The sequence below is a fragment of the Sinohyriopsis cumingii genome, chromosome 11 (genome assembly GCF_028554795.1).
Source record: "Sinohyriopsis cumingii isolate HCF-2022 chromosome 11, ASM2855479v2, whole genome shotgun sequence".
NCBI classification, from domain to species: domain Eukaryota; kingdom Metazoa; phylum Mollusca; class Bivalvia; order Unionida; family Unionidae; genus Sinohyriopsis; species Sinohyriopsis cumingii.
Genome location: NC_142971.1, coordinates 56,488,500 through 56,560,588, shown reverse-complemented (window position 1 = coordinate 56,560,588; position 72,089 = coordinate 56,488,500). Strand labels below are relative to the sequence as shown.

The following is a 72,089-nucleotide window of genomic DNA, read 5'->3' as shown; positions in this document are numbered from 1 at the left end:
CATTAGAAAATATCGAATTAAAAAAATATGAAAATGAATGCGCGGATATTGAAAAACGTAAAATTCGCTTTATCCACTAAGAAAACATTAAAATAGACCTCAATAATAATTTTTAAAAAATTGTAAATTCGCTCTGATGAATAGCAAAAGCTTGAAATGAACCGCAATGAAAAATTTAAAAAATTTGAGATTCGCTCCGAGCATAATATAATGATAAACGAAAAACTTTAAACAAACATTAAAAACCGCGAAAACGAGCTAAAAATCGCAATCAAGCGGAAAAAAAATTGAAATTGATATTAATGTCCGCGAAGATGAATTAAGAAATCTTGATACAAAACATGGATTTGTTACAAATCTAAATTTCTCTGATTTTCTATGACATTGTTAAAGATTTTATCGTCGTAGGCAGCAAGCAACCTTCATCATATTTCTAAACATAGCTGCACAAGAACTAGTCATTTTCTCTTCTTGATATCGTTCACTTATCTTTTTTTTTCTTGACGTTTTTTAATTTATAAGCAAGACTAGCAATTCCATGAAAATTTTCATCGCTCATATAAATTACTGATCTTTTCAATGCATCAATAATTATTGATATGATACAATATTCATTTGACAATGTGCGCGCGTTATTTGCTCTTGATATTTCTACTGGTTTGTATTCACTAGAAATAAATTCAGTTGTAATTATTTTGCACGTTGGAGGCAATATATTTTCGTTTCTTAAGATTGTGATACCATCAATTTTACCAGTAATATTTTCCTTATTCATATACCATATAGATTTTTTGTTTAAATCGTATAATAAAAAAGATATCCACGTGTCGTATTTTACTGAAAACGTCAAATTTATTAGACTATCGGCAGCAAACTTTACTAAGCACGATAGAATATATAAATATTTAGCAGCCGCATTCATTGATCGAAATTCTTTTTCATCACATCCAATAACAGCAACAATCGGATTAGCAACGTTTTCGTGTTTACCCGTATTACCGTATTTACAGTTTTGACTTTGCGTGACAGATTTTAAATTTGTTATTCTATTGTCGTCACGAATATTGTTGATATGATCAATAACAAAACCGTCTTTGATCGGTCCGTGAAAACATTCAAAAACAACTCGGTGCGAATAAAATGCTGATAACCGTTTTTCTTTATAGCGCCAATTGATTTTTTAGTTTACAGTGTCTAATAACACCATCACGTTACGCATCGTAATTTTTAATTGTAGGATGTCTCACAAACTCATTTTGCTCCATTATACAATGATATTATTTGTCTAAATCATACACTTGTTGAAATCTTAATAAATAAACTTCCACTTTCTTTTATAATTTTATGGAAAGTATTATTTTTTTAATCATAATATCGTTTCAGCTCTTTGTATCTTTTACCACCACGTTGCACACATAGCCGTGTTTCTTCTCATACTCCAACACCGCATTGTAAACACGGTTTAGGTCCTAAATTTACTTGACGCACGCTCTGTGAATGATGCCCGTGGGATTCATTTACACTAGATTTGTTGCGTGGATTTACAAATCCTATTGCGATCCATTTACATTTGTTTCTTGCTTGAACCATAATATATCTTGTTATGTTTTAATTGTAAATATATTTGCTTTAATTGTAATATGAATGAATTTGGGAGATTATCTGTCATTGAGCCTTGGAAAAGAAAATTTCCTAAATCTAGATTTGATCTTGATCGAATTTCTAATAAACTTACCGGACATTAATACAATTATTAATGAAGTCAAAAAAGAATTTCGCGCTGATGGCGCGTATCATGCATGGCCAACGTTTAAAATTATTGATGTTAATGGAGTTGTTACTGATGCTACCATGAATGACAAACGAGCAGCGACAATTATTAATTATCTTGACGCGCAAAGATATTTTCATAGAATAATTTCTTTTACATTATCAACCGAAATAGATAATAACACTTGGATTATCCGTGATAAACGTAATTCAGTTCGCGATCACGACATAAATGGTACGATCAATAACAAATCTAAGACTGGAATATTAACTGGTATCAACATACCGTATTACATACGAGCGTATCCTGTGACTGCGGTTATTTATGCGTTATTTCCGATAAATGATGAACCAAACGTTATGGATCTTGCACCGATGAAAATTTCAAGGTTAAATTATTTAGCTGAACAAATAACGGATCACTTTACAAACTCGATACGCGGACGTCTGCAGTGACAATATTTCCAAGAAATCGAACCGTTAGATTTTACGAAGGTGATATATTTGATGTTATTAAGAATATCGGTGAAAGTGATCCTGTATCAGTATGGTTATTTTGAGTTCAGATGAAGCTTATGGTCAATTCGTGCTTGTTAATGGAGATATTTATCGTAGAGAATCACTACACGAATAAATGAAAAATCTTGCGTTAAAATACACCAAAGTTGCTTTGTAATTGTTTTACTGTTCCATCCATGGCGGCTCATTTTGCTATGAAGAGTAATTGATGGTAACCAACTCGATTTGATTTTACTGATGATATAACATCCAGTTTTGTCTAATACGGATATGGTTTATTATGGAACGCTAAATAAGATCATAATAATGTTATTTCTGTCGATATGGTTGCGTGTTATCCAGGAAGTTTTCTTGGATATGGAGAATGTTTTGAATATATTAATCGATTTGGACATCCAACATATGGGATGAAAAGACTATCTATAAACGGACCATTACCTAAATTTGATTTGACTGGATTTGTTTTTATCGAGTCATTTGAATTTAATAAAGATCTCCATGCGATTTATTATGCCTGGTTTGGTAAACATTTTTCAACAAAGGCGTGTCCACCAATAGTATTATTACATTATATGCTCGATGCGGAAATATTGTTATCGTTGGTTTAAGTGAAGCAATTATATCATATCATAAACAAACCAACGTTTTGTTACCGCAGCCAGACAAGTTTAGGATATCCAAAATTAAAGAAGATTTTCCTGATTTTAACGAAGATCAAACTAACGAGCTTTTCAATAATATATCTAAAGTCAGAAACGTCGGGGATGACAAAATCGCGAAAGATCTTGGTAGAAAATGAATTGGTAAATTTACTGAAGGAGGATCATGCGGTCATAAATGACATTGTACAAGATTAATTACAAATAATGCTGAGTTAGATTTCATAATCGCTGATACAATAAATAAAAACAGGTTTGTAAGTAAAAACGATGTTAATTTATCAGACGGAAATAAACTACGCACAGTCGTTAGTTATATTGGTGAATTACCGCAATTTACTCATTGAAGATCTTCAATTTTTGCCTATGTTTCAATAAATCCATTATCAATGATAAGCAAGGTTTCTATGTCCGCTGTTATTGTTATCTCTACGGATTCCTTTCACATCGACAAGGAAAATTCAGAATTGTTGGAAAAATTAAATATCGGCACCGATGAATCATGGGGTAAATGGAGAATAAAGCGAGAACATATGATTAATTATTCTGAATCCGCTGATGTTGAAATCAAGGATAATTACATAAAATCAGACAAAAACAATTTATTAACGACAAAGTTGTCAATAAAGTTGTTACCGTCAGTTTATTATCCTATAGCGATGCATAAAACGATTTATCTTAATGGATGCGGATGTTCTGGTAAAACAACCCGTGTTATTGAATTATTTCGGCAGAGTTCAATGAATAATGATATGGTCGTTTTAGCACGTACACATAGACTTGCAAAAGAAATGAACGAACGAGGATTAAAATCACGTACTTATCATAGCTTTTTTCGATGTAACGGAGACGTATGGACTTCTGATTGAATGGGTGAGAAATATATTCCAAGAATCATTATTTGGGATGAAATATGCACAGTATCACTGGAAATATTTTAAAAATTCAGTGATTGGCTATTGCAAAAGAAGACAACCGCGGTAATGTGCGGCGACCATGGACAACCACCACCGGTATTTGGATCATCTCCACATCAATGGTTAAAGAGTTGAGTGGATTATTACGAAGAAATAACCAATGATCATAGAGCAGTGAATGTAAAATTAAAAGAATTAAAAAAAATTAATCAGATTGCAATCAAATAAAATCCAATGTGAAGTAGCGCGTGTAATGATCTCAGAAACACCTATTAATGATTTTTGGAATTCATGGAAACCAAATAATTTGATAGTTGCACTTCAACAGAAAATTATTTCGGCTACAAAAAGAAAAATTTCCAGAATTACCTGTACCGATATGTTATAGACCAGCGCGACGGCAGAATATTCCCGTTGATGTATCAGGATCATCAGAAAAACAAAATCTTGTGTTAAATGATATTGTCGCAGTTAATATTAATTTTGTTGAAGAAGAGATAAAAAAGGATAAAACTCCATAGACATATGGATACACAGCGACAATTCATTCATCACAAGGATTAACTATTTTTGATACAGTTATTTAGATAGTTGATGATCGTATTGAATGGTCAAATTTAGTTTATCTAGCAGTGTCTAGAGTTAGAAAAATGTCCCAATTAAGTAGAATTGTACCGAGTGAAGGGGTAAATCACGCTAACAACGAAGTTGTCAATGAAATCAACGACGTTATAATAGGAAAAAAATAGCTAGTTATAAGCGATACTATAGAAAAATTAAATATAAATTTGATCTTGATGCCGAATTTAACATGACATTAAGACAACAACAGAATAATCATTGTGCAATCTGTAACATTTTAATGTTGTGGAAATATTCAAATAATAATTTAAAACAATTTACAGTAGATAGAATTAAAAATAAGCTTGGTCATGCACGTGAAAACATAGTATTAGCCTGTCTTGAGTGTAATCGAGGTAAAGGCGCTAGTTAAGTGAATATGGTGGTAATTGTGTATTTGTAGGAATTACTTGTAATTGTTCAAGTACAAATCCACGTTGAGGAGCAGTTGCATCTAATCTATATATTGCGGGTTTTCCTGTAGATGTAACTACGCTAGAAATGTTATGTGTCGTAATACTCCACATAGGATCAGTTGCTCTTTTTTCACCACCTTCAAGTTCACCTGGTTCATATAAATATCTTATAGTAACATTACCTAATACTGGCTGCGCTGAAAAATCACGTCGTTGTATTGATATATGTTGTTTTTTTTTAAATTGCATCAACAGGTTTCATAGCGGTTGCACGAGTAATTTCATTACTTAATGCAGCTATTACACTTGGAAATCTTGTAACGTATTTTAACGAAAACGCTAAACAGTTGGACCTTGATGAAATCAAGGATGATATTAGTGAGGTTTATAACCTATATTGATGAAGCACCATCTGTAGATGCGTTAGACGGATTTGTTAATAATCTAGTGGTGTATGACGATGTAATTATAGACAAACGTTCAAATCCAGCAAGAATATTTTCTCGAGGAAGACATAAAAGCACCGATATTATTTATGTTACTCAAAGATATACACAAATTCCTAAAGTAGTAAGAGATAATGGTAAGATTCTAGCTGTATTTAACGGTTCTGACACATACACTTTAAGAAATATTCATCAAACTTGGTGCAGCGGAGATATGGACATAATTACATGTAGAAACTTCTTTTCACATGCGCAAGCTACATCACACGGGTTTATAACGATACATTTACATGACCCTATATCAAGATATCGTATAGGCATTGATAAAATATTTGGATAAATTTATAGCAGCAGAGGAGTGAGTGACCTCGAAATAAGTTGAGCGTGGTAATTTACTAAGTATAATTTATTATATCAAATATATAATAACAACGAAATATAATGAACTACCTATATCATGGCAGCCTCAATGGAGTTAGAATGATTAATATTAACGTTATTTACGAGGTTTATTCGTCTTTTTTTACAAGGTTTATTTCTGGTTTCGGAACCTTCTAGGAAAAGGTCGGCTCACTCTCTCTGCTGCTAACTTAGATAAAAACAATATGCATGATGATTTACATTAAAACAAAAAGGTAAAATCTGCACGTCTTTTAATTTGATGTCATTGAAACCAACTAAGCGTAATTTAACCATTTGACTCCTGACGTACCTCCTATATTAATCTGTAAATATCTGACTTCTACTGCTTTAAAATGACTTCGTCAATCAAGTCGAATTGGACCACTTTAGTCATCCAATGTTACAGCGGGGACGACAAGTCTTTGGGTGGGCAGGTGGCCGAGGAGGCCGATGTTTACCTTGACTGTTCTATGGCTGTATGGGTAGTGGATGACAGCAACACAGATCATGGGGTGACTGGTTCGGGATTTCCTGGTCTGTCTCCTTTGTTCTGCTGCGGCTGTCCTGTTCGCCTCGCACGCTGCGGTAGCATTACCAATGTTTTAAAATAATTATATTCTGTTGTTGAAGTCTAAGAAAACGGAAAAAACGGCAAATGGGCGTAATCTCACTGCATATTCGTGTTCAACAGAGGATCTTTGCAAACTCTAAATTCATCCTGATAATATGTAGATTCTGGTGTGACTTTATCTGAAATTAGACAATACATTAAAGGTACACGATACGAGTTTGTTTCAATAGTGCTGTTCTGAACGATTTTATATGATCATTACAACATAGGAATGACTGTTATTTGATAATCGTCCGTGATGACTGTTAATAGTCACAATATATAGTACAGTTTGTTGATTATTCTTGCTCCCACCAACTGTCACTTTATCTTTATCAAACAGGTTATTAAACTGTTTTTATACTAACTTTGTCATAGTCAGTTTTAGCTTTTAAATCTCTCAGCAAACTGCCAAACAACACACACAACATTTAAAAGTTGTATGTACTGTAGAAACTCTTCATTGCAAGAGTGAGTTTTAAATGGATTTTGATTTTGAAAAACTTAATTATCATTGAAACAATTATCCTTGCCAACACAATAGGAAAACTTTTGCGAAAACGTGCGCCTAAGCTCCCACTCCATCTAAAATATAGCAGACACAAAACAAAGTTACCAAAAGCGAAAAAGTTCACTTCTCTCTATAGCCACCATATCACCAAGTGAATCAATATAACTCTTTAAGACGCCGTCTTAGCACCAAACTGTGATAAAGCTGTGATCGAAAACATCAATACTTTATCTCCCTGAATTCTTTCGTTATCTACAGTGACATAAAAATGCATGACTGAATTTGGCATGAAAAGAAGGACGATTCTAGTTCAGAAATATCTGTGCTGGGCAGGTTTTTAAATTCAATTTTGGTTCCAGTGTACATGAGCAGTTGCCCAGTTTCTTTGTGTGCGTAATGGACATTTGAAGTACTAAGTGATTTTGCGGGAAATCGGTCCATGTTTGGTTTAATTTCTTCTTTATTCAAACAATATCTGGGATGCAATTATCGTTGCCTTATACGTGAAAATTCCTCGATCTCATTTATAGATCTTAACTGCTTATTGCTATCTTACTGAGCTCGATATATGGTTTAGGCTTACGTCTTAGTGCCACCTTATTGAGCGTCGATATATGGTTTGTTCCTACTTCTTAGTTCTACCTTACTGAAAGTGGATATATGGTTTAGGCTTACTTCTTAGTGCTACCTTACTGAGCGTCGATATATGGTTTGTTCCTACTTCTTAGTTCTACCTTACTGAAAGTGGATATATGGTTTAGGCTTACTTCTTAGTGCTACCTTATTGAGCGTCGATATATGGTTTAGGCTTACTTCTTAGTTCTACCTTACTGAAAGTGGATATATGGTTTAGGCTTACTTCTTAGTGCTACCTTATTGAGCGTCGATATATGGTTTAGGCTTACTTCTTTGTTCTACCTTACTGAATGTCGATATATGGTTTAGGCTTACTTTTTAGTGCTACCTTAATGTGCGTCGATACCTGGTTTTAAACTTGCTTCTTCGCATTTTAGTTTCATACTTGAAATTGATTGATATTATTCTTAACCCTGAAAATATCTTTCCTTGGAGATAAATCTAAAATTAAACACAAAAACTTCATCAAGCATAACACCCCTTTTCTTTTTGTCCTTACATCTACAGTTTATAAAACAAACCGTGTCGTGAGCAATGGTAATAGATTGGATCTTGAAACTTAGCGTTTTTCCTCTGATTCCTACTAGTCATATAATAATAATAATAATAATAATAATAATAATAATAATAATAATGAGGACTTTGTATAGCGCCTAATCTTTAGAAGCCCTAAGCGCTTTACAACATTAGACAACACCTATAACATAAAACAAACATATATGATATGATATGATTGCAAGAAACAAACACCATGAAAATAGAAAACATAAAAAACATGCTGAAAATATTTAAGGTAGGAAACATTATTAGGTCTTTAAGTTTGTTCTTGCAGTCGAAATAAGTGAGTTTTAAGAGCACTCTTGAATAGGATCACTGTGTCTAAGTGCGTCTCAGCTCAAGATATGCAACCTTGCATATGTCCATGACATGTTGGTACAATGTGAGAGAACTTTCCAAAGTAACACCTAGGTTTCGTACCGACTGTGAATTTAATGTTGGTGTTGCTGATATTTATTGTTTGAGGTAAAGGATGTGAATGAGAAAGTCTTTCTGTTGTGATCAGAATGGCCTCAGTTTTATCATCGTTCATCTGCAGCTTGTTACATGTCATCCATGATTTCACATCAGAAATGAACCTCTCTACACCTTGGATGGTAGCATCAACTTCAGTTGGTTGGCTAGATTTGTATATTTGGGTGTTGTCAGCGTACAATTGGTGAGACACTGGATGATGATATATGACATTTGAGAGCGGCTGAGTGTACAGAATGAAGAGAACATGTCCAATAACAGACCCCTGTGGAACACCACAACATAGATTAACTGGGCTGGAGTGTTTTCCATTTGCAGACACAATTCGTGTCCTGTTGACCATGTAGGACTTGAACCACAGTAATGCTGTGTCATGAATGCCAAATACATTCTGGAGACGGTGAAATAATATATCATGGTCTATTGTGTCAAATGCAACAGACAAATCAAGGAGGGTGAGGACTGTAATCTTTCCGCTATCCAATGCAGAGAGAATGTCATTAACTACTTTTAGAAGAGTTGTTTCAGTACTGTGGCAAGGGCGATATGCAGATTGTACATTACTAAAAAGACTGTTTGAATTCAGATGAGATACAAGCTGGGATAGAACAACCTTTTCTAAGATTTTTTGTATATAAATGGGAGATTAGAAACTTGGTGGTAGTTCTTTAAATCGTTATGGTCGAGTGTTGGTTTCTTCAGCATAGGCTTTACAATAGCAGTTTTGAAAAATGATGGAAATTAACCGGATGAGAGCGAGGTATTAATAACATCAGTTAGTGAAGGCAATACTGGATCTAAGCACTCAAGCAGCAGTGATGATGGAATTGGATCAAGTTCACATGACGTTGGTGCACTCTTCATCACGATTGTTCGTACGAAATCCATAAAGACAGGTTCACATGCTGCTAATGGTTGCCTCTCAAATTCTGTATCCCAACTGTATGGTGACGATGAGTCAAGTGAAATTATGTTGTCAAGCTTATCTCTAATGCTTTTTACTTTGTCACGGAAGAAGTTTGCAAACAGGTCCGGAAGTTTAAACACTTTAAAATAATTTCGGGTTTACCACAGACATAAGTCACAAAGTGAAAAGGGGTGATATTTCATTGGGTAGTATATGACTGAAAATCTAATTTAAAATATTTTGATCTTTTTCTTGACCACGCACAACAAATCAAATTGAAGTTATTCACCAATTATTGCAACATTATTTTTGTGCTGTAATATGCTATTTGTACTGAAATACTCCCCAATAGTGTATGAAATCATGATACCAAATACTTTACTACTGAATACAAAACAACACCAGTGTGTCACGAGATCACTTACTCAACGTTTGGATTTTCAGTGACGTGTTTAAGGCCCTTCAGACTTGCTACTGAAATTCTACATCCAAACCACATTTGAAACACGTCCACTCCATGAAGTGGAGTTGATGTAAGGCAATAATTGTTGCAATTCGAATTCATAGCTCAAAACTACATTTTTGGTTATTTTTCAAGATACATTTTGCAGAAGCTCCACGTTGCAATAAGCTTAACATTTTTCGTAAAGGAGAAAAAGATAATCAGCGAGTTCAACATCAAAGCAACTCTTCTGTTATCCATGTATAACCTGTACATGTTTGCGAGTTTGGATGATATTAAAATTTGGCCAAAGTTAATTGCGATACCAATTAATATTCAAGGATATACAAAGGTTGACTTTATATAGCAAACATAAAAAGATGTACTGCAGTCAATTTAGATAAGACTAATCACTCCGTAGAGTAGAATAATCAAGACCGTGCGACTTGAAGAGTTTGATGTGAAGAAATATACAAAAATGTATTCAGCTAATCTATGCCATAACTTTAAGATCTGATTAACTTTATCGAATTAATATGCAACAAAACAGCACATAGCGATTCAGTCTATAACGGTTTGTTTCGAATCAACCTTAGCAATGGCAAAATTTTGACGAGGGAAAATCGTTTTTCCAACATTAAAGCCAAAACAGTTTGAATAAAGAAAATTTCTAGTACTTGGACCAAAACTAGGAAAACTACCATGTTGAAGAATTTCACTTAAAATGAAACCTGGATATTGTTTAACGTTTTAGCAAATCCATCTCCTTGAAGCCAGCAAGGAAATCAGGAGGTCCAAACTATGGCAAAATTTGTTTGGTTACTTGTCAACTGATACACATGGAACTCTAAAATTATTAATTGCTACACCAATATGAATTTCAAAATGCAAAATAATTTGTACTAAAGGCTACCTTCCTAACTTCGCCAAGGAAATATCCAAAGTTAGGCTACTACTATTAGTGTATCCGGTTGTTTACAAACCAGAAGATTTGAAGATTTAAATGAAGATAATGTGGTTGACATATTTTTCGAACGAGAGCTATCAATGAATGATAACATGATAAAATGCATAAAGTTAAACAGCTTTTGAAGACGAGAAAGGTGAAAGGAAAACAGCTTTTGAAGACCAGAAAGATGAAAGGAAACCAGCTTTCGAAGACGAGAAAGATGAAAGGAAAATAGCTTTTGAAGACGAGACAAATGAAAGGAAAACAGCTTTTGAAGACGAGAAAGATGAAAGGAAAACAGCTTTTGAAGACGAGAAAGATGAAAGGAAGACAGCCTTTACTCGAAAATGGAAGATATATGATGATTTGCTTAACAGCTGTGAATCTGCCGAAAAGATGACCCCATTAACATAAATAATAGAATTACATAATACTGATGGCAGCACCAAGCAGCTTGAAAACGCTTTGTTTTAGAAATATAAAGAGTTTCTAGAATGTGAAAACATGTAATTAAAAAAAAGGATTTGAAACAGGAGAGCCAAAACACTCTCGTCATACAAATATGTATTGATCACGTGACCAGAGAGAAAAAGTAAACTAAGTTTTAAACAAAGCAAAAACAATGGTACACATGAAAAACACCATTAGGAGGTTGCAATGTGGGCCATGTCCCAACTGCATAATAAATAACATCACAGATAAGTTTTTAAAAAAAGATGAAAATGCAACAACATTGTTAATATGTATTGCATTACAAACAATATTAAATACAAACCAGCTTGAAAGACTTAAAGCCGACAGTTCAATATTTTAACACAAAGAAGGGCTGTGCAAATTTGTCATACATCGGTCACAAAATATTACCATCAAAGCGACCATGATCAGTTGGAAGGAATTTGTACCCCATCTTGGCAAAGGAAAAGTAAGTACATGTTTAACATTATACCAATACTCAGGCTTTGAGATTGACTTTTCCCTGACATCGAATAGTAATTTGAAACATAGGCTACTGAAATAAATGGCAGATATGTAATAATAGTTGTTGCGCTTTGCTCTGTCTTAGACGCTTTAACCAAAGTTTCACCAGGATTGTCCTTTGTTACGTTCCTGCCACTGGATTTTTTTTATGGATATGGGTCAACAATTGTAAGATGTCACAAATCAGATAGAGTAAAGATGGTGTAGGCAATGAAATGGAAAATGCATACCAATTGTATTAGATGCAATGATTGTAAGAAACAAAATATCTTCATATGGCATTACGGTGGAAAAAATAAACATATTATTTTTTAAATAGTAAATAAAGGATCGTTGTATAAGTATTAAGAAAATCACTTTCATATAAAATTAAAATAGACTTGACACATGAAGTTCAGGTTTAAGAAACTAAACAGTACAGTATAACCAATGTCCAGAAACACATTTTAATGCATTAAACTGGTAAACCCATCTTAATAATGCTAACACAGCAAACGAATTAAACGAGATACATTTTTTGTTCAGAAACACCTTTTACCTACTACTACACTGACTATTTTTAACTACACCACTGAAGTCGACAGTGATGAGTCTATGAACAAACTGAAGTGAAAATGTGACATGAAAAGTAGAACAAATATACTAATCTGGGAACTACTGATGGTAAATTTATTTGTGTTAGTTCATAATGGCATTCTATTAACATTATCCTTCTATATTTGGCAAATTCCTCTTCCAAATTTCACTTTCATTTCCAGATGATAAATTTGCTGTCTGAATAGTCTTCACTTATGTAGATGCATTCCACTGAATAAGAACAATTAACATTAAGCCAATTTATCTTGATCTGCAGCATAATGCTGGCAGTGGTACTAATGCTCTTTTTGCAAACTCAAACAATTAACTGGCTAATTGTTCAAACGTCTTTCGGTCACGTCAAAAACTAATTCGCCTCGACGTTGGAGGAATATGAGGAGCGGAGTAGTTGAGGTAGTAAAAAGAGGAAGCGGGGGTCGAGCAGGTGACGAGGTGGAGTTGAGGAAGTTGAGATAGACAGGAAAGAAAAACAGTTTCTTTTGAGAAATTTGCTATGGACAGTGCTATTGCTGACATTTTAATTACACAGATGGCTATTGTAGCTGACATTGTAATTACATATATGGCTATTGTAGCTGACATTGTAATTATACATATGCCTATTGTAGATGACATTGTAATTGTACATATGGCAATTGTTGCTCAATTCACTCTGTTTTTGAAACATTTATCTCATCCTTTTGGCTGATGGCAAATTTATATTGGTACGACTCACTCTGAAATTAATGTTTCCAGCGATTTCTATTAAATCGCATTCCATCTGAGTTAAATAAAGGTGTTATTGTTACTTAAAACATTTGCAAATGTGCCTGTAACATAGCCTTTTTGTTTAGGTGGTTTCCTTTCCGATGCTAAATTAAAGCTCTAATATATTGCCAAATATTTGGAATGTGATGAAAGCAAGATGAAATTATGGTTAAAACAGTATCTGAAAAGCTACTTCACAAACGTCTAAAGGTCCACGTAAGGTGTACTTGGAAGCCAAGATGGAAAAAGTTCACGGGCTTAACATCAGAGAAAGGAAACAAATTAGGAACGCTATGGCAAATATCACTACGTAACAGAAATGAAAACGAGCTTGTAAACACGATGTACTTCAGAAGTCGTGACGCAGCTGTATTATCTTATTTGTTTGACAAAATTGCTTCGAAACGCACAATGCTGAAGCCCTTTACTTTGTGCAGCCAAATTCCATACATGGTTTGAATCTGTCTCCAGTGGGCGAACTATTACGCTTGATAAATAACATACCCAGTAGAAAAATATAAACAAAATTAAAAGCAGAAAACAAAACAGTGACCAAACAAACACATTATTATCACAGTGTAGCAAGGAACATTTTAATTTTTTTCTCAATTTCGGCTACAGAACGCTATTTGCAGATTTGCAGAGGTTATTAGAAATGGAAATCGGTCCGCCATCAAGCATGTACATTTGCGAAATTGCAAAACTAAATCTCCCTTTTGCTTTAGCTCAAGTCATAATTGACTATCTGATAGCTAATGGACTTTCACCAAACAAAATTGTTAACACTATGAAACTGAGTGTAAAATCAGGTTAAATAAACAGCATGTGTAGCTAGAAAGAAAACAATCCCCAACATAATCAACAAAATTCACCGCGTTAAATTAAGTCTACACCAACTGCCTGCAAGATTCTTTAAAACAACTACTGAGTTTTACAATTAGTCCATCGTCAACAATGGAAACTGAACTAATTATAAAGATGATCATACCCGTTTCATTAAGCTATTTTAGAAAACTCTAGCCACACAAATTGTTACAGAATAGAAAGAATAACTTTCGGTGCTAAGTAAAAGGCATACGAGATGAGTTAAACGATATTACAACATCATATTTGAGAGGTTACAGAGACTAGAAATGATTTGATCCAGGATATCTACCACTCCGCTGGCCTAAGTGGATAGAGCCTCCGCCTCGGTTGCGGGAAGTAGCAGGTTTGAACCCCGGCCGAGTTATATCGAAGACTTATAAAAATGGTATTAACAACAACCTCGCTTGGCGCTCAGCATTAAGAGGTTAGTGCTAGGACTGTTCGACCGTGTGTCAGGATAATATGACTGGGTGGGACATCATGCTACATGTCTGCGGCATGATGTCCCAGAGCTACGTATCACTGTAAACTGCCACACAGCAGACATCGTAGCGATATGACTGAAAAAGTGTTAAAGCTACGTTAAGAATCCAAATATCTCTCTCTCTCTCTCTCACACACACACACACACACACACACACACACACACATTGATCCAGGATATCAGCCACAACAAAGGCATGAGCAAAAATACAAAGTTGTAAGCAGTGCTTTGGAATTGTTAGTAGCAAGTATGGAAAACGTTTTAAATGAAGCGAGTATTTTGACAGTTGCATTATATTTATCGAGCTTCTTGCATACTAACTATACCGGATTTAGCAGAACAGTAAAATTCGGACTATTTCAAAGACTTTGGATTAAAATTGATTTACAACATGGTTTCAAAATATGATGAAATAGAAACATAGTCCATTAATAAACTGAGCAGCATTGACAAGCAATAAAATGCCCTTTCACTGATAAGAGGATAAGCATTGTATGGCTCTTTGCATCATGACGGATAATATATTTTGTTGTTCTTGCTAAAATATTTCTGGTGAACTAGTAAACAACATAATCGCTCAGGCAAACGACAACTTTGTATGAAATATTATCTTAATTCATGACAACTATTGTACAACTTCCATATCTATCTGAAAAAGAAACCAAAGAGGTAATGACTGCGAAGGGATACAATGATGAATTTATTGACGTTATCAGCTTAAACAGAACTAAAGAATTTGAGTCACACCTTGTAAAATTTGCATTGGGCACATAAGCAACAACAACAATGCAAAATTTTTAGTCACACCTAGTAAGCTTAGATTAGATACATAAACGACAACAATGTAACATTGCACGAATTCGTTAGCAAGGCGATATATACAGTCATGCACAAACTAGGGTCAAGTCTGAGAGCTTTATAAACCCAAAGTTCCGTGCATTTTAGGGACAAAGTCAATAACAGAAAAACAGTACTACAATGTATATTATTAGTGTTTGATTGTCCCTTTAAACATTAACAATGTGCTTCACGTAAACATTGTTTTATACAATATTTTGGTAATTATAAATAGTTACTACGGGATGCAATTTACAGATTTAGAATCAGTATAACAACTGAAGACGACCTGTTTTTATTTTATGTCTGTTTGCTAATAAAGTATATAGGGTAGGTAAACTATAGTTGGAATATATTACTTCAATGTCATAGTAAGTCATTACACATTTAGAAATATATACAAAAGCTAAGACACGAGGTCAAGTGAGTAACGTGAATAATTGTGTTGCCTTTCTTTGCCTCCGATATAACAACATTTGAAAGTAGTGCGGAATCTGGGGTTAAGCAATCTCTCTCTCTCTCTCTCTCTCTCTCTCTGTATATGTGTCAAGTACACATGTATTATAATGACACGTTTGAGAACAACATTTTCGCGTACTGTTGAAAAACAATCTCTCTCTCTCTCTCTCTCTCTCTCTCTTTCTCAATGTGTTCATCTATCTATCTATTGAGAGTGTGTGTATGTGTGATTTGGATTTTTAAAGTAGCTGTAACAATTTTTGAGTCATATCTCTACGATGTCTGCAGTGTGATAGTTTATAGTGATGTCTAGCGCCGGGGCATCATGCCACAGACATGTAGCAACATGTCCCACCCAGTCACATTATCCTGACGCAAGGCCGACCAGTCCAAACATTAACCTCCTAATACTGAGTGCCAAGCGAGACAGCTGCAACTACGATAGTTATAAGTCTTTGATATGACAAGGCCATGGTTCGAACCCGAGACCAACTGAATCCGAGGCTGACGCTCTAACCACTTAGGTGACCGGAGTGGAGAGAGAGAGAGAGAGAGAGAGACAGAGATGATTATAGTTAGCAGTGCGTGAAAATGGTGTTCTCAAATGTGTAATTATAATACATGTAACTGATGAATATATAACATGCAGCAGTCCTTGATTGCAAATAATATAAATCAGGAATTAAGAAATTGTTTGAATATACATAAAAAAGATTCAGAGAATTATTTGAAATTTATACACCCCCACCCCCCATACACTGCACATTCCTATTATTCGCTAAAGGGGACTTTAAAAAAAAGACATTATTTTCATGCAAGCATAAAATGTTTTTCCAGTCATGCGTAGTTTGTTAAAATGAAACAGATACTTTTCATAGCTTAGTCAGAAGGAAGAAAAATGTTGTACCTATATTTAGAAATTTCCTTATCGATTGGGATATCAGTTTCCTTTAACTTACATACTGTATGCAAACATTATTTCAAGTCGTAGTCATTTTCTTCCATCTAGCAAATTTTCAATATATTGCACACTTTTGGGGTCAATAAATTTGACTGAAAGGAATTTTTGGGGGGCCAAGGGTTGCATAAAATATTTTGCTGGGAACTAAGAGCCACAAACACGTTTGACTAATACGCAATACAGACGTTATAGAGATTTTCCGACTCCAGCAAAGTTATTTCTTCGCAGTATCAATATCTTTCATGATTCATCGCATTTAGGTGTATCGTACACAAAGTCACACAATGGACACTTATTTCCTGGTCAGAATGAAAAGGTTAAAAATATTTCATTTTCTGTGTGTCACTTGCTTTGGATAAAGCAGTTGAGAGAGTACATGTGAACAGAAAACAGAGAGCAAAATAACAAAAATTAAAATAACTGATTAAGAGAGACACCGATGGTAATGAGGGGAGGTTGATCTAGAGGAGAAGAAAAAAAAATGAAGCTGTGGCTAAAAAGAGGAAATTAACATTAGGTCTCAGTTCTGACAGAAGCTGTTATGGGTACCTAGGTAATGTAACATTAGGTCTTATTTCCCACAGAGTCTTGTATGGGTACATGGAGAATGTAACATTAAGTTCATTTCCGACAGAGTCTGGCATGGGTACCTGGGGAATGTAACATTAAGTTCATTTTCGACAGAGTCTGGTATGGGTACATGGAGAATGTGACATTAAGTTCATTTCCGACAGAGTCTGGTATGGGTACCTGGGGAATGTAACATTAAGTTCATTTCCGACAGAGTCTGGTATGGGTACCTGGGGAATGTAACATTAAGTTCATTTCTGACAGAGTCTGGTATGGGTACCTGGGGAATGTAACATTAAGTTCATTTCCGACAGAGTCTAGTATGGGTACCTGGGGAATGTAACATTAAGTTCATTTTCGACAGAGTCTGGTATGGGTACATGGAGAACGTAACATTACTTGGGGAATGTAACATTAAGTTCATTTCCGACAGAGTCTAGTATGGGTACCTGGGGAATGTAACATTAAGTTCATTTCCGACAGAGTCTGGTATGGGTACCTGGGGAATGTAACATTAAGTTAATTTCTGACAGAGTCTGGTATGGGTACCTGGGGAATGTAACATTAAGTTCATTTCCGACAGAGTTTAGTATGGGTACCTGGGGAATGTAACATTAAGTTCATTTCCGACAGAGTCTGGTATGGGTACCTGGGGAATGTAACATTAAGTTCATTTCCGACAGAGTCTGGTATGGGTACCTGGGGAATGTAACATTAAGTTCATTTCCGACAGAGTCTGTTATAGGTACCAGGGGAATGTAACATTAAGTTCATTTCCGACAGAGTCTGGTATGGGTACCTGGGGAATGTAACATTAAGTTCATTTCCGACAGAGTCTGGTATGGGTACATGGGGAATGTAACATTAAGTTCATTTCCGACAGTCCGGTATGGGTACCTGGGGAATGTAAAATTAAGTTCATTTCCGACAGTCCGGTATGGGTACCTGGGGAATGTAACATTAAGTTCATTTCCGACAGAGTCTAGTATGGGTACCTGGGGAATGTAACATTAAGTTCATTTCCGACAGAGTCTGGTATGGGTACATGGAGAACGTAACATTACTTGGGGAATGTAACATTAAGTTCATTTCCGACAGAGTCTAGTATGGGTACCTGGGGAATGTAACATTAAGTTCATTTCCGACAGAGTCTGGTATGGGTACCTGGGGAATGTAACATTAAGTTAATTTCTGACAGAGTCTGGTATGGGTACCTGGGGAATGTAACATTAAGTTCATTTCCGACAGAGTCTAGTATGGGTACCTGGGGAATGTAACATTAAGTTCATTTCCGACAGAGTCTGGTATGGGTACCTGGGGAATGTAACATTAAGTTCATTTCCGACAGAGTCTGGTATGGGTACCTGGGGAATGTAACATTAAGTTCATTTCCGACAGAGTCTGTTATAGGTACCAGGGGAATGTAACATTAAGTTCATTTCCGACAGAGTCTGGTATGGGTACCTGGGGAATGTAACATTAAGTTCATTTCCGACAGAGTCTGGTATGGGTACATGGGGAATGTAACATTAAGTTCATTTCCGACAGAGTCTGGCATGGGTACCTGGGGAATGTAACATTAAGTTCATTTCCGACAGAGTCTGTTATAGGTACCAGGGGAATGTAACATTAAGTTCATTTCCGACAGAGTCTGGTATGGGTACCTGGGGAATGTAACATTAAGTTCATTTCCGACAGAGTCTGGTATGGGTACCTGGGGAATGTAACATTAAGTTCATTTCCGACAGAGTCTGTTATAGGTACCAGGGGAATGTAACATTAAGTTCATTTCCGACAGAGTCTGGTATGGGTACCTGGGGAATGTAACATTAAGTTCATTTCCGACAGAGTCTGGTATGGGTACCTGGGGAATGTAACATTAAGTTCATTTCCGACAGAGTCTGGTATGGGTACCTGGGGAATGTAAAATTAAGTTCATTTCCGACAGTCCGGTACGGGTACCTGGGGAATGTAACATTAAGTTCATTTCCGACAGTCCGGTATGGGTACCTGGGGAATGTAAAATTAAGTTCATTTCCGACAGTCCGGTATGGGTACCTGGGGAATGTAACATTAAATTCATTTCCGACAGTCCGGTATGGGTACCTGGGGAACATAACAATAGTCCATAGGTTGAATACTTAGGCGTTATATATTGTCTGGTGACGAGGAGAAACGTAATGTTACAAATGTTCATACGATAAACAGGGTGTGGCTGGCGTCAGGGGAAATCATGATCCTACAACATGTCCACGAGTGAGTAGGATGGGTCTGTCTGGCGACAGTGAGGACGATAATGTTTAAAATATCCATAGGTTTAATATTGTGTCTGATGACAAGGGGAATGGTAATGGTACAAATGTCCATACAATTAATAGGTGCGAAGGTCTGCGGTCAAGGGGAATCGAAAACATATATGATTAACCTACACCCATTGTAACTGACTAGCTCAGACACATTATGACCAACACACATTGGTACTGATCAACACTAATACCTACTAACAACACCTACATCTACTCACCAGCAAACAGTGTGGAAGGGGATGTAATATATGGGGGGTAGGGTAAGGCGGAGTAACACTGAGATTAGAATATGCAAATTTACAATCCCAAACGAAAATGGTGGAGTGAACGTGGTAGGCATGCTGATTAATTATATCATAATTATTGCAATTAAAGTTTTACTGTTTATATATCAAATCTTTACAGCTCCTTTACCGTCAATAAAATCAAATTTGGCGGTAACGGTTACATTGTTTCCGGAATGGCTCTTTTGTAAAGGTGAGTGTAGCCAAACTAGTGAGCATCGTTTTCTTTCCCTGAATACAGTCCAGTATATGTACTAAGAACACTCAACGGGATTAGGTAAAAGAGGTTGTTATAAACAAATTGTAATTGTATATACTGATAGATATGATATATGCTGTGTGAATTATAGGCCTATGGTTATTGAAACGGTATACAACAACATATTTCACCAACGTTTCAAGTTACCTCTTTGCCCATCCAGCACAAGTCAATGGTGGTGTTTCTTCAAGTTCCAAAAACTTAGGAAACAGAAGGTTTCTTCGGCTAAGAAATAAACCAACTTAAGGCTCACGGCTGCAGGAATTTAAACCTTGCAAACCTGAGTTATTTGAACCCAGTAACAAGTACTGAAAAATTTTTGCAGAGGATTTTGCAATGAATGGATGAACTTGTCAGCATCATAGACCTAGATCGATAAGAAATAAATCTCATTGATACAATGGATTCTTTTGATAGACTGTAAAATCTGTTGTTGTTCGTCCTTCAAGTTCGAAGATAATCATGCCATTACTGACTGCTTTAATGGTTTTGGAAAATTACCTCAAGGATGTCGTAATAGACGATGATGATTAGAATGTCCTGTCCCTTGAATATGTGTATTTTTTATTTTTTTTTATATTTTTTTTCCCCAGCAAGCATTCTCGGTTTTGCTGATGAAAAGCAAATAAGGACAAACGATCGTATGGCAAAGAGAATAAGAGAAATAAATGCAGAATATAAATAAGAGCGGGTGATGATCAGTGATTGCTGTGTGTGTGTGTGTGTGTGTTTCTTCAGCTGCATCAGTTCACTAGAGGTTTTAGAAATGAGTCAAAATGTATTAGGTGACCTTTATAACGAGGGGAGGGCATGGAGAGGTATTCTTTGGAATATGTAAAATGGAGATTGTCATAGGACCGACCAATCCAGGATTGGAAAGTTTGACGTTAAGATACAGTTTCATACTTACAGTTGGGGCCTCGTAATATTATGAAATCAATGCAATTATTTTGTTCAAATTACCGATACACGCTTTATCATATAAACTTAAAATGGTCCGGTGTAAGAGAATTGTCGAATTATTATATTTTAAATTAATTCTTTCGTTTGAAAGGCTTATTTTTATGTAGATTTTGAAGTCATTTTCGAAAGTCTGTTTATACCGTTCCTTAAATCGCACGGTTAACGCATGTTTCAAATGCAGGTTTATAGCCTTTTACTGTACCATCTACTTTCACTTGACGTATATATTGCGTTTACACTCTACTCCAAGCTTTGTATAAAACATTTTAAATACTCAGTATCCATATCAATTTTCATTTCCGAAATAATGGCTTCTGTTTTTACTGTATATAGTGGTCAAGTCAAAATTTGCCTTAATTTTCATAGGTTTACCAAATATTTGCTCTAACCAATTAGTCCAAAACAAACTGAATTACCCTTCTTTTCTCTTCAAGGGACATTAAACCAGCACATCTTCTGTTGATAAAGATTGGAAAACACGCGTGTTCGTAGTATTAGTAAAGTAAAAATTCCTAAAATTGATTATAAATATTTTTGGATAAACAAAAAAATTTCCACACATTATTCACAATACCTGGCAGACGCAATATATTACGAATTAAACAATATGAGATTCATACATAAAGGTTGACATTCGTAAACCATTTTTATAATTAAATCAAAATAGTAAAGAACTGAAAAACGTATATCTAATAATAGTAAGCTAAAAATGCTGTGGAGTCATTTTCTTGCATTTGCATACTCCCGCTCTCTCCACCCCCACCCCTCCCCACACAAACACAGACACCTACACGCCCATACACGAAGAACGGACCAAGTTTGATACACCTCACATAATTATGAGGTCAATTACCACATCTACTGCTTATACGTCACAGATACAATGTCATCTGTGAGAAAATATTGACAGTTTTCGGAATTGATGGTCAATCTAAACTGGCTGATTTACGTTATCAAATATATTAAAAATGTAAAAACAAAAGTGAACGGTAACAGTTGATTTTAGTAAGATGCTATAGCAACATATAAATGAGCGAATCTTGCTGTGGTCAGTATGACAAAGAAACAAGTACAATTCACTAATGGGTTATGTACTGTATTAAATCGCTAAACTGCACTGGTGTAACATTCCTGGTTTAGGGCATGGTTGATTTTTAATCATAATCCATTGGGATAACCGTCAGGCAGAGGGAGAGGTCAGGCTGAGGGAGAGGTAAGGTGAATTTCGGTTTAAGTAGTGGAAAGGACAAGGTAGAGACAATCCAGAGATATTTTTGTGCCGTTTGAACTAAATGTCATAACGAGAAAATTTCCAGGAACCGGGTTATTTAAAAATGACGAAATAGAAAATTATTCAAATTTCGACGGGTGTATATTAATTTTCGGCGGTGAGATAAATTCAATACTGATGGGCTATGCAAAATAATGGGGGGGGGCAATGTTTTACGTATTCTCCCTCGGAAACTTAGATAGTCTATGTAACTGAGGGAAGACAAGAGGTTATTAGCTTCGACATTAATACAAAGCACTTTCTCATTAAAATTGTCCAAGACACGGGTGTCTGGAAGTTTGAAGGACACGGAACGTAAAGGTAAAAAAAATTAGGCAACAGAAAAACATGCGAGTCTCGGAAAGCAAAAGGTAATTGTCCCAATCTCGTGCTATTTGCGTCTCATGAGTACGTAATTATTTGTTGAATTTTTTTGAAATTCACACATCAGTTTTCTTTTGATGAGTGCGGTAGATAACCGTTTGAATTCATTTGTCTTGAATGTAATATAACTCGTTTATTCTATGAATTTCATGCATTACTTTTGATACGAATTTGAGAGAATTGTGTTAATTATCTGTCTTAAATGATATTAATCACGTCGGCTAGGAAATGATATTACTATGTCTAAAAATGTTATGTCAATGATATGCTAGTTAGTATATATTGTAGTTGACATGAAGTGAATTTCCTTAATTCATTTCAATAATTAAGACATGAATTCTTTTAAATAAGAATCAATGATATTAGCATTAAGGGTGTCTGCTGCTGACATTTAATCCGGTTAGTCATTTATTGCCCACAGCCTGGCGTCGTAATGGCTTATTATATCTAGTTTATTACATAAACCTTTTCAATAAGCCTTGTTGCCTTCCCCTGGTAGGAACTCTTCCGTGCATCTTTTGTGCATGCGTTAACTGCCACTTCTACTTTTGCAGGATATGTGGAATGCGATCACAATTATTAGTTCTGGTTTAGTACCCACAACTGTCTCCATTTGGTGGTGAAACAAGGGTTAGATTTAGGCATTCGTGGTATGGATTTACATGTAAAGGTAATTATGGTGTGGTTGTCTGCGTGTTTCGGCGACAGTACACAGTGAGTAATAACGCCCTTGTGAGCAGCAGGGTGCGCATACAGCCACACACACTACACCGCTCAAACCCAAAAGGACGCCCTCGCATTAACAGTGCGCAGATGTCTATCCCCTTCAAAGTGGAGGAGTATGTGTCCGCCATGGACCAGGCTCTCCAGGACCTGCCAGAGCACGATGCCACACCAAGTGGAACGCCATGAAGGGTCTATCTATAGCACAGTAATGTCCACGTTCGGCAAAAAGGAACGCCCAGTCTGGATTGGTTCTACACACACCTTTCAAGGATGGAACCAATAGTCGAGGACAAACTAAAAGCCTTCATAGCTTACAAACAAACGCCCTAATAAACGGACGCTTGCTGTCCCCAGAAGTGCCCGAATCAACACCCAACGCATCGCTATACAGAGCGCGAAAGAGTACTGGCAGCAACTGTGTGAAGCAGTCCATCGCAGTACCGAATCTAGAAACATCCAAGGTATGTACAGTGGCATCAAGAAGGCTCTATGCCCTGTAATGCAAGGGGTCGCCGCCATGAAATCTCTGACGGGAGAGAAGATCACAAACCGCGAGCAACAGATGGCCAGATGTGCGGAGCACTACTCAGAGCTATACTCCCCAGAAACGTCAGTCACCGATGCGGCCCTTAGCAGGACCGGGATTAGTGGTTTACAAGGCATGTTTAATAATACGTAATTCAGTTGTTATATATTTTTCCGGTTGAGCAAAGCTAATTCTTCAAATTATAAACATTCTTCGTGATTCATTATCATTGTTTGTTGGGGGGAGGGGCTGGGTTTTTCTTTCTTTCTTTCTGACAGAATCGCAGGGTCAAGATGAGAAGGTTAGCACCATCTGTCGTCTGCGTGTAAGTAGTTTTGAATAATGTAGTCAAGAGATACATGCGTTGAAAAAGGTGACCAACCAAAGTAAGTGTTTCACTTAGTCTTGTGAACGTACACCAAGAAAGACACGAGGAATAGAAAACAAATCATAACAATAAAATCAACAATTACTATTACTACTACTACTACTGTTATCATCATCATTATTATTAAAAAATCAACACAAATTTAAATTGATTTAGAGAGATACCTCTTCCTTAGGACCGGCGTTAGTAATATTTTAAAATATATCTGAAGAGAGAAATTAATTTTTAAAGTGATGGAAGAGAACTTTAAGTTCAATATCATATAAAACTTGTTTAAAAGTTTATATCCAAATGCCGTGTTCACAGGGGCCTTGATCGTAAGTCCACTGGGCCCCGCCAGAATGATCCGAATTGGGCCCCGCGTTTGCTAAGGCGGTTCCTGTTTTTCCTGCGATGTTATAGAAGTTTCTAATGTATCATCGGATGTGTTTCGATAAACAATAAAATGAAACAGTTAAACGTTTTATCTTCCTTGTTAGATAATTCAACATATTGTGTTATGCGTCTTGGCCAGTATGGATATATGTTGCGCAAGTATGATAAAAGACCACTTCGCTGTAAGCAAGTGATATTGACTGGTGTATGCCTGAGAAATGGTGAGTGTTATTTTATCTAGATTTCAATGCGTGGGCACCAGTTTATTTTCCGTAAATAATCTTAGCTTCAATTTAATATCCTACTTTCCGAGGAATAAGACTGTAACTTTGGGATATATCATGAAGGAATCTGCCATTTATTGTCACAATATCCAAAAACATGCGCATATTGTAGCATATTTTTTGGTTGTCTTTTTTTTTTTGTACTTAATTGGGCTTTAACAACCATGAACCATGTCATCTCTTACCACGAAGTAAATGAGAAAGGCTTCAGAATGAAATAAATTTTTATATATTTGCCAGTTATTTTTAAAATGTGAAAGTGGTAGGTTCTAAATGTAGTAGTAGTAGTAGCAGTAGTAGTGATAGTAGTTGTTATTGTTGTTGTTGCTGCTGCTGTTGCTGTTGTTCACTGAATAAAAGCTTATAGCAATAACTGTATTTCCGGCCATACATTTGATTCTGTAGTTAAGATGTGGAAGTAACATTTCTAGGATTTGTTAAATTTGTTTTGTTACAGATGCGACATGCATAATGTTAATATATACCTGATGGAAATTAAACTCGAGACTGTTGTGACCTGTTAAATCCCTTTAACATGTCGAATCGCAAGTTATGTAAATCTAAAGTAGGTTGTAATATCAATGGTTTCTATATGAATCACTTGGTTATTATGAAGATATGTCTGTAACTGCATATGCAGTACGAACATTGATGTCTGTAATTGTCCCTGCAGCACGAGCATTGATATCTGTAAACGCACCTGCAGCACGGGCATTGATGTCTGTAATTGTTCCTGCAGTACGAGCATTGATATCTGTAATTGTCCCTGCAGTACGAGCATTGATGTCTGTAATTCCCCCTGCAGTACGAGTATTGATGTCTGTAATTGCTCCTGCAGTACGAGCATTGATATCTGTAAACGCACCTGCAGCACGAGCATTGATATCTGTAAACGCACCTGCAGTACGAGTATTGATGTCTGTAATTGCCCTGCAGTACGCGCATTGATGTCTGTAATTGCCCCAATAGTACGAGCATTGATGTCTGCAATTTCCCATGCAGCACGAGCATTGATATCTGTAAACGCACCTGCAGTACGAGTATTGATGTCTGTAATTGCCCTGCAGTACGTGCATTGATATCTGTAATTGCCCCAGTAGTACGAGCATTGATGTCTGCAATTTCCCCTGCAGCACGAGCATTGATATCTGTAAACGCACCTGCAGTACGAGTATTGATGTCTGTAATTGCCCTGGAGTACGCGCATTGATGTCTGTAATTGCCCCTGTAGCACGAGCATTGATGTCTGTAATTTCCCCTGCAGCACGAGCATTGATATCTGTAAACGCACCTGCAGTAGGACAGTCGAGGTATGATTTTACTCAGAATGCCTGCAGTGCGAGCATTGATGTCTGTAAGTGTCCTTGCAGTACGAGCACTGATGTCGGTAGCTGTCCTTGCAGTACGAGCATTGATTTCGGTAGCTGTCCCTACAGTACGAGTATTGATGTCTGTAACTGTCCCTCACTACGAGCATAGCAGAAATGATTCACTATCGGTGACAAACCATACTACTGAAAATACTACACTGACATATCGTACTCATTTATTTCCTGCAAACTAGTCTGATGAAGAGGAATCCGAGTTTTCCTTCTTCTCGCTGGCAAGTTAATGAGGAAAAGAGTCACCTTAGTAGTGAATAGGGACACTCTAGGGACTAGGGAACTTCCATGTTAAAAAGGGTATATCCACTCTGGGGACTATGTAAAATTTAACATAGGAGAAAAAAATATCCACTCTGGGGACTATGTAATTTAACATGGGAGAAAAAAAATATCCATTCTAGGGACAAGGGGAATTGAACATGGGAATAGAGTTTGGGCCTGTCTAGGGACAAGGGGAATGGAACATGGGAATACTGTGTGGGCCTATCTAGGGACAAGGGGAAATGGAACAGGGTCGGGACCCTATTTTAATACGGTCCCGACCTGATGGGTCTATGGAAAGGGAACAGGCAAAAAATTGAAACAGGGAGGGGGGTCTCTATTTTTTTTTTAAAATACAAAAAATAAAAAAATGGGCTAGGCAATTGAAAGTCAAGATCTTTTCGAGACCTATGAATGGCCCTGAAAAGGGCCTTTGGGTTTATGTTAATATGCCCTTTACATAAAAGGCATCTGCGACATCTTCTTCGTCTTAGGCTTCGTCTAATGGTAGGTCCATAGACTAAAACTCTTTTGAGGCATCCTTGCCTCTCCACGTAAATCCTACGTATCCATAGGCTGGTGTCGGTCCTATGGACAACTGTCCACTTGGATCGGACATACATCGGTATGTCCGTCCTGAACATCATCGAAGACACAAGCGTAGAAGATTGAACGTCGGTCCACATGTTGAGGCGCCGAGAACAGGTGAATCAATGCAGTGAACTGCGCTTATTTATAGGTACAGGAAGGATTGAAACGGATTGAGTTCATTGACCAATCCAAACACGCGTTACAAAATTCAGTCATGGGCCGTCCAATCGGAAGAGAGCAGTCTGTGACGTCACGTGGTCTATATAGATTCGCTAGCGCCTGTGTGTAGTCAATCCATGCGACAGTTTTTCAACATGACGGAAACTCAGAAAACGATCAGTTGGGGTGCACCAGCAGTGGAGACCGCCCAAGGGAACCCGAACTTACTTTCAGAAGAGGTGAACTGGGATTTTGTGGATTTTCTTACCTCGCAAGAATTTGTTCCGGAACCTTCGTCTCCTTCATTACCGCACGTGGAGAATTTTAGACAGAGACAGAAAGAAGAATTGGAGAAATTTATACAACAGCAAAAGGAAGCGGAACAAGCTTTTCTCCTACAGCAACAACAGCAAGAAGAAGAGGTAAGAAAAAAACAACAAGAAGAAGCAGCAGCAAAGAAACAAGCGTGTGAAAATCAAACGGTCACGGTACTGTTAGACATTTTAACGGAGTTAAGAAGTCTGAAACAAATGTATCAGACTTCTTTATCACGACCGAAGAGAATACGACCTTCCCGAGCTAAACACGCCAACCCTGTGACTAAGACCTTAGTGATTTCAACCAAATCATCATCATCATCAACAGTACGCAGTCCAGAAGTAGGCCTTGGCCGTGGCAAAGGCTTAAGACAGTTAAAGTTGATTGCTTAAACTCACCCCTACACCAAAAAAGGCCCTTTCCAGGTTCACCCACGTCTCTCGAAAAGAGATAGACTTTCAATTGCCAACATCCATTCAAACTCAAAAAAACCCCAAAAAACCCAACTCATTTTACCCCTATAGTACGTGTTTATGAGTGTGTGAGTGTACGTTCTTATTTTAAAATCAAAACCCAAAGACACTTACCTTATATAATTAATTTATTCTTTTATCACTATTTACAATCCAATTCACAATTCACAACATAGCACTTTAAAAAGTTCATAGACTTCTTCTGTTTCTTTGTTTACTCTCTCTGTTTTTTCAATGTCTTCACCATCACAGTCTTTTCCTCCTCTTCATCCTCACTTTCTTCCCTTCTTCTTTTCTTCTCCTTTTTCTTTTTCTTCACCTGTCTACTTTCTTCCTCTTCTTCTTCCTCTCCAGAATCCCTCTCTTCTTGCTCCTCTTATTTCTCAGGGCAATCTGGAGACCAATGTCCTTTTTCTTGACAATAATAACAGGTATCTTGACTTTTGTCTTTTCTAACCCCTTTTTTTCTTTTTTGACGGTCTGGACACTCTGAAGACCAATGCCCTTTCTTCTGACAGATATAGCAAGTATCTTCACTTTTATCTCGAAAGGAAGGAGAGTAGTCCGTCGGCTAGTCTGAAGAAAATTTTCTAATGACCCCTCGCAACGCTCTGATGAAACGTTCGATCTGGGCAGTCTCTTCCATCGTTGTGCTCGGTTTGAGAGTGAAATGAATAGTGAAAGGACAAGACACATACCCTTTATATACGCTGGTCTGCCATGACTATAAATTAGTCCATGGTGTTTAAATTTTAGTCATTTGACTTTTTGCTATCAAGATGAAACGATCCAATTCATTTGAGAAGAAAGAAGAAGAAAGTAAGAGGCAGAAACGTGATCTATCGCCTCGTACCAGAGCTGAAGTCCTGGCACAAATTCATGCCAGTGATTTTGAAGAGGACATGAGTGAACCAGAATCCGAACTCTCTAAACAAAGTTCACCACCCTTAGTTAACCCTGAAAAATACTATTCCATTCGAGAGACAGAAAAGCGCTCCTCTAGAAAATTTAGACCCTCGGCTTACAAATACACGGTGAAGCTTAAAGATTTCAAGTCCGACGTACCCTTAGAGAAAGCAGAAGGGTTCATCACCGGGGTGTGGGATTCTTTGCTTACCACACTCAAGCGACAATGTCAACCCAAAGAAGACGATCGCTTGAGACTTTCCATACAACACGACTGTTTGAAATCCCCTGTTTGGATCGAGTTTAGCAGCCCTGCAGAATTGACCGCTTCCAAAGTCATGGACACGATTCAACACGTACAACAATCCAATGACCAGTTTGACATCACCGATGGAAAAGCCACACTGGACATGACCCACGTCTCTCCTCCTCAAGGGACTGGCCGCAAAAAGGTCTTATTGGTGGACGGCCTTCGTAAAACCAAAACAAGCCTCGTCCGAATTAACAACCCTCAAGACCAGATGTATTTAGCGAGGGCTATCGTGCTGGGACGAACTTATGCCAACAAGAACGACACGGTAGAATGGAAAAGAGACTGGGAGAACATTCGAAAATCGAACCGAGCCAAGCAACGAAACGAAGCAGAACTTCTGTTACAACAAATAGGCCTGTCCAAAGACTCACCCTGTGGCATTCCTGAGATGCAAAAATTGCAAGATGCCCTAGCTCCACGATACACCTTGAAAGTGCACCCTCAAGAAGTGCGCGGACCTCTGTTGTTTCGAGGCCAGTACTTTAAGGACGGAAAATACATTCACCTTTATCATCACGATGACCATTTCGATACAATTACCAGTATCACCGGATTCCTGGGATACAAATATTACTGTGAGAAATGTGACCATGGTTATAATAATCGAGAGAAACACAAACATTGCGGATCGAAATGCTCAGGATGTTTGGCCTCTCAACCCTGTCTGAGCGAAGGGCAAGAACCAATGCATTGTCCTGCTTGTCTGCGCACGTTTGTCAGCCCTGCCTGTTACCAACAACATCTGAAGACGCAAGGTTCACAGCAGAAATGTGCTTGTAAACACCTGAGATTGTGCCCTACCTGTGGAAAAGGCATATGTACCAATACTGTCAAGGCACACGTATGTCGAGGAAAGAAAAAATGTCATCACATCGTGGACTTGGAACACCAATGTTACGTGCAAAAATACCAACCCCAACCAGAGAATGAGGACGGTCACAAGAAGAAAGGCAATTTCATCTTTTTCGATTTCGAATGCATGCAAGAGACTGGCATTCACATTCCGAATTTCTGCGTGGCTCATCGAGCGTGCGAGAAGTGCATTCAAGAACCTATCTTCAGTCATTGCCCTCACTGCAGCAAGATTCCCGGAGGGCGTGAAAAAATCTTTCGGGGACCGAACACGCTAGCCGATTTCGCCCGATGGGTCTTAGACCCCATCGACAAGACGTGGAGCCAAGAGGACATCGAACGTTACGGAGATATCATCGTCATGCCACGGTGATGGCTCACAATTTCTCCGGATACGACGGAGAGTTTCTTTTGAGATACTATACGGAACATGGCACCGATCGTCCTAAAGTCACTTTGAACGGAGCCAAAATCATTTTCATGCAAGTGGGACAAGTACAGTTTAAAAATTCGATGAGCTACTTGGCCATGCCTTTGAGCCGAATGCCTAAAACGTTTGGAATGACAGAAATGGCTAAAGGGTACTTTCCACACTTTTTCAATACGGAAGCCAATCAACATGCCGTTCTACCCCATTTACCTGAGGCTCACTATTACGACCCCGACAACATGCGTACCGAACAACGAGAAGCTTTCTACGCTTGGTACCAGGCTCACGCCTCGGACCCCTTCGACTTTCAGGAAGAAATGCTAAAGTATTGTCGTTCCGACGTGGACATTTTACGACGTTGCTGTGGAAAATTTCGAGAACTGTTCATGGAACACGGAGGGGTCGATCCTGTGAAGGAAGCTTGCACCATTGCCAAAGCGTGTTCCTTAGTGTACAGGCAACGATTCATGCCTGAAAACACCGTGGCTGTCATCAGTCCTCAAACGACCAACTATGTCAAACGTCAATACTCGGTCAAAGCCCTACGCTGGTTAAATTACTTGTGCGACAAGGAAGACAAATGGATTCAGCATGCTCACAACGGAGGAGGTGAAAAGACCATCGGAACGCATTCGGTCGATGGCTGGGACTTAGAAAACCCAACGATCGTGTACGAGTTTAACGGTTGCTTATTTCACGGATGCCCCACTGTTACCCTGACCGTGGCGCTAAAAATCAGATTTTACAACGAACCATGGAAGACTTGTACCAGACCACTTGTCAGCGACGCCTAAAATTAGAACAGGGAGGATACCAAGTGGTGGAAATGTGGGAACACAAATACGATCACCGTTTGAAAACCGATCCCGAATTTAAACGTGCCGTGGAAATTTACCAGTTCATGGACCCGATGAACCCGAGGGATAGTTTGTACGGAGGAAGGACCAATGCCACCTGTTTGCTGTACCAAGCCGACGAAGAGAAAGGAGAAGAAATGAAATACTTGAACGTGTGTTCGCTGTATCCCTACCTGTGCAAATATTGTCGCTTTCCTGCAGGGCACCCACAATTGTTGACGGAACACATCGACCTAAAAAACATTCGACAATACGAAGGCTTGATCAAGTGCAAAGTTTTGCCTCCCACGGACTTGTACCATCCCGTCTTACCTCACCATTGCCAAGGCAAACTGATTTTTCCTTTGTGCCGTACTTGTGCAGAAACGTGCAACCAACATCAACCTTGTCAGCACACCCAGGAAGAACGGACCTTGACGAGAACCTGGGTCAGCGTAGAATTGTTCAAAGCTCTGGACATGGGATATCAACTGTTAGAAGTGTACGAAATTTGTCACTTTCCCAAGACACAACAATACTACAATGGTGACCCACTCAGAAAGGCATTTTCGCAGACTACGTGGATGCCTTTTTGAAACTAAAGCAAGAAGCCAGCGGCTATCCTTCCTGGTGTCACACTCCCGAAGACCAAAAGACATTCAAAGAGAAATACTGGGCACAAGAAGGCATCACTTTAGATCACATCGAGAAAAACGAAGGCAGGCGATCGTTTGCCAAAGTGATGTTAAATTGCTTGTGGGGTAAAATGGCACAACGCCCGTGTTTACCCAAGACGGAGTATTTGACAGAACCTTCCCGCTACTTCCAGATGATTCACGACAAAACCAAATTCATGAAACACGTGGACGTCGTTCGCGAAGATTTGATCTTGGTCAATTACGAAGAAGATCTGAACTTTGTACAAGACGACCCCTTTGGAAATGTCATCATTGCGGCTTACGTGACAGCCCATGCTCGCTTAAAATTGTACGAAGCTTTAGAGCTGTTAGGGGAACGTGTCCTGTACTTTGACACGGACAGTTGCTTTTACATCGATCACCCGAGTCAACAGCACCCTGACATCGAAGGAGACCGTTTAGGAGCCTGGACAGACGAGCAACCCGACGACAAGATTCTAAGTTTCGCCAGTGGCGGTCCTAAAAATTACGGCTACGAATACCGGGACGAACAAGGAGAAGTGCACACGAAGTGTAAAGTGAAAGGTTTGACACTGAATTATCGTACCAGTCGAGTGGTGAACTTTGGGGTATTGAAAGAAGCCTTGCAGTCTGGAAAAGATAAACACTTTAAAGTGACCACCTATCAACCCAACAAGATTGTACGTTTACCCACTCACCACATCGTCAGTCGACCCTTGGAAAAAGTCTATCAAATCGTGTACCAGAAGCGAGTGCGACTTCCCAATCATTTCACCTTACCGTATGGACACGTCGATATTGGTCTGTATATAAAAAGGAACCCTAGGCAAGATCGATAGTTCATTGTGACTACCAAGACTAAGCGAACAAGATGAATACTTTCAGAGAAATACAAAACAAGTTCAGACAGGCACACTTCAAGTGTGGGTCTTCTGAAGTAGAATGCGATTGTGAGCCTTGCGATGGGAACGATGCTGTACGCTGTGACCTTAGCGATGCCGTAAAGCATCATGGAAACTTTGTTCTTACGACCCCTATCATGGAAAGTGATGCTGTGCGTGTCAAACCGGAGGGATGCGAAAGTGATGCCGCTCGTCCTCTTGGACATTTTACTGGGTTTCGTTTTAAAGGGGAATGTTCACCTTCACGTCTACCCCCCTACGGATGTCATCCAGCCCTGAGCAAACTCCTGCCCATGTCACTCAACCCTCATCGAAACGAACCTGTGAAAGACGAATATTCGTTTCCTGTGCGTTTGTCGGAATACTGCGACTTTGAAAATCGTCTTCAATCGTTCAAAGGAAAATGGCCTAAGTATCTGGGAGGACCGACCCCCGAAGAATTAGCCAGAGCCGGATTGTTCTACTTGGGCGAAGGAGATAAAGTCAGGTGCTTCAGTTGCGGTGTGTCACTTCACCACTGGGAACCACAAGATTCGGCCTACGTAGAACATGCTCGATGGTCACCGAATTGTCATTACTTACCCTTAGTGGGACCGAGACATTGAAGTAACTTACCATAACCTGTGTATGGATACTTTACAAGAGAACATTCGTGCTTTGCCCGTGGAGTTGAGAGAAAGTATTTACCGAGAGCTGGTCAAAAAGAAGTGAAACGTAAAGAACAATTTCATCCGTTACGTCACCAGATGTTTAATCACTGGTACCTGAATGCTATACAAGGACTGATTGAGTTGAAAGTGTTCCATTGGAGAGACATTGATCAACGACCCCCTGGTTTTAAAAAGAATTGGTTTGGTATTGATGATTCTATCTACTACATTGTAAACTTACTGGATCGAATTCCAGAGGAAGAGTTAACGAATTACCAACATCTTTTACGCAATGTCGACTTAGTGAAAGAGGAAACTTCTGAACGAATTGTAATGTGTAAATTAGTGACTAAACGATTTAGATTCGACAATGAATTAAAACTATGTCTGTGCAAACAGTACATTTATTGTGTCAGAAAGAGAATTTAGTATGACCTTTTCATGGATACTTTACAAGAGAACATTCGTGCTTTGCCTGTGGAGTTGAGAGAACACATTTACCGAGAGCTGGTCAAAATACAAGTGAAACGTAAAGAACAGTTGCATCCGTTACGTCACCAGATCTTTAACCACTGGTACCTGAATGGTATAAAAGAACTGATTCGTCAGAAATTATTTCAGTGGTCAGATATTGTTCAATACTTCCAGGCCCCCGATGATCCACGTGTTCATAATTTTGGTTACTTCGAGATTCACCTAGAGCAACGCATTGAGGAAGACAAGTTAAAGGATTACCAACATATTTTACGTGGAATCTACTTAGCGTAAAAGGAAACTTCTAATCGAACTCTGACGTTTCGGTTAGAGTATGCAAGATTTAAATTACCTACTGGAGAACGAAGATCTCTGGCTAGAAAGTACGTGTATTGTTTCCGAAACAAAGAGAGTATAAAAACAGGCTGCCATGCCACGACTTTTATCACATGTAATTGAACAGATTCCGTGGAAGGAACTCAACGACCATATTCAAACCGTGGATCATTACCATCGATTATTACAAGAACTGTATCCATTCAATTTGGGTCGACAAGTGGTGTGTGTCTTAGTGACTTGTTTTCTAGGATTTCGTTTACCAGCCGATTCCTTGTGGACTCTTTACGATCAGTACTTACCATCCCAATCGCCTTAAATGGTCACGAAAGACTCCTTTTGCTAAAAGCCTTGCGTTTTCATCTGGATACTTCTCGACCTCTACGGGAAAAAAAGATTCGTCAACTTTTAGCTACCCAAGACGTGTATGACGATGTGTGCGTAGCTTGTGACTTACACCTCCAATGGACAGATATCCGTGCCTGGAAAGAATGGGATTTTGAGGCTTGGACCCAAGAAGTGGCCCAGTATGCACGAGACTTGTTCAAGGAAAAAAGTCACTTTTCAACCTGTGTTAGTGACGGTGCCAAAAAAAAAAAACCGTAACCCAGGACAGGACTGTCGTGGACATGCCTGAAAGACCCTTTCGGGAGGACACTTGTGTGACCTTACCCCCTATAGAACTGGTCAGAACTTTACCCAAAACTTGTTTCTATTCCACGTTGATAATTTCGATGTGCCTTTTATCGTTGTACTTAAGCCTTTGGTTTTATTTATTTTTGTCTTTCGTATTCATGTTTAAAACATTCAATAAACGTGTCCTGACAAAGTATATAAACTCTTGTCTTCTTTGTTTTCGTGTCACAAGTGACATTCCATACACTATGGCTACGTCTGCTCCCTCTTCCTCTACTGTCAAAGTCATCGACGAACACTTAGATCGTGCCAGCTGGGAGGCTTTGTATCTTCGCCATCCCTTTAACATGATCATTGCTGGACCTAGCGGTTCAGGCAAAACCGAATTCGTCAAACGATTGATCGAACATAAACATCATTTGATCGATCGTCCACCTCAACGTGTCGTGTGGTGTTACAAAGAGTGGCAATCCGCGTACAGTCTCTTGCGAGAAAGTCAAGGCGAATCCATCGTGTTTGTGGAAGGCATTCCGAAAGAAGACGACGGCATCGTCTCTGACTCCCGTCAAACCCATTTGGTCATTTTCGACGACACGTTAGAAGAAGACGAAGAAGAAATTAAACTGTGGTTCATGCGCAAAGGGCATCACCGTAATGCCAGTGTCGTTTACATCACCCAAAATTTGTTTCAACAAAGTAAAGCCCATCGCACCATCAGTCTCAATGCGCATTACGTGGTCTTGTTTAAAAGCCCTCGAGATAAATCGCAAGTGCAAGTCTTAGCCAAACAGTTAGGAACGCCTTGGCTGACTCAGGCGTACGACAATGCCACCCAAACACCACACGCCTATTTACTCGTCGATTTGAAACCTACGACCCCCGATGATTTGCGATTTCTTACCCACTTGTTTCACCACTGGTGCCAAGACGGAGGGCTTGTCCTGTACACGTCTCCGTCCTCGACTTAATTTCACTCCAAAAAAATCTATAAAAACCTCAGACACTTTTCGTTTGTCTCACACAGTTTGAACATGACGTCCCTTCTGTCACATCTTCCCGTCAAATTGATTCTTGCCTTGTATGGCATCAGTCGAGAAAAAAATCCACAAATACGAGCTCCTGTCTTAGAAGCTAGCCTCAAAGGAGTCTTACGATGGTTCACGGTGACAGCACGTCAATTACTGCAAGGGATCATTCAGATTCCTCATCAAACCAAACGCTTTTTTGATCGAAACAAAGTCGCTTTGACCCAACTGGCCGATCTCCGCATCGACACTCAAACCAAAAAACAAATCATTTTGAAACCTGGAGGGAGCGGTACTCTAGGAGGGGTCATCATTCGCTCTCTCTTAAGATGGGATCCTAATGCTCCCAAAGTTCTTCCCAAGAAAAAAGAAGTCAAACGAAGCTCGAAGAAGAAGAAAAAGAGCCACGGTGGCAAGACCAGGTCCCCAAGGAGAAACGTGTCTCCAAGAACTTCTCCAGTGTCGGGACCCTCCTCTTACCAGACACCACCCTGCAAAAAGAAAAGCCCCCAGAAAAAGAAACAGAGAAAAAGTCCCCAGAAAAAGAAAAGCCCACAGAAGAAAACTAGTCGCAAGAGAGGCACTTCAACCAGGACGCAACCTTACACTGGCAAACCACGACCTGTCACGACGGTGACCGCGTCTCCGGTAGCCTCAGGTTCAGTCACTTCTCCGTTGATGACACCAAGAACTGAAAAGTACTTGGAGACGTTGATCACACCAAGAAAGTCTCCGTTGATGACCCAAAGAATTTCACCAGTGGCAGGACCCTCCAATTTAGTGGCAATGGCCGCTGCTCACAAAGTACCTTCTCCCAAAATCAAAGTCCAAGAGAGATCGGGCATGATACAAAGTTTACTGGATTTGTCCAAGCAAGAACTGGCTCGATTTAGTCCGTTGCGTACCCCTGCACGACGTGTCATGCCTGTCCTGAAGTTGATACGACGTAAAGACAATCACTGGCGACGCGTTCCAGTATAAAAAAGGTCTGTGATTAAGTAGGGGTATCAGTGTTTTTGGTGCTGAAGACTCAAAGATGTCACCCTCCAGAAAACATCCCTCTTCTAAAACCCAAGGAAAGAAAAGGAAAGGACTGCCTCCTCGTTTAGTCAAACATGGGGACATGTTATCTGTCCTGTCCAAAGCTTCTCCACCTCTACGAAAAAAACTCATTCAATCAGCCTCCAAAGAGGTCATCGATACCGTGTGCGAATGTTGTTTGAACGTGTTGAAAGGCACGATCCCTTTGTCCAAACACCAGAAACAATGCTTAGGCAAACATCGTCACATTCTTCGCCAAATGGTTCAAAAGAAAATTCGTCTTCGTCAAAAAAAGATGTTGGTCCAACTTGGAGGAATTTTACCCCTCTTGCTAGGCCCATTGCTGAAAGGAGTCTTGGGAACCATGTTGGGAGGACTGGTGGGAACAAGATAAAAAGGCCCTCTGAAGTCCCAAGATCTCAGAATCTACCCCTGACATCCCATGGAAGGACGAAAACTAGCTTTAGTGCCTTACAAACGATGGATGGAATACCATATTTGGCAACAACAACGCACCCCACATTTACCTCCCAATCCCAATTTGAGCGAAATGTCCCAGTTACAACACGAATTGCAGTCCTTGATGGATCGCCAAGATTTGTCCGAAACAGAAAAATCGCAAAAGTACGGTCAACTCTTGCAATGACTGCAACTCTTTCACCAGAAAGCTTTAGACGAAACAGCTCTACCCCCTCTGAAAGATTTTAAGACCTTGATGAAAAGTCCAGCACCATCACCAGTACCACTACCACCACTACCAGTGACCAAGACAGAAAAAGGAGAAGATGAGGAAGGGTTTCAAACTCCACTAGAAAAACTACGCAAGTTAACAACACCACCTACCTCCAGAATTGGATGGAGTAAAAAGATGATGACCACCCCTTCTTCATCACAAGAGAAAAAGAAGGTGAAGACAGAAGTGAAAGAAGAAAAAATATCCCCTGTTCAGACATCATCCTCCTCCTCCTCCTCGACAGCTATTGCCGGTCGCACACGCAAGGCATTACAATCCAAGAAAGTACCCCAAGAGAAAAAGAGTAGCATCTTCCAAGAGTGGGTGCCTTATTAACACACAAAGCAACAAATGGAAAAAGTCTTAGCCAGCATTTACTACGATCCCATCCTGTAGGTTACGCAGGAGTTCAAAAATTGTATCGTGCTGGCAAAACTCGACTGAAAAGTCTCCGTTTACCTCAAGTGCAACGATGGTTACAAGAACAAGCTACCTACACTTTACACAAACCCATTCGACGCAAGTTTGCCAGAAGTCGCACCCGAGTGGAAGGCATCGATCATCAATGGCAAGCCGATTTAGCCGATGTCTCTCATTTGGCCAGCTACAATCGCGGGTACAAATATTTGTTTTGTGTCATCGACGTCTTTTCCAAATTTGCCTGGGTCGTGCCCTTGACTTCCAAATCGAGCAGCGAGTTAGTGCGAGCCCTGCAACAGGTGTTGAAACAAAGCGGTCGTCACCCTCTTCGATGGCAAACGGACAAAGGCACCGAATTTCTGAACCAAGCTTTCCAAAAAGAATTAAAGAAACGTGATATTCATTTTTTTACCACCGAGAATCCTGAAATCAAAGCCAGCATCGTGGAACGTTTTCAACGCACTTTGAAAGAACGCATGTCGAAATATTTTACGCATCACCACACTCTGAAGTACATCGACATCTTACCTCACCTGGTGCAAGCGTACAACCAATCTTACCATCGAAGCATTGGACGTGCCCCGCAAGTGACTCCCGAAAACGAAGTGCTGATGTTTGAGCGCCTGTTTGGTGCTGTCCCCAAGAAAAGGGCTGTCCCCAAGAAAAGTGGAGTGTTCGACGTAGGAGATTGGGTACGAATTGGCAAAACCAAACGCACTTTCGACAAAGGTTACTTACCTAACTGGACGACCGAATTGTTTCGTGTCACTGGACGATTGCATGGTCGTCATCCTGCCGTCTATAAATTGGAAGACATGAACGGAGAAGTGCACAAAGGAACGTTTTATTTGCCCGAGTTACAACGTGTCACCAAAAAAGAAGACGACGTGTACGACATCGAAAGCATTCTCGAACGCAGAACCCGTAAAGTAGGCAAACGACGTGTCAAAGAAGTCAAAGTACGTTGGAAAGGATATCCACCCAGTTTTGATTCTTGGATCGACGCTTCGCAAGTCATCGACTATAAAAAGAAGTGACCATCATGCCCTTTCACACAGACGCAGCTACGTTGACCACTTCTTCACCCAGTTCTCCTCTGCAATATTTACAGAAACAACCCTTGTGGGTGTGGTGTGGAGAACGTGTGCCTAAAACGCAAATCGTCTTTTTCTGCCAAATCTTCTTGGTGTATTGTGTCATCGGGGCAGCCATTGCGAATTTGAGTTTGCAACTTGGAGACAAACAATTGTGGACCATTTTATTGAGCAGTTGCATCGGTTACCTGCTTCCTAATCCCTCCCAGAAATTCACCTCGAACGGGAACAACGGGAACCTTGTGTCCAGTGCCAGTGCCAGTCACCACTCCAATAACAACAATAACCCCATTTTGGGCGGAGACACACCTCTGACGTCCAGTAACCCCTCGGACAGCCACAGAACTCTGGAATTATGAGCAATAACAACCAATTTTACTTAACCTTACCCAGTGACAGTTCCATGGAGGTGTTTCCCAAGAACACGTTGTGCTGTTACACGGCCAAATTACCTCAGGCCATCCCATTAGACCACGAAGCCCATTGGGAAGTGGCTTTAGTGGAAATCATTCACCCGACCCAAGTCCTCAATGTCCTTCGTAATCAAAATTTTTTTACGGTGGAAGTTCATGACGAGCAATTGCAAAAGTACTTGAATACCCATGTCAAATATGATCACAAAACCTATGATGACAAAACTCAAAAGTGGTCCTACCACTTGTTCATTCCCCCAGGCTATTATTTTAGTGGTCAACGTTTGGTCAGCACCATTACCTGCGGATTAATGTCGTGTTTCTGAAAGCTTTGGAAAGTGTCAAAAAAAGTGTCACCATGGAGTACCACAAAGCAGCTCGTCGCTTCCTGATGAAATTTGACGGGGGTAAAATGATGTCCATTTTATTTTGTCCTGAATTGTTTGACATGTTGGGCGGAGACATGGACATGAGAATGGCCATGCTCAAGAAAAACGAATTACCAATCATTTACGACAACGAGTCTTTTAGCAAGTTATTTCGTTCCCCGGTAGAACTAAACCAAGGACTGAATTTAATGTTTGTGTACTCCGATGTGGTGGAGTACAACGTGGTGGGACACACCTCCGCACCGTTTCTGCGTGTCATTCCTTTCAAAGTGGATTCTGCCACGACCGCTGACGAGGAAGGTGGAAACACTTATCACGTCCACCGCGAATTTGTATATCCTCACTATTTGCCCGTCAGCAAGTCTTATTTGGACACGGTCAACATTGCTATAAAAGGAGATCTGGGACAAAATATTCCATTCACCAAAGGGAAAGTCACGGTGAAACTCCATTTTCGAAAACGGTTCTCTCACGACTCGTAAGTCATGTATCCAGTGTACCGAGGGGTTGCTCGACAGCGAGGACACGGTTTAGGAGATATGTTAAAATCGGCTTTTCGTTCGGTGGCTCCGGTGTTGAAACCGATGGTGACACGCGGATTGCACGCCTTGAAAGATGCGGCACTGACGCAAGGCAAAGAATTTCTCCAAAATGTCATCATCGACAAACAAAACCCGAAAGAAGCTTTCTTGAGGGCAGGCAAAAATGTCTTGCTGCAAACGGGTAAAGACCTTTTGGGTCAACGAGAAATACCTATAAATGCCCTGCACGCTACCGAGTCAGGCATTCAGCAAGGACAAGGCAGAAAGAGACGACGAAGAAAACACCCTTTCACCAGACTTCACACTTCTAAAGATAGAAAGACAAAGAAAAGAAGAACCGTTCGAGACTTAGACGTTTTCGATTATTAAAATGTTGAAACACAGAGAAAAAATGATGCACCGAGAGTCTTGCGCTTGTTCCAAGTAGGAACTGGATCTGTTTGCCATGCCACCCACCATGATGACGATGCAAGAATCCCAGTGGGTGGAATTTCATCCCGTCTCCTCTCTGATGGATTCTGCTCCCGTCGAGTTTGACATCAAAGGTCAGCCCGAAGATTACATCGATCTGAATAGCAGTTACCTGTATTTGAAAGTCAAACTGGTCAAAACGGACAACACCAATCCTGGAGCCAATGATAGGGTAGCGCCCGTCAACAATTTCATGCATTCCTTGTTCAGCGAAGTGGACTTGTACTTGAATACAAACTGGTCAGCAGCAGCATGGATACTTACCCGTATCGTGCCTACCTGGAAAATCTCTTGACGTACGGAAAAGAAGCAAAGAATACTCATCTGGATGCTTGCGTGGTATGGAAACCTGACACAGCGGGTGATAACACGTTTAACGATACAGCCCTCACAGCAGATGACGATCCTCACAATGTGGGGTTTAACACACGTAGAAAAAAAGTTCTGCAAGGACGTAGTTTAGAACTGATGGATCGTTTGCATTTGGACATGTGGTTACAAGAAAAGTATTTACTGAACGGAGTGGATATTCGCCTGAGACTGAATCGGAGCAGTACCGCTTTCCATTTGTTGGCCCATGCTAACGAGTACAAAACCATTATTCAAGAAGCCACGCTCTACGTGCAACGCGTGGAAGTGTTACCCAAAGTGGGAAACGACATCAGTCTAACCTTGAGCAGAACGACCGCCAAGTATCCCATACGACGCGTGGAAGTAAAAACGTTCACCATTCCTGCTGGACAGCGATCCATGATCGAAGATCATCTGTTCCAAGGTCAGTTACCCAAGCGTTTGATCCTTGGTATCGTCAAGAATTCAGCCTTCAACGGAGTCCACAACGAAAATCCTTTCCTGTTTCATCATTACAACGTAGCCAAGATCGAAGTCAGTCGCGATGGCAAGACACTGTGTACCCGACCGTTTGAGCCTAAGTTTGGTGACAGGAATTACTTGAGGTCGTACTTGTCCCTGTACGAAGCCACCGGACAGTTAGGAACCAACACCAGTCACGGCATATCGTACGAGGATTATACAGAAGGCTACGGTTTGTGGGCATTTAATTTCACTCCAGACCAAGGCAGCGACGAGGGACATTTCCATCCTATAAAATCCGGCTAGATTCGTGTGGAACTTCAGTTTACTAATCCTCTACTTGACACAGTGAACGTCCTCCTGAATGCAGAATTTGACAGTACCATAGAAATCAACAGTTTAAGAGAAGTCATTCTAGGTTATTAGAAGCCATGGAAGACTGTTATCCTTCTTTACCTGGTGGAGAAACTTTGGACATGAAATGTGAGGAGACCGTGGAAGAAGAATCCCAAGACAAAGACGAAGAAGTTATCATGATGAAGTCAAGATGGCCAGAACAAGAAGCCCATTTAGTCTCCTGTTTTGCCAAACACTTGGTCGAAAATATTACGGAACTGATCAAGAAAGATTGATATGGATGTCAAAACGACCATCCCAGTCAAATTCAACACGATAAATGCCTGATGCTGAGTCAAGAAGAAACTTGGACGAGTATCTGGAGGAAGCTTGGAGTCTCATCTAGGACGAAGTCGTGTTGCACCAGTGGTATAAAGACTTGCGTGAACATTCTTGTCCACCATTAACCACTCAAGAGATCCATCGTATCGAAGCTCTCCTGAATCAGAGTGGGGAGACGAAGCGAAGAAACGGTTATTTGTCAGACATTTTCAAGCAAAAAGTCAGGATCGAATTGATGACTTATTATTACCTGTGAAGAAAAAAAACCAACACAAAAACATGGATACCTGGGAACTTTATTACCTTTTGAACCACAGTTCGTACACTGCTTCTTGGAATCCTGTCGTCTGTGCTAAAGATGAACTCCCTCATCGCAATCCTCAAGACCATCAAGCTTATGTGATCAACACGGACGACAGTCCTCTCCCAGGAACCCACTGGGTAGCCGTCTACTTTCCTCAAGAAGGATGTGTGGAATATTTCGATTCGTATGGATTGCCTCCTTTGGAAGACGATATCATTGACTTTATGAGAAGAAATGCTCAGACCACCCGATTCAATAATGTGAAATTACAAGGCACAGATTCCTTGGTGTGTGGACAATATTGCATGTATTTTCTGCATCATCGCAGCCTGGGCTATTCCTTAGAACATTTAGTAAGTCATTTTGATCCTCGTTCTTCTTCTAGAAACGATGTGAAAGTAGATCGATGGTTTTGTGACCAGTATGCTTATATTTTGTCTCAAGCTAGGAAACGTAGTGTCCATCAATGGCCTAATGACTTCCAACAGTGGAAATCACAATTTCATTCACAACGTTGTCAGCCCTGTCCAAAATAATGTGTGAGTTGAAAAAAAAATGTTTGGTATTTGAAAATTTTTTTGATGTTATATTGTTGGATTATTGTTAAAAATGTTAGAGTTGTTTGTTAGTGTTAAGTGATTTTGAATAAAAAATGTTGTGTTTTGAAAAAAAATGCCTTTGTGGTTTGTTTGGCTATAGGAATTTTGATTCATGCTCTTTGACTTCTTACTATCCCTCTCATGACACTCATTGAACGTTGCGGCTCGAAAACCGTGGAGGGATGTTTTCCTTCACGGCCGCGCTTTGACTTTAAAGCCGGGGGTAGCCTTCAGTCTAACCATCCATTGTCGACTCATCCTCCTACGAAGATGTGCTCCAAACTAGCTAAGCTAAACGAAGCCTACGTGAATTTGCATAGGGATTTTGTCAGATGTGACAAACCTGAAATTAGCTATGGATCTGGTGAAAGAGATGATAGAAGAAGAAGTAAAAAGACTAAGAGGCTTTATAGATCCAGAGTATGTAAAGATTGGTCACTTAAAGGAAGCCATGGATAATGTGATAGAAGTAACGTGCTTTTTGGAAGACGTAATGGAATGGACAGAGTGGTCCTTTGTCAAAAACGGCCTGGACCAACTTAAGAAATCGGAAGAACTTATGAGAATAGTAATGGAGGAAGAAGTAAAGAATATCAAAGACAAGTGGAATAAAGAACGAAAGGATAAGGAAAACTTAAAGAAAAAAGAGGCCCTTGACAAACTCAACAACAATTGGATCATAATACAGGAGAAATTCCGAGCAATAGGTCATCCAGACTGGATGCCAGAGAAGGAGAAGAAGAAGAAAGGAATACTGGCAAAAGTGAGAACTTGGTGGAAGCAGTGGAGGAAATAAAAGAAGAAGATGATGATGAAACCAAAGGCCCTTTTCAGGGCCACTCATAGGTCTTGAAAAGATCTTGACTTTCAATTGCCTAGCCCATTTTTTTATTTTTTTTATTTTAAAAAAAAATAGAGACCCCCTCCCTGTTTCAATTTTTTGCCTGTTCCCTTTCCATAGACCCATCAGGTCGGGACCGTGTTAAAATAGGGTCCCGACCCTGTTCCATTTCCCCTTGTCCCTAGATAGGCCCACACAGTATTCCCATGTTCCATTCCCCTTGTCCCTAGACAGGCCCAAACTCTATTCCCATGTTCAATTCCCCTTGTCCCTAGAATGGATATTTTTGTTTCTCCCATGTTAAATTACATAGTCCCCAGAGTGGATAATTTTTTCTCCTATGTTAAATTTTACATAGTCCCCAGAGTGGATATACCCTTTTTAACATGGAAGTCTCCTAGTCCCTAGAGTGTCCCTATTCACTACTCACCTTTAACTCCTCTGTAAAGGTTGTATTATTTGAAGTATTGCTGCAGAATCTTGTATTGCTTCACCGGTTAGTGCACTTTTTTGAGGCAGCGTATACAGCTGTCTAAAAAATGAAACTAATAATAACAGAAAGTATTGATGTTGCTTAAGTTCAAAGAGAATGTGATTTCATTTAATAAAATGACTGTATCCCATCTTTATATGTAATTAGGAGTCAAAGGAAATATGTCTTATCGTAATTGTTTGATTTTGCAACTTTTATATATTAGGGTCATACAAGGGGTCACGATTGATTATGTATTGCTTTGTTTTCTTTTCGCAAATAAAGCTGAATCTACATAGGAACTCTGGTAACAGCATGGGTCAGCATGTATGTTGCTCTTCGTCGTCCCTTTGAGCTAAAATATATTAGTCTAAAGAGTCTATTTGTCTGCTGGAAGAATTTAATTTAATTTCCCTTTATTTGTTGTTGCTGCTGTTGTTTTTGTGGGTTAAATGCCTTTTTTGAACACATGATAGACTATACACGACGGCAAGTACACACGGTGGGAAGAACCCGGGGCAACTCGGTAAGAACCACCGACTCACGGGGAACTACTGGCAGGCTTTCTCACATACCCACATAATCGTCAAAATGTATATGTTGCTTAACTTGGTCTTAGGTAAAATGCCGAAACAATCTACCATTCTACCATTCTTTTATTAAATGGTTCGTCAAACGCATGAATAGGTAACAGATGAGCTTTGGATATCTTCAGATTGGGTTTTCTTACCATTTGACAAGTATGACAATATCTGCGGTAATTACATCTTTCGGCGTATAACAAGGACTGAAGATCATGAAAAAAGTCTTACTGACTGCTAAATAACCATACACTGACGTTTCATGGCTAGACTAAGAACTCCCTGTGAATACGATGTAGCAACAACAATTTGATAGCTAATAGACGACTCATCACCAACGGGTACCTCAGGTGGCCTCCATTTTCACATAGGGACCCCATTCTTCAAGAAGTAACAAATAACCTGAATTTCTATGAGTGTCCTCTTCTGGTCAGTTCCTATTCCTTTAATCTAAACTCACTATCTCCATCCTCCTCTGTCCTGTTCTTGTTCGTTCATTTTCTTCTGTCTTCCATTCTCGATTGCATTTACATAATTATAGCATCTCTGTACTTCCTTATTTTCCCCTCCTTTCTCTCTTGCATTGCATCTGACCCTTTTGTAATTGCACTTTTTCTTGCTTAAGCTGAAACTTTCTCATTTCAAATTCCCTTTTTTTCTTTTTTTTTTTTGTCTTCTTTAATTCCATTAATGTACAAACCGAACCAGATGGTGACCTCTTTATTAAACCCGAAAGCCCACACCACTTTTCTGACAAATAAAAAATAAAACTTTCCTTGATCTCTTATTTCCTGACGAAGCAGTCACTTCAACAATATCATAATTCTTATCAAGTCCAAGTTACTCGTCCTTTTTAAGGACTCCGATTTCTCTTGGCTGGGATCGGCAAAAATATTCGCTACTTTGGATGACCTGGTGAAAGATTGTTGGGTTTACTATTAATTCCCCAGCTATGAAATCAAAATACCGGAGTTTAGAAAAATTTTATACAATGAAATTCAAACTTTAAAAAACAATCTCTGAAATATCATAATCTCTGAAATATTAAAACTTCAGAAATGTTTAAATTAATTTAAATCCACAAAATATTCGAATGAGATTCATATTCAATGACGAGTTTCCTGAAAAGGTATTCCGAATAAGGGTTGTAAAGAGATTATATGCTGCCTTGCTAGTATCGCCGAATTATCACAGGTCTAAATCCAAATGTTTTTTACTCCGACGTAATCCCGTGAACGTAGAATATTACTGACGTTCTTGAACGTTTCACCTAATCCGAAAATAATAATTAAATATTCAAGTCCTTGAATACATTCACATAATCAAGTAAGTATTGACTATTTATATTATTGATTTTCAACGCTACTAAATCCAACGAATAAATACTATAAATAAATCACTATTGCTTCTCAATACTATAAATAAATCACTATTTCTTCTCAACGACTCTTAGATAACTGAGTGTAACTGAAGAATGGAATACGTCGTGTGTGTATTCTCGTTATCTAGTCTCAATATACGCATCAAATAAAGAGAATCCGATTCACTTAAAGATTCTGGAACAATTAAATCGTATTATTTTTAAAAACAAAACTGCATCAGTCATGTTATGACTTTCTCAAACTGTTGAACTAATCAACAACTAGGGCGTGCATGGTAGCGCCAACTGAACAAATGGACCCAGTGTTTCAAGTGATGTTTTGACACCTCCATTCGAAATAAAGCGTGGCTTACTTGACCGATATAATTGTTCACTTGACCTAGCGATCTGCCTTGACTTATGAATGAGAATTTTATAACGTAATGTACATGCATTTTACTATGGTGTTAGTCAGTCACTGACTTAAAGAATTTAAAATATAACTATCATAGACCAAAATGACTTAAATGAAAAGTATATTATTTTTTTAACAGATGATACAGATATCCGTAAAAAGGGACACATTTGATTAGGTATACCAAAATTATTGCAATTAAAACCTCGTGATTTCGAGATCTAACCGCATTAGCTACTGTACTGGCAATAAAACCAAATTTGGCGTTGACAGTCCTATTGTTTCTAGAATGACTATTTTGCAAAGGTCACTCTGGCACTAACTGAATGAAATTCAACCTTTCTCCTAAGAATTCTCATCGGGAACACGTAGGAGAAGTTGTTATTATACGGGTAAATATGGTCCGAAGTGAATGAACTATACGGTTCTTAGCCAGTATACGCTAGCAGGTTTGATCGACGTTTATTGTATTGAGCCCTCTTCTTCATTCCAGCATGAGGCAATAGTGATGTTTCTACAGCTGGTGGCCTGCCTGTGTTTGGCAACTACTTCTTCCAGCTGCAGAATTGGGAAACCCAAGAGCCACTTCATCCAAAAATGCAACCAACTTAAGGCCTGCGATTGCAGCAGTTCCAAGCTTGTAAATCTGACTTCTGTGAAACTAAACCAAACTGAATGCTGCTATTTGGATCTAAAGGAAAACCGGATCAGACTTTACAGTGGCTTTTTCAATGCATCGGTCAGCCTCTTAGGACTGGATCTGTCAAACAATAATCTCAGTGACATACCAATGGGTTCTTTCGATGGACTGTCAAATCTAAAGTACCTAAGTCTTCAAAACACCAGTCTGGGCTTAATGACGTCAAGTGGCTTGTCTGAGGGCTCATTTCAAGGATTACATCTTCAGTATTTAGATCTATCTTTCAACGACTTTAAAGACTTTGAAATCTTGACCAATGCAGTCACCCCTATTTACACGTTACAGAATCTACATGTTGAAGGTTGCGACAGATGTGTATTTAACAAGTCATGGAGGAACCTGACAAACCTAACTTCTTTGGATCTCTCGGGATATTCTGCTGACGAGAAGCGATATAGAAACTGTCACATTACGAAACTTTCTTCAAAAACATTCATTAACGTGCCCTACCTAAGAAGCCTTTCACTTAGTGACTGTGGACTCGAGAACATTGAACCAGAAACATTCGCTTCTCTAAAGCACCTCGAGTATCTAGACATCTCTCAAAACATCCGCTTAAACTTCACCGGCGCTGAAAAAGGACTGCGTGGATTGAATGCCACGAAGGTAAAACTGCTGAAGATGAATCACATCAATTCTGACACTGGTTTGGGAACGATGATAACTAAAACACTTTTCGAAACATTTATAGGCTTGCCGCTCGAGGAACTCTATCTAGACGCAAACAAATTAGAAATCTTCGAACCGGGAGCGATTCCTCTCCTCCCGGGATCCATAAAAAAGGTGTCATTGGCATACAACAGACTGGCACTGGACGATTATCTCATGGATATCGCTATGGACGAAGATGGTGGTAAGAATCTTCTGTCTCTTGAAGATGTTGACTGTTCTTACCAGCAAGCATTCTCGCCTTTGTTGATGGAAACTCAAATGAAACAAGATTCTAATAGAAGGGACAGAAGAGGATTAATTCCTGGACACTCATGGCTTGACAGTGGCTACATCCTAGTTATTACTCCACCGCCAAATGTTAAAATCATCAACTTTAGCCAGTCATCGTGGCGTGTGGCACTCCTTGCTGTCAGATTCGAGAATAATAGCATTGAGGAATTCGATCTGTCGAAAAATAGTATAGGTTCATGGATTGGGCCAGTTGAAGGACTCGGGAGCTTGAAACGACTGTATCTATCTAATAACAACTGCATAAATGTATCCACCACTTTCTTCACGAAATTCCGCTCATTAGAGGTTTTGGATATAAGTCAAAATTTCTTAGGTGACATTTTTAACGACGGAAGCCATGGGGAGGTGTTCTCTGGCTTAGATAATTTGAAACATCTAGACATTTCTCTCAATAGAATTCGTTTCCTGCAAAAGATGATTTTTAATGGATTAAGTTCGCTTCAAACCTTAAATATATCACAAAACTTTTTGGCAGAGTTTGATGTAGATCTTAGTTCTTGTCTACGCTTAAGGATACTAAACATGAGTCAAAATCAGCTTTACGTATTGACCAATGATGTTCAAGACAAGCTAGAAACAGCGAGTAAAAACTTACCAGTTACTGTCTTGTTACAACAAAACCCCCTTTCATGCGCGTGCGACGCGTTAGACTTTTTGTCTTGGAAAGTGAGTGCCCGAGTAAACGTAACTTTTGGAAAAAGTGACACCTGTCGGAACTCTAAAGGCGAAAACATAGAACTTGCAAATTTCGACAATACTTTGTTGGCGAAAATGAAGAAACAATGCACATCTTACACACTTCTTATAGCAGGGAGTGTCGGACTTTTCCTTTGCTTCCTAACAGTCATATTCTCTGCTATTGCTTATCGATACAGATGGAAGATCCGTTATCTTTATTATGTTGCACGAAGCCATCGTGCAATGAGAAATTGTCATGCTGGCTATAGTCTAGTTTGTGCGTATGACGCCTTTATATGCTACGCGAGTGAAGATGCGAGTTTCGTAAGGAATGAAATCTTACCACGGCTTGAAGGTCAAGACGGGTTGCGATTATGTTTAGCGGACAGAGAGTTCATTCCTGGTGTTTCAATTTCGGAGAATATTGTTACTGCTATTTTAGAAAGTAAAACGTCTATTTTCATCATGACTAGTAACTTTTTGAGAAGCCATTGGTGCAAATACGAAATTAATATAGCAAGAGTCAATAGTATTGAAAAAGATACTGACAGTATGATAATGGTTATGCTGGAGGACATTCCAAACAATCTACTTCCTCTCGAGATTTTGGAGCTGTTTAGAAGCCAGACATATTTGGATTATCCTCAAACGACTGCTGAACGCGAAACATTTTGGAAAGCACTAAGCCAAGCTGTTCAGAGAAAGGCATGAGACCTCTCTTGTCTTTTTCTTTAATCAAACTCTGATGATTTGTAACTAACACAAATGTGAAATTTGCCGTATTTAAATATCTCACTTTATCTCGGCTAGTCTTAATGTCAGACACACGAGGGAACACATCTGCAGACAGTGATAAAAGACGTGCTTAATAATTTGCCCATAAGAATTGCTTATATTACAGTATGTGACAGTATGTATAAAAGGAAGTAATAGTCACAAATTTATGTTAGAAATTGATGAAAGAAATTGTTGATTATCTGGGTTTAACGCCATTTTTCAATATTTGATAGAAATAGACATGACGGCCAGTAAAATTAGTGGAGCCAGAATTCGCGGACAGTTCGGTAAAAACCACCAACCCACAGGAAGCTACTTGCCAGCTTTCCTACATACTTACATTAGCCGAGCCAGAGACTCGAACTCACGCATTACCCGAGCCAGAGACTCAAGCGAACAAAGAAGAGATGGTTAGTAAAGGCGAGCGCTTTAGACCACTCTGGTACCCGTTGCCCCAGTTAAAATTAATAAAGTGATTTGTGTGACAATGGATCTAAATGTTTATATTTTATGGAAAAAAATCTTTGACATCGGGGCTTACAATGTAACTATTCGGGACATTTTCTTGTTTTCTTTGACATCGGGGTTTACAATGTAACTATTCGGTACATTTTCTTGTTTTCTGTGACAACGGGGCTTACAATGTAACTATTCGGTACATTTTCTTGTTTTCTGTTACATCGGGGCTTACAATGTAACTATTCGGTACATTTTCTTGTTTTCTTTGCATCGGGGCTTGCAATGTAACTGTTTGGTACAATTTTTTGTTTTCTTTGACACCAGGGCTTACAATGTAACTATTCCGTACATTTTCTTGTTTTCTTTGACACCAGGGCTTACTATGTAACTATTCGGTACATTTTCTTATTTTCTTTGACATCAGGGCGCACATTGTAACTATTCGGTACATTTTCTTGTTTTCTTCGCAAGTTAAAATTCGAGAGTACATATTTCTTTGCAAACGAATTGCATACGAAGGAAATTCATAGTTGTGAATGAAACTAAAATGAGGGCAATTTATATATTGTTCTTTAAGTTAATATATTTTATACTGATTTCTCCAAGTAAGTAGAGTGGTAACAACACTTAAAAGACTATAGAGGACCCAGGCAATGGGAGTTACGTGCTTTGCCCAAGTACACTCTGCAAAGATTGCCGAGAACTATTTCTTTGCACATTGAATATTTGATGGACCATGAAAAACGAACATATTTTAATCAAGTTTAATGGATTTCGAATTAAAATAACATCCACAATAGTGGCTGTGGTCCAACCATATGGATTGATTACCATTTTCACTTCATCTTAATTTTTCTTTCTTTTCACATGGCAGTCTAATAATCCACTATATATATATATATATATATATATATATATATATATATATATATATATATATATATATATATATAGGTTCTTGGATTATCTTTAAGGTCATTGCGGCGGTTATGAATTTCAACGACAGATATAATTTTAATTTCGATTTGAATTTTAAGGCTCAAAATCAGAACTGTTTGAAACATATTTCACCAAGATGTCTTAAGTTACATTTAGAATTACAACATTATGTTTAGTAACAAATAGGTCACACAATTAAATTGCAGGATTTAAGACAAGTTTACGGAAAGACGAATGTTATGTCGGTGGACAAATAGAATAACGTTTTCATCGTTAAACATTCATGATATTCATAGTGTTATTAATAAACATATTGCCATAATGTACTGGACGAATCTGAGTATGTCATGAAACAGACACATCAAGGATTGTGTTGGATAAAATTCAGGCCACATACAGGGAAGCTGCCATGATATGACTCGATGTTCGTGAAAGGACTCTATGTTCGTGTTTTCATTTGCGTACACTTCAGATTGTTTTATATGTCTTCAAATTAATGTATATGTTTCTGCTTAATATATTTTTTTCTGATGAAATATTATGAAATCGATGCATATATTTTTCACATTTCTGCTTTGACTTCTAACCACACTAATAGGCCTTTTGGCAACGAACTACTTTTTCTAGCTTTGACTTATAACCACACTAATATGCTTTTTGGCAACGAACTACTTTTTCTAGCTTTGACTTATAACCACACTAATATGCTTTTTGGCAACGAACTACTTTTTCTAGCTTTGACTTATAACCACACTAATATGCTTTTTGGCAACGAACTACTTTTTCTAGCTTAAGATGACTAACGAATTACCAAACTCGATATTTACCTTTTCAAATCCTTTATGTACGTCTGTTTATAAAATTACGTAAGCCGCGTGTGCAATACATATGTAAAATACAATTGTATAGGCTATTGCTCTAACATTTACTAGCAATTAACACAAAAAATAGTGCATGTGTAATGCAGATCATATCTTTGAAGATACGTAAATATAGTCCGTGTAATATACCTCTGTAGCTTTAGGCATCTTAAAAACACATAAATATAGTGTATGTAAAATACCCCTGTAGCTTTGGGTATCTTAAAGACATAAATATAGTGTGTGTAATATACCCCTGTAGCTTTCGGTATCTTAAAGATACATAAATGTAGTGTGTGTAATATACTCCTGTAGCTTTGGGTATCTTAAAGACATAAATATAGTGTGTGTAATATATCCCCATAGCTTTGGATATCTTAAAGACACATAAATATAATGTGTTTAATCTACGCCCCATGGTTTTGGGTATCTTAAAGACACGTATATATATATATATAGCGTGTTTAATATACCCCTATAGTTTTGCGAATCTTAAAGATACATAAATATTAAATATAGTGTGTTTAATCTACCCACATGGCTTTGGATATCTTAAAGACACATACATATAGTGTGTGTAATATACCCCTATAGCTTGGGGTATCTAAAAGACACATACATCTAGTGTGTTTAATATACCCCTGTAGCTTGGGGTATCTTAAAGACACATAAATATAGTATGTGTAATATATCGCCATAGCTTTGCGAATCTTAAAGAGACATATTAAATATAGTGTGTTTAATCTACCCCCATGGCTTTGGGTATCTTAAAGACACATACATATAGTGTGTGTAATATACCCCTATAGCTTGGGGTATCTTAAAGACGCATAAACATAGTGCGTGTAATATATCCCCATAGCTTTGTGGATCTTAAAGACACACACATATAGTGTGTTTAATATACCCCTCTATCTTGGGGTATCTTAAAGACACATAAATACAGCATGCGTAATATACCCTATTGCTTTGGGTATCATAAAGACACATACATATAATGTGTATAATATACCCCTGTAGCTTGGGGTATCTTAAAGACACATAAATATAGTGTGTGTAATATACCACATAGCTTTGAGTATCTTAAAGACACATACATATAATGTGTGTAATATACCCCTGTAACTTGGGGTATCTTAAAGACGCAAAAATACAGCGTGTGTAATATACCACATATCTTTGAGTATCTTAAAGACATATAAAGACAGTATGTGCAATATACCCTATTGCTTTAGGTATCTTGAAGCCACATACATATATTGTGTGTAATATACCCGATTGCTTTGGCTATCTTAAAGACGCATAAATACAACGTGTGTAATATACCACATAGCTTTGAGTATCTTAACGACACATAAATACAGAGTGCGTAATATACCCCCAAGGCTTTGTGTATCTCAAAGACCCATCATTATAGCGTGTGTAATATACTAATAGCTTTGAGTACCTTAAAAAATGTTTACATATTATTTTCTTCTAAATAATAGTTTCTGATGTGCTGGCCGAGCAATTGATGACGGCGAATGTAGTTTTTGTGGATATAATTTAGCATTCTTTCTGTTAATGCCATTAGATTTAGTTTGTAACAGAATTGTTATTCTGTATATACTCACCTTTATGATTAGTTTATATAATAAATTTAACTTAAAAAAAACCGGTTCTTTCTGAGTTTTATACTTTAAGGTATGTAATCATCATTGAGGCACTGTTGTCTTGACATGTGGATTAACAAGTGCCAGATTATCTTACACAATCTAGACTAAACCAAACACTAACAATTATGAATAAATATGTTGTGATAAAGTCAACTCAAATACAATCGCTGTGTATGCAAACAATTTTAATAATAATACCAAACTATATTGGAAGAAGTAATGTGCATTGAAAGGATGCAAGAACGTTAGCATCAGCAGTTTAAGAAACCTATTATATCTAATAGACTAATACTTTCTTCTTGCACTTAACCGTTGTGTCCTGGCACTCGAGGTTTCCGATGATTGTACAGTGTACTAGAGTACTAGGCCATCAGTATGATAATAACAGGTTTGTATTTTTGTACTGATGTAAGTCATAGCTTTCACGTTGGCATACCATAAGGAGAATGAGAGCGCTTTTTCCAGTTAGTCTCTTAACTTAAGTATGATCTTCTTCATTTACTTGCTAAAGCTGTGACATGGCCGAGTTAGATTACACGTTATATTGCTGATCAGAATATTACTGGTTAAAGTCCGAAAATAATGGGAGACGTAGATGATTGAGCTTGAAAGTGAATCCGATGATGTAAGGTCAACGTTAATTATAAGAGTAATATTCTTCGTTTTTTATGAGGTCTTCATAGATGGAACAGCGGCTCCAACATGTTTGTAAATCATAACGTATTCAGTTTTGATGAAGTAATGAGAAATTGTTTATTCTCAATGATGACAAGAATATCTGATAGTAAGAACTGTATATTGAAATCTCTTTGGAACTATGATATTCATTTAAAGTCTCATATTATTAGTAGATGGAACAAATTACTCTTTAAATGCACCACTTAATTTCATTCTTAACAATACAGGGCGCAGTTATATATATATATATATATATATATATATATATATATATATATATATATATATATATATATATATATATATATATATGTATGTATGTATGTATGTATGTATGTATGTATGTATATTATTTTATGTTGACATTGTTTTTACTTTATATTTTAATTTAGATGTATGGACTATGTAGCCTGAATAGACGAATTCTTATCTTATCTTTTTACAAGTATGAAGTACACATGCATTCTTTGATACGTTCTTGGACTCAACAACCGATGTGTATTCTAGTATATCATTTGGCTCGCTTGGACTCCGGTGTTATATTCAACCACTGTAATTGATATTGACGACACACAGCTTAATCGTAAGAACTATGTGTGTAACGGCCTACAGTCGGTAGAGGGACAAAATCTCAATGACACCAAGACAAAAACACAACCTGAGCGGAGATGTTTCCTTTAATATAAAACAATTATTGCGGTATATATATATATATATATATATATATATATATATATATATATATATATATATATATATATATATATATATATATCGACTACTGCCAGTAACATCCCAGTTAAACAAACGGACCGTCGTGATAGAACTTCGAAGCTTCCAGAGTTCTATCGAAAATTCATGGTTACAGACATGTTCGTGAAAGCGTCAGCGACATGTTTGCCTGGCGAAAGGCAACAGCAGAGAGGGCGAACAGACTCTAATTGACTCACCCTAAAAAAAAAAGCCTTCCTGAAAATCGCATAAAAATCGCAAAAAAGGGATCGCGGTGACTTGGTGCCGAGTAGGAGACTTCGCCCTCTCGACTGCTATTAATTAAATTTTGTATCAAGACCGATTCGACATCGTGGCCGTGGATCATACAGGTATATTGTTATGAAACCATGCAGGTTGTCTGTGCGCTACTAAATACATTTTTAAAACGATTATAATTCATATCTCCGATGCACCAAGTCTGATAAATATTTCGCAACTTGTGTATCAACACCATTAAACACAGCAAAAATGTTACAGTTATCTCTGATCACTTTAGATATTTGTGTGTACCGTTGAGTAACATAAATCACATCTGTATTTTTATGTCTTCTCCGCGAGAATATCCGAGCTGGATGTGATTGTTTGTCCAGCATCACATCATTGTACACGACTAAATTGTTAATAGACCCATCAAGATCATCCACGGAGGGTGCATCATTGATATCAGTAATAAAATCAATAACATCCTCGTCGTTTATCATCCTCGCGTTTTCATTAAAGTCTTTAATCACATTGTAACATCGTTGATCTTCAAGTGACGGAGCTATCAAATACAACTTATCCCATTTCATCCACTTCATTATCAAATTAAGCAATAGTTGTGTTTTACCACTTCCAGATGGCCCAATTATAATCATTCGGACAGAATTTATTAATGCTGGATGATGCTTGTCCGGTTCGCTCCTTTTTGTTGCCGAGAAATCAGTGACCTCCATGTTATAGAAATATAATAAATAATATGGATTTATATTGTGTGAAATGCAGGACACGTACTCCCACAGGCGGACTAACAAATATTACAACAAAAAACAAACGACAAGCAGTTACAGGTAAGTGTGAACAATGTGGTACAATATCTTTTTTAATTTATTCCTGATCCAAACTAAAAATAAAATTTAAAGGGAGGTGATTTTGCCGCCCAGTTAACTAAGTTGCCAGGAATTCCATGGGCAAAATATTCAGCAGAAAAACATCTTCCAGGATATAATTACTGTGATCCTGATACTCGACTTGATAACCAAGATCAGCTATAACCAGGTGAATATCCAGTAAATGCTATGGATAAAGCGTGTCACGCTCATGATGTAGCTTATAAAAGTAAAAACCTATAAGATAGACATATTGCAGATGTAAAATTAATTCACGCGCTAAATTCCAAAAAAAATAAATATTTCAAAGAATCATTAGCTAATTGGTTGGTGAGATCTGCGATAAAAGATAAGCTTGTATTAGGAGCTGGTAATTAATCTACCGATTATTATTATAATGGAGTCAATTTATTATAGCCCAAGAGGATAGTGGAAAGGTAGAGCAGCGATTAGTAAGCTTGCCGAAGCAGCAGATGCCCAACGTTCTACTTCTGAAAAATGATTAGCACGACAGGCAATATGGCACATTATCTACCATCGCCTAAACAAATCGAGTATGCACATTTTCATGTTTGAGTTCTTAATGAAGTTCATCAGACTGATATTCTATTTTTACCACATGATACTATCAGAATTGGATGATGTCGATTAAAGTACAATATGCGTTAACTGCCGTTGATGTTGCAAGTAGATATAAAGAATCAGAGCCGTTATCAACAAAGACAGCAACTGAAGTAGCTTCTGCGTTTGAACGAATTTATCGACGTGGACCCTTGCAATGGCCACAGCTGTTACAAGTTGATCCTGGCAAAGAATTTCAGGGCGCAGTATCATCGCTGATGAAAAAACAAAATATCAAAATCAGACGAGGACAAACTGCAATTCATCGCGATCAGACAATTGTTGAATGATTTAATCGAACACTTGCTGAGCGGTTATTTGTATATTGATACGCGAAGGAAATAATTCAAGACAAAAGATCTTGCGAATGGGTTGCAAGATTACCAAGTGTGATAGCTGCATTATATAATGAAATTACGCGAACAACCAGCAAGAAACCTATTAGCGGGATCACAAAACAAAACATATACCCGTACAACGACGTGATTTTTCAGCGCAGCCAGTGTTGGGTAATGTGACTGTCAGGTTTATATATTTAAAAAAAACAGCAGCTGATCCTATCTGGAGTATTACGACACATAAAATGTCCAGTGTGGTTACATCTTCGGATAGACCCGCAATCTACAGATTAGATTCAACTGCTCCCCAACATGGATTTGCACGTGAACAATTACAAATAATTCCTACGGATACATAGTTACCACTATGATCACTTAACTAGCACCTCTACGCCGAATACACTTAAGAGAGGTCATCATCACATTTTCGCGTGTATGACCAAGACTACTATCTTTTCTATCTAAAGTAAATTGTCTTGGGTCATTATTTGAATATCGCCACAACATTATTCAATTACAGTTCTGTTGCTGTTTTAGCTCTATGACAAAATCAACATTTAGATCAAAGTCGCGTTTCTTTGTTGTTGTTTTTTTTTTGGTCACTGTTTTATAACCAGCTAATATTTTTCTTACTATATCATTATCACTTTGACATTTATGGAGGGTTTCTGTAACGTCTATGACAATTCTCCGCAGCTAAGATATTCTTCTGACTCGAGACAAATCTTTTAAATTACCCAGAAAACTCTCGGTAACGAAGAAAACTTCACGGATAATACGCGACCATATCAACCGAGATAACATCCTTGTGGTCATACTTGGTATTGCACAATCCACCGTGTCCGCATTCACAGCAACTTGATCTGCAACAGATGGAACGGTGAAACAATTATTTAGTAAATGCTCAGTATTCTCTGTTGAAAAGTTCTGCGCAAGATTTTTCATTTCTTCATGAAGAGTTTTTTCACGATATATTTCGCCGTTAGGTCGCACAAATTCATCATATTTTTCATCATCGGAACTTTTAAATAGCCATACTAACACAGGATTGTTTTTACTTATTTAGTGAATAAAATCAAACATACCTCCTTGGTAAAATCTTACAGTTCGATCTCGTGGAAATGTTGTCACTGTGGCTCCTCACGATTTATTATCTCCTGTTATCGTTTTTACTATTATTGGAAATTTTAATTTATTTCCTACCTCGGCGACATCATGTACTGTAGCTTCTGTATCCTTGACCGATTCGGCCCATCTGTTTATTTTTTCACGTCGTAGATCCGTTAACCCATTTACACGCATCGCGTTTGTAAAATGTTCGATTACTCGTTCGGCTACACAGGTCATCTTTGAAAATTTCATTGGCGCAAGTTCATTATTGTTGGGTTTATTATTTATCTGATAAATTCCACAAATAACCGCGGTCATAGGATATGCTCGAGCGTAATATGGTCTGTCAATTTCTGGTTTGGAACTTTTACTTAGCACACCGGTTTTTCCATTAGCAAACACAGGATTACGTTTGTCACGGACAATCCACTCAGCCGAGTCTGTTTCTGATAATACAACAAATTATATTCTGAAAAAATAGTTTTGATCGTTGCGATAATCGATAATCGTTTTCGCTCGCTCATCGTTCATTTTAGCATCAATGACTTCGTCGTCCCATATAATTTTGAATGTTGACAATACGTGTGATGCCCAATCGTCACAAAATTCTTTTTTTAGCATTCCGAATATTATTAATCAGATTATTTGTCGGATCAGCCAGATCGTGCCTCCGCAAGTCAGGAGTTATTCTGTCAAGATCGGATCTGGATTCAGGAAAGGAAGTTTTCCAAGGCTGGATTGTAGATAATCTCTCAAACTCTTCCATATTATATTTTAGACAAGTATTTAAATAAAAAATATTATATAAACAATGACTCAAATAAGGAATCGGTGCAAGTGGTTGATGATAGGGTCTTCAACTCCTTGTAACAAATCTTGCGTAAAAGAATTCAGCGGACAGCATTTGCAAAGCGTAAGACGAGGAAGTCTTCGTCCAAAACCGTGTTTAAGGTGTTGTGTTGGAGTTAGTGAGAAAATGATGTTGTGTGTGTGTGCAATGTGGTGGTAAAAGATATAGAGAACTAAAACGATATTATGATAAAAAAATAAGAACGTTGACTCTGTCAATGACTCTGCTCTTGATAAAGTTATAAGAAACCCTGAAGATTATATAGCTAGATTAGATGACATTAAAATTTAGACAAATAATATTAGATATAAATGGAGCAAAAAGAATTTGTCAGACATCATATCATCAAGATCTATGAAGCATCGCGTGATGGTGTAATCGGAAACTGTCGACTAAAAAAACAGTCGGTTTTGTTACTCATGCCGGTTATCTCATGTTCACCGCTGGGAAGAAAAATTATTGTGATCGATCATATTAACTTAAAAACCACAATAACTCTTTAAACAAGCTTCGAGCTATCACACAGAGTGAGAATTCTGCATTCGGAAATACTGGGAAGTATGAAAAAATTAGGAGGAGAGCCGTCAAATAATTAAATATTGAAACCGTTGAAGAAATAATATTTCAGTCAAAGAATGCAGCTGCCAAGTATTTCGATATTAATTCACGCGGGGTACGACGTGTAGCAGATAAAATAACCAAATTTGCCTTTTCATTCAAGCATGAACAATGGATTTCTTTTGAATACATCCCATTCGTATTCGATACGGACCCCATCCTTGATAAAACCAGCGGGGATATCTCTGCCACGGATATGTAATGTGGTTGATAGAGTTATCGTTGTTCCCTTGACACTGTCCCCTGATTTTATCATTGACCCTGTCAAGGGAGATAAATTTCAGGATATTTGTAAATAAGTATTTTTTGTTGTTAATTCTCTCTTCGGAAGTTTATTGGGGGTCAGGTGTTCCTAAAAGTCACAGAATCTAATGGTTGGAAAAAATCAAATCGGTTTTCGAAGATTCCATGCAACACATTAAACAGACCTATTACTATAATGTTACTTCGACAAATACGGAGGTAAATGACTACATTCTCGAGTGAGCGGTTGGCATTGTATTTCAAGGATGTTAGCTAACAGTTACCTCAGTTGTTTTTTTTTTATCAAGGAGTACAAGTAAAGGCAGGTGTAGTCTTTTATTAAGGATAAATGATGTTTTGTTTTCAGAAACAATGTTCTCGTTTTACATAATCCGTCGGATTTCCTGTTTCAGCTATATTTTTACGATTATAGTTGAGAAAAAATAAAAATACAAACAGCTATCAGCCACACCACTTCCTGAATTATTTTCAAGTATATATGTTATCCAGAAAATAACGAACTTTTCAAATCTTACTTCTCAAGTAGGAGAACGTTTAGAAATAATTTATATAGCATATTTCTTCTGAATCTATATATGCAAAAATAAATTCAAGTTGTGATAACTATTTTCTTGCAATCCGACATGGGTAAGTTTATAATAATTTCTGAATCATATATTTGTACCAGATGGAAAGTAGCACGTTGCTAGCACGTCGAACTCTTATGCTCGAGGTCTGGCGATCGAATCCCGTGACGGACAATGTTCGACGGTTGCGACTATTTCGCAATTTTATATATATAATTGGAGGCTCCAAGCCCACGAAATTTCATGTACACCTCCTTATCACGTCAAACAACGTGATGAGTGCGTTTTGCGCTTCCGGGGGTTTGATATTGGCAGTGTGTGCATGAAAGAATTGGTAGCGCCACCAAAAAGAAACGGTGGCATGATGTGAGCTCTAAATCTCACTGAAGGGTACCCACAAAGACATTCAGAAAGAATGTCGGCGAAAAGAAACGGTTATAGGGTGCCGAGAAGACCATAAGAAATGTCTCAGAAATACAAAAATCTCAGACAAGGACCCTATTAAAGGCCAATGAAGGGACCCAATGAATGATAACCAGTTTATTTTATTATCTTTTTCTTTTAAACGTATATTTAGTATATAATGAATTACGAAAATATCAATATTATTTCTGCTTTTAACAAATTAGAAAAAAAACGGCATAAATATATTTGATGAACTAAATCTTGAAAAAATATTTCTGATTTTGAAACATTAAAAGAACGTAGGGAAGAGAGGTGATCCACACTGCCATCAGAATACCGATTCGTAAAGAAAATTCAAACGGGGATGTTTCAATCGCTGGTCACAGTAAAAGAAAATGAAGTGAGGGAATTCATCTCTCTCTCTCTCTCTCTCTCTCTCTCAATAGAAAAATATAGATCAGAATTGTCTCGCGAATATGAGGCAAAAAGGACAATCAATACTCGCATAATACAATTAAGAAAAATTATGTCAGAAACTGTTACGTTGAAAATCGTCGTTGATCTTTTCGAACTGATAACAACCTGTGGGTATTCCGATGACCTGCCAGTCAGGTGTTGCATCTGGTTTATTTTTATTTGAAATAATAACGAATTATTTGACTGCAGTCAGCCGAATGATCTTGACCGGATATTTTGCCAACTGTAGTATACTCGCAACTGCACAATGGCGATTTCTTTTACTGGAACCGCGCTTGAAAAATTAATACTGAATTCAGGGTTGGTTGAGATTACTGATATCGTCGTGGTTATCATCTGACTTGTATTGGCGACTATCTGCTGAAGTAGTTCTGTCATTATTTAAATTTCCATTTTCCAAATGGCGGTTTTCTAAATCAGTTACTTTATTGTATGACTTAACTATTATATCAAATTCAGAATCCGATATCGTCGTATCGTCAAGGCTTGATGATATCAGCGACGACAATTTAGAATACGCGTTCGATGCCGTGTGTAATCGCACAGAGTAATCATGCAGTTTTGTGCTCGTGCACGTGGATATCTTTTTCGAGATAATATTAAAAACACAAGCAATTTTTGCTGATGATGAAACACATATCGTTGCTATTACTACCGTTAATGATGTTACCGCTGACAATACTACACCGGTGGAGGCAACGAGTATAGATACCAAGTATACCATGACATCGATAGCAACTACACGTCTTCGGTATTTTTTTACTTTCGTTATATATTTGTCAACGATGGTTTTTAGTGCTGTTTTCCATTCATGTACTTGATCATATCTAAATTTTTGAACGTCCATTATATTTTACACAGTAACCAATCGAGGCGTTTCAGCAACAAATTCCAGACACTACCAGTAAGATGTTGCGGTTAATTTCTTATCAGATGCTTCCAGTATAAATCTTTCTTCGGCTTTGCTATTTAACACAACAGACGCAACCCCAGGAAACTTATCGGTTGAATGACGCCACGGATATGTAGTGTATATACTAAACTTTGCAGCGCTGAACACATACCGCCTTAACACACCAGTGACTTCCGCGATATGTTTGATAGTATTATTTTGCTGCGACCATGTTGAGAATCCCGAAGTCACTGTGTATACTATATCGGTGATCTATTTGTGGGGAATTTTAATCAGATTAGTTCTGTTAACGATATCAGGAATTCCACTTACGACATCTTCTAGTGTATTTGTAATCGTTTCAATGCTCGTCTTGATATCAGAGAGTTTCACGTCAGCGGTCAACGAAGTTCCAAAGAATTCCTCTGCGGTTTCATTAATTGTACTAAAAGATTTGTAAACGTACTTACGTGAATATCATACTCGGCCCTCAACGTGGATAATTTACCATCAACGGTGCTGTAGTTAACGTCTACTTATTTGTTTGATGCGGCATCTTCGTCGGATGTTGGATCTCCGAGCATGACTATTTTATTTCCGTTCATGCTGAGTTCACCTGCCATTGTGTCGCCGGTATTCTTCAAACGATTAGCAACGCTTCTTTCAGTTTCATCTCTGATGGCTATAAACGATATATTTGAGTCTCTTATTCTACCACCGTCAGTAAAAACGGATTTTATCCATGGTATCACCGATAACTCTATGAACTATATCATTCCATTTGATATTACTCGTTTTTAAAACACCGTATTTATCCTGAAAAACAATAACTTCATCTCCGTCAATCCCAGAGAGGTTAATGATATCAGCGAGTTCGTCTTTAATCGCATAATTTGACAAATCTATTTCGTAGGAACTTTTTTTTTAACTCTTAGTAGTATCACCGCGGGATCCTCCGTAAATATCTACCATTATTCTTTTCTTTCTGATCTAAATCAATGATTTCTCAAACTGATGACTTGTATAATTAGATACGACTTTGTGAGGTGGTAACGATGGCGTCGCTGATACAGCGTCAAGTACAGCAATTGCTTCACGGCCGCATATTGGTGGATCGGTTAGTGTTTGTGTTGGTAGCGTTGAATACCAAACCGGGATTGTGTACGGCGTGACAGAGTTGATAAATTTCTGCGGTGGAACTAACCCATTCGAATCGAAATATACAATTCCACGGGTGTCTATTGCGTATGCAACCCAATGACGTCCAGGTCCAGTGCTGTTATCGAGATTAATAATACCGGTATCAATATTGTTTGGTCGTTGTGGTAATTGATCTCGTATAAAAGCACCTCTAAAAAAATTATTTTTAGTTGCTTAGCAGCATCCAGTAAATCAAAGTTTGACATAGGTGAAATCAACGCAGTGTTCCTGGAAGCCTTAGACCCTTTCCTCGAGGATGAGTTCCTGGAAATATTAGACCTTTACCTGTCGCTTCTTGTAATGCCATTTCAGCAACTGTACGAACAGCACCTAAAGCGGTTGCTTTTGCAACGGCTGGTGCTGAAGCAGCTATAAGCGCTGGTATTGCTGCGAGAAGTGGGAATATTCCACATGTTTTAGCGGCATCGCTAATGGAACCGGCGTAAAGTTTAAGTCGTATTCCAGTCTTCGATTGTTTAGCTTTATAAAGATGTTTGCGATGACGTTCCGTCAGCGACAGTTTATTTTCACCACCTGTGATTTGGTTGCTTTTTAACGTTATTGTGGTTCCGGTTTTTTATTGGCGAGGATTGTAGTTATTTAGTCTGACCAGGAGTTAGACTGACACTAACAAGATAATATGACGACATTTATAAAATACTCGTATTTTTAAATCACCACGCGATTACATGTTTTTGGAAAACATTACATGTTTTCTACTGGCGCATCAACGACTCTCATTCGGCCACCAGCACCTTCAAGCAATACTGCTTTGTTGCTAAGTATAACTGCGATTACTCTGTAATCAACACCACCACCTGTATTTACACTGGCTCGAAAGTGAATATAAAACAGATTGTCTGGATAAATCAAGATGCTCCAGCGAAAAGTAATAGATCGGATATCGATTTTTTAAATCTAACTGTGATATTTGTAAACCAGTGTCTATGTTTTGATCGAGTCCCATAAATATCATTAACCGATGATATACACTTGCTATATGATTTTGTTCATAATTCAGAAGCATGTTTTCTGTCGGTTTTTGTTGTCCGTTTATTCGTAAAGAAACTTCACTAATTCCAAGTCTGGCTACGATTTTGTGAGTTTAATCGATCATAATTCTGAAAAGCAACAAACATATATCTTGGCGCAGAAACACCTTGATGTGATGCTATATGCCATGTAAACTGCCCGTTGATGTTAGTTTGCATACTATCCGTGGTTACTGTCAACCATAACAGCAATGATTTACCACCTGAATCCATAAAAGACAGTAGTCGTTGTCCTTCGGCGATCATTACCGGCATCCACAACGAAAGTTTTCTCAGTATTACCTTACCAGCATCACCAATATGTCTCCAGTTAGCGTCGTTGTTGGTAGCCTTTCTCACAAGAGTAATTGTGTGTTTAGCTCCAAAGATAACTTTTCTAACACCTCTACAAAATACAAAGATATGAGATAGTGGAATTGCACAAGAAAAACCTCTACGACCTCGTTCCAACATTGCTCGGCGCGTTACAAATCCTAGGTTTATTTCTGAATTAGCACCATGAACCACAGGCCACACAACAGCGTCAGCGTTATTGTCATTGTTTCTTGGTCGTGTTATATTATACTGCATGTCGCTAGGATGGTCGGAAGTGTCCTTCCCAAACATACTTGTGGGGCCGGCTGATTTTGTATAATCATCAGAGTTTCTTGCTGTCACAGGATGAAGCCGGGTTGGGACTGGATTAGTGAAGACACCAAAAGCAACTGCGTTTACACGATGTTTATTTACAAACGCAATTTAAATATTAACAAATCTGATACCATTATAAACAAAAAGATATGGAGAATTATAAAGTTCCTAACCAGGAACTATCAACAACAATTAAGTTGAGTCAACGAGAAAAACTCAAAAATGAATTTAACAAATGGAATTTGAAACAAACGTGAATTAAGTCCTACCACCGATCAACAAAATAAAAGTATATGATCTACACCCCAATATAAACAGTCTTGAATGTATCGATCATAAAGCGATATTGAAAAGCATGCAAATTTGAATGTATCGTTCATATAACGATATTGAAATGCAGGTAAATTTGAATATATCGTTCATATAACGATATTGAAATGAGTGTAATTATTAATGTATCGTTCATAAAACGATATTGAAAAAAGGTATTAATGAAATTATGAACCTATCGATCGTTCATATAACGATATTGCAATAGGAATGAATGAAATTATGAACCTATCGATCGTTCATATAACGATATTGCAATAGGAATGAATGAAAATTTGCTCAGATAGCAGTAGTGAAAATAACAACATGGAACACAATATATATAACTATCGTGGCGCCCATTTGACGTCCAAGATGTAACTCCGGTTCCACTCGCTCTAGTCAATGGTCAGAGAAGCGTCCACGCATGGTCCGCCCCTCTCAGTCTGTTGAAGGATCCCTCGAGAGCCCTCACATTTAACACAGACCCGATGGTCGCGAAGCCTTGGTCCCTCGCATCGAGAAAACCATTACACTCTTCCGATCCAGTGTCACCATAACACAGCGTATACATCACACGAAACCACACAGAGTTATGTGACTCCACATCAAACCATTATAAGCCATGGCAGCATGTACAAGGCAGCTAAAATATAACTAAACTGTGTAGTACATATGACACAGTTAAGTACTTCTGCATTGATATATGTTGCGCATGCGCGCACATGAATTCGTTACCCATTACATTAATCGTTTAATGCATGCAGCGTATAATTAAATTAAGTTTGTCTGTTCAGTTACAACAAATAGCAAACTCGAACCAGACTATAGTATTTCTAATATGGCGTTGTATAACCTAGGTATTGGCTCTGTAGAATTTAGAATAAATTCTAAAACATCTAAAGTATGAAACAATTCTGTCATAAAAAACCAATAGTAATAAAGAATACTTAAATTTCATTACCTCTACAGCTGGAGATTTGCTCCCGTAAAGGGTTTAATGGTGTGGTCCGTCTCAGAATTAACATCATTTGACTGACCCCCTAGTTCCGAAAGTTAAAAGGTTTTTATGTTTATTTGTTTTTCCCTCAATAGTGTGTATGTTTGTTTTATTTATTTTAGAAATTTCATTTTCATTTTGAAAGATTTTGATCTAGGGTTTCTACACCTGCCTAACTAGTAAAGGGGTGAGTTTTCTGACAAGACTCCTCGTAATGTAATTTGGTTATAGAGAATTTGCTCTGTATGTACACTAGCTGTGACAGATATGCGCAGCTAGGTACTTAGGTTTTCCGCTGCAGACAATTCGCACGTGCAGTATGGTCTGAGTTTCGCTCAGTATTTCGAAATAACTAGAGCCGACAAAATATACCACCTTCGGGTGACGCTGTACGCGACAACGAAACCCGAGTACATTTTTAGCAACATATACATATTGATATAACTCATACACAATTCCGTGACACTTGCTAAACCTATTATTGTTGTGGCAACGTCGACGTCCTTCTGAATTGTCTCGATGTTGTTTCCATCAATCGAGTATGAAGCGCTGTCAAACAACGTCATGATGCCGTTATTGACAAAACCAATTCTAACATTATCTGCATATACAGTATCGTCTGTTTTTATAATTTCACCTTCCAGCTCAATAAAAGGCTCAGCGGGTAGAAAGTATCTACTTGTATCATGGACTTGTAAATCAATCTTTCCACGTTGATCTGGTAGTCGTGGGTCATAAGAATAAAACTGATAATCACGTACCGATGCATCCTTGAGAACTGGTGCGTCCATGTCGAATGCTGTATCGGATGTACGTTTGAACATTTTATTATAACCACGTTGATCTAAATCATGGTCGCGCAGGCCTGCCAAACACACGAGGATTACTTCGGGAAACTCCGCTTCCTGCTATCAAACTTGAAGCAACATTGTTTTCTGCTTCACCAGCCATTCTGACAATTTTTGATTTGCGGCTTGATTTATTATTTTACTGACATGCGCAGGCATTACTTGAGTGCTTGATAATTTCGCTGGTTTTGGTCGGACCACTTGTGGTCTGCGTATTAATCGTGCTAGTCTATCTTTAATTGCCGAGAATGCTTTACCAGCAACGTGACTGATTGCACCAGGAACTTTTTCACGAGCAACGTCAATAGCTTTCATTGATAATTGTTTTGCGATTGGTGCCGTTTTTGGAGCCAATCTTCTAAAAAAATCCCTGAATAAAATCGCCAAGTCCATCTCCGTAAATCGCGCTGTAAACGAGTAATCGTGAATTTACTACTCTGACCATTACAGATCTACATTGAGTGTTGTGTATGATCATCTGGTTTATTATTCATTTATCTAATCACTGTAGTAGTCATCAACGATTTCATCAATAAGAGATCGATAAACATTAATATCCATGACACCGCCTTGAAATAATCGTCGACAAATATCAGCTGCTTCATTGATTATTTCTGGAGAATTATTACCAGCGCGTTTTCCTCCTATGAGAACTTATAGTCGTTGCACGTCAGACAAAATAGTGTTAGGGCATGGAGTAACAAGACCACTTCTTCCTGGCGTAGTCAGGAAAGAAAAGCCACTTCCGTTTGCTCCTTATTCCTCACTTGTTGTTTCCGCTTTGTTCTCAAATAGTTTTACGGGTGATCTTTCTACTATCGCTTTTTTAAGTAGCTCTTTAGACCTTTCAAGTTCCGGCATCAACCTTTGCTAAAGTGAAGAAGATTGTTGTTGTTCTAGAGGAAGTTGATATGAAGGTTCCTGTCCGGGGGGGGGGGGGTGTAGTCTTTGTTGTTGTTGAAGTTGTGACTCCAAATAAAATTTATTTATGTCGTTAATATATTCAGTGTTTACTTCATCACCATTTACAGCCTGGGGTTTGTTATAATACACGCGATATAGCCATTTAAAATAACTATCAGTATTTATCTTAGCGTACTTAGGTTTTAAAAAGTTTAGACTTTTGAGGAAAACTATCAAATGCAGCTCGAGAAAAATCTTTCTCTTTAACTTTTTCTCCAAGTTCTTCAACAACACCTTCTCTAAATTTACTAATCAGTTCAATATTTTCTTTTCTTACTTTAGGTTTAGGCGCAAGTTCTTTTTTCACGTCGGCGATTTCAGTACGAATATTCTCAAGTATTTCTTCACCTACAGAAGGAGGTTGACTTGCAATTATATTAGTTGGAAGTTTTCGTAAAATCTTTGTTTTGTTTTTTTTTTTTATTATTTTTTTTTATAGTTCTTTCTGCTACTTTTGCAGTTTGCTCAGCGGTTTGTTTTTATGCTGGAAGAAGATCCTCGCTAATGGCCCTTGTGACTCCTTCAGTAGCTTTTGTAACAGGTCTAAACAATTGTTCTGCACTTTCTGCGAATTCAACTTGAGGTTACTTGACGTTCTTGTAGTTTTTGTCTAAAAGAATCGCGAACAGGAAGAAATTTCTTAATTGCCTCTAGTCGTTCTCGAGTTAATCCAGCTGTATGAGACTCCAACGCTGGTGCCATTATTTTATATAATTTTATTTAATTATAACAGCAGAGAGGGTGAAGTCTCCTACTCGGCACCCAGTCACCGCGATGCCTTTTTTGCGATTTATTGTTGTTGTTGCGATTTTCAGGAAGGCTTATTTTTGCAATTGGAGGGTGAGTCAATTAGAGTCTTTTCGCCCTCTCTTTTGCTAAGGCTGTAAGGGACGACCTCTCAGCGAGATTTGAACAAAGGTTTGTTGCGCTAATCTAACCCACGCACAAGACAGTGCAACAAGTGAAGAAAGTCGCGGTAAACCTCAACGGCGATGTTGGGTCAAGTTGCGAGGACGGCCCAAGCCATTTGAAAAATTGAATGCGGTCACTGAGGTCTATGTGGCCGAAGGAGCGGTGACCTCCCAGAGGCAGTAGAGGAAACGGCGCCCTCACCAGCCACCCCCCCCCCGTTTGTTTGAATAAAGTTTGCATCGCTACAAGAATTATCGGAGTAGCCAGATATAATAATGATTGTATTTGATGATCTGGACCGTCTACGATGAAACTTTCCCGAGACAAGTTATCCGGGACCACCCTATAAAATCGTGACACCGAAGAAGGCGCAAAAATTTTAAGCAGCGAAACGTCAACGCCTTCGGGTAAATATTAATTTGTCAGCGGCCGGAGCTGACCAGATGAGACACGACGGTGCAATAGTTCCATTCCGCGCAGCTACTCCAGAATTGTTAGGGACTGCGACTCCTGCGGTTGCAAAAGCGGCTGCGTTAGGGGCCGTCGGAACTGCATCTGGGATGGCCATGCAGAAGAGGAAAATGTCTTCTACTATCCCCTTGGCCTCAAGAACAGATTTGGGGTCAATGTCTTTGGTTGCGGCCATGCCATCGACCCTTCCTTAGACCAAATTTGATTTACTAGCAATGACAAAGTCAGTCAAATACTTGCATGAATCTATGAAGGATTAACCTGATTCGATGAACCCACGCACAAAGGAAGAAGCAATTGGATTTAATAAAAACATGTTAACCAGGGGCGGTAGACGACAACCACTGCTTTATTCCCAGCTGCAGCTGCGACGTAGGGTGGACGGCTTCATTGGCTGACATCTTATTGTTAAAGCGTTGCTTTCACTCGAGCAAACGCTTGTTGATTTTATTGTTTTCACTTAGAAAGTAAACTTAATAGCATATTAAATGCCTATTGATATATACGGAAGCACTACCGCCAGACGATGAGGCCTTAATGTGGATCTGACCAGATTAGCTGCCTAAGCTGATTTGACTCAGTTTACTAGCCGGATTGTTCTTGTCGTCGACTCGGGCGATCTTGATATTTTAAGATCATACTAGAAAAATTCGACCACCCAAAGTGGACATTCAAAATATTGTTACAAATCTACGATGAGCTATTTGCCGAGATCCTGGCTGAAATCAGCAAAATTTGGAGAATCAAATACTCTGGTATGTCGATCACACTTATCAATGACCATGTTGTCGATGCTAATGCTACGACGAAATAATAAGTGGATGAACAGATAATAGATGTACCTTGGCCATCACGCATAGTAACTTCATTTACACCATACCAAGTAAAACTGCTGACCATCTGAAGATGAAAAAAAATCGATAATATAATAACTAATGGTTGAATTGTTTTAATAATGTAAACTGTTTTGATAAATCAAAATCTCATCTTAACGACACGCGAGTCCGGGTGGTATTTATTTATGGTATCTGGTTATTATAATGGGTTGGGATCAAGTAACATCGTTGATAGACAATCAGCCTGGCCCACGAATAATAAATAATATGTAACAATCCCGATGAAAGTGATAAATCTTGTATTGATACGACATCATTCTCATTATCCGTCAAAGATCAAATTCGCTATGATGAACTCACCATCTGTCCGTACGGGTACTTAACCGTCTTTGCTGTTTGTATTAAAGATTACATTTATCATTACATATGAGTAATGTAATCTGACCGCGGTGATGAGGTGAAGGAATTTACCAAGAGATTGATGGATCGGCTGACCACCAATGCCGTTGAGTTTGTTACATTCGTCTATGCATATTTGCGTGAAAACGGTGTTAACTAGACCGCGTATTCTAATGTGCCATTGCCGACTGAAAGCAGGTAGGAGTCATTGCAGTAGCACGTGATCACGCAATGCATGGCCTCGTAGACCGTGCACATAGTAGAATGATAATAACGGTTTTGT

General features: G+C 38.4%; 1 protein-coding gene across 1 annotated transcript; it reads left to right on the top strand.

Moving 5' to 3' along the window:
• Positions 1–24,988: 24,988 nt before the first annotated feature.
• On the top strand, positions 24,989–54,533 carry LOC149788504 (toll-like receptor 4). Its single transcript, XM_089974503.1, has 2 exons — positions 24,989–25,039; positions 47,968–54,533. Exons 1-2 carry the CDS (start codon positions 25,037–25,039, stop codon positions 50,524–50,526), a joined length of 2,562 nt encoding a protein of 853 aa, XP_089830629.1. The 5' UTR covers positions 24,989–25,036; the 3' UTR covers positions 50,527–54,533.
• Positions 54,534–72,089: the final 17,556 nt, after the last annotated feature.